This window comes from Suncus etruscus, chromosome 2 (assembly GCF_024139225.1).
Source record: "Suncus etruscus isolate mSunEtr1 chromosome 2, mSunEtr1.pri.cur, whole genome shotgun sequence".
In the NCBI taxonomy this organism is placed as follows: Eukaryota; Metazoa; Chordata; class Mammalia; order Eulipotyphla; family Soricidae; genus Suncus; species Suncus etruscus.
The window spans coordinates 104836714-104908802 of record NC_064849.1 but is presented as its reverse complement, the minus strand read 5'-3'; the positions used below and the strand labels follow the sequence as shown (position 1 = coordinate 104908802).

Below are 72089 nucleotides of genomic sequence, written 5' to 3'. Positions count from 1 at the left end.
CAGATGGTTTTCCTAATGAATTTTTTAAAATATTTCAAGAGGAGCTACTACCAATCCTAGCCAAGCTCTTCCATGAAATTGAAAAAACGGGAACACTCCCAAACAGCTTTTATGAAGCCAACATCACCTTGATACCAATATCACATTGACAGAGACGCTGCCAAAAAAGAAAATTACAGACCAATATTCCTGATGAATGCTGATGCAAAGATCTTCAATAAAATTCTGGCAAATAGGATCCAATGCATCATCAAGAAGATCATACACTACGACCAAGTAGGTTTTATTCCAGGAATGCAAGGATGGTTTAACATCCGTAAATCTATCAACATCATACACAACATCAACAATAACAAATATAAAAATCACATGATCATATCAATAGATGCAGAGAAAGCATTTGATAAGGTCCAAAACCCATTCTTGATCAAAACTCTCAGCAAGATGGAAATGGAAGGAACCTTTCTCAATCTAGTTGAAGCCATCTACCACAAGCCAATGGCATATATTATCCTCAATGGAGAAAAACTAAAAGCCTTTCCTCTAAATTCTGGTACAAGACAAGGCTGTCCACTCTCACCACTCCTCTTCAACATAGTACTGGAAGTTCTTGTTTTAGTGATCAGGCAAGAAAAAGATATCAAGGGAATCCAGATTGGAAAGGAAGGAGTCAAGCTCTCATTGTTTGCAGACAATATGATACTCTACTTAGAAAACCCTAAAGACTCTACCAAAAAGCTTCTAGAAACAATAGATTCATATAGCAAAGTGGCAGGCTACAAAATCAACCTACAGAAATCAATGGCCTTTTTATACACCAATAATGATAGGGAAGAGATGGAAGTCAGGAAGGCAATCCCATTCACAATAGTGCCACACAAACTCAAATATCTTGAAGTCAACTTGACCAAAGACGTGAAGGACCTATACAAATAAAAACTATAAAGCCCTGCTCCAAGAAATAAGAGAGGACACACAAAAATGGAAACACATTCCCTTCTCATGGATTGGCAGGATTAACATCATTAAAATGGCAATACTCCCCAAAGCATTATACAGATTTAATGCGATCCCCTTAAAAATACCCATGACATTCTTCAAAGAAGTGGATCAAACACTTATGAAGTTCATCTGGAACAATAAACACCCTTGAATAGCTAAAGCACTCCTAGGGAAAAGGAAAATGGGAGGCATTACTTTCCCCAAGTTTAAACTGTACTACAAAGCAATAGTTATCAACACAGCATGGTATTGGGATAAAGACAGACCCTCAGATCAGTGGAATAGGCTTGAGTTCTCAGAGAATGTTCCCCAGACATACAATCACCTAATTTTTGACAAAGGAGCAAGAAATCCTAAGTGGAGCAGGGAAAATCTCTTCAACAAGTGGTGCTGGCAGAACTGGTTAGCCACTTGCAAAAAAGCAAACATAGACCCCCAGTTAACATCATATACGTAGGTAAAATACAAATGGATTAAAGACTTTGATATCAGACCGGATATCATAAGGTATATAGAACAACATGTCGGTAATACACTCCATGACATTGAGACTAAAGGCATCTTCAAGGAGGAAACTGCACTTTCCAAACAAGTGGAAGCAGAAATAAACAGATGGGAATACATTAAGCTGAGAAGCTTCTGCACCTCAAAAGAAATAGTGCCCAGGATACAAGAGCCACCCACCAAGTGGGAGAAACTATTCACCCAGCACCCACCAGATAAGGGGCTAGTATCCAGAATATACAGGGCACTGACAGAACTTTACAAGAAAAAAAATCTAATCCCATGAAAAAATGGGAAGAAGAAATGGACAGACACTTTGACAAAGAAGAAATACAAATGGCCAAAAGGCACATGAAAAAATGCTCCTCATCACTAATCATCAGGGAGATGCAAATCAAAACAGCGATTAGATACCATCTCACACCACAGAGATTGGCGCACATCAGAAAAAATGAGAATAATCAGTGCTGGCAGGGATGTGGAGAGAAAGGAACACTTATGCACTGTTGGTGGGAATGCCGTCTAGTACAGCCTCTTTGGAAAGCGATATGGAGATTCCTTCAAAATCTGTGTGTCTTGGGGTGATTTTCTTTGGGTCTCTTTTAGCTGGTACTTTTCGGGCATGCAGGATTTGATTGCATGTAGTCTTTAACTCTGGAAGTATCTCTTTGATGATGTCTTTGACAGTTGATTCTTCCTGGGGATCTCCTGCCTGGGCCTCTAGAACTCCAATGATTCTTATGTTGTTTCTGTTGAGTTTATCAAAGATTTCTATTTTTATCTGTTCACATTTCTTGAGTACTGTTTCCATTGCCTGATCGTTTGTCTTAAGGTTTTTTTCCAATTTCTTCTGTTGTGTTGAGTTTTTTTTTGCATCTCATCTTCCATCACACTGATTCTGTCCTAAGCTGCTGTTACACTGCTGGCGAGGACATCCACTGAGTTTTTCATTTCAGCAATCGTGTTTTTCAGATCTGTTATTTCAGTTTGGAGTTTTCTGATTTCTGTCTTTGTGTTTTGTTCAGATCGATCTATGCTTTTTTTGAGTTCTACGAACATCTTTTATATTTCTCTTCTAAACTCCTTATCTCAGAGGTTATTCAAATGGTTGGAATTTTTGAATCTTCCGAGCTATCATCTTCATTCTCTGTGCATGGTTTTTGTCTCCAAGGTTTCCCCATTGTCATGCTTGTAGTTTGATTTTTTTCTGCTTGTTGTGGTGGGGTTCATTGGTTTGAAAGGTTGTGTGGCCACCAAGCGAAGCGGATCAGCCGTGCTCTTCTGCAGCCTCTAGATGACAGTTTTTTTGGGGGGTGCACTTTCTAGGCCTCTGAGGAGAGCTTCAAGTATTCAGAAAAGATAGACAAGCAAAGCAAAGAGTTCCCTTCAAGTCTTCAGGGTCATCCAAGGCACAGCAAGAGGGCAGAGCCAGCTAAGAACTCTCTGTAGCAGGGAGGATCACAGGCAGAAACCCTGATGAAATCCAGTTTCAGGCAGCTGGAAACACCATCGTCCAAGATGGCTTCTGCGCCCTTCTGACACCCAGCAGAAACCAGCAGGAATCAGTGTGTGTACCTCCCGACCCACCTCTGAAGCAGGCAGGATCACCGGCAGGAAGGCTGATGAAGTCCTGTCTCAGGCAGCTGTAAACCGCATTGCCCAAGATGGCTTCTGCGCCCTTCTGACTCCCCGTAGAAACCAGCAGGAATCATTGTGTGTACGTCCCTAGCTCACTAAGAAAAGTATATAATGCAGTTGTATACCTGCAAGTAAAATACTGGAAAAGAGAAGAACAGTAAAAATAATATCAACAGTTGCAATTTCATTAGTTTTAAGTTCAAAGGGGACAGAATAATTTAGAGGTGCTTATATAGGTTACAGAAGCAAAAGGAAAAAGAAACAATTATCATGAAGCTAGGATAGTGGCTATCTCCAGGGAGGAAAGAGGTTTATAATTAGGTGGAACTTCACAAAAGAAGTGTGCTTAGGTGCTGCCTAGTTCTATTTCTTTTTGTTTTGTTTTGTTTGTTTTGTTTTGTGGCCACACCCAATAGCACTCACGGTTTACTCCTGGCTCTGTGCTCAGAAATTTCTCCTGTCAGGCTCGGGGGACTATATAGGATGCCAGAGATTGAACCCAGGTTGGCTATGTGGAAGGCAAACATACTACCCGCTGTGTTATTGCTCCAGCTCTCCCAAGTTCTATTTCTTGTTTGCTTGCTTGCTTGCTTGCTTGTTTCAGAGGCACACTGGACAGCTCAGGGCTAAGAGCTTAGATGGTCAAAATGAGATGCTGCTTGAGCCCAGTAAAACCAAGGATTATCCAAATTACCTATAGAACTGGGAACCTCCAGTCTAACCCTGCAGTGCTCAAGAGCCTCCAGAGTTGCACTCAACCATGGTCTGGGGATTGTTATATGCCCATGACTGAACCAGGGGACCTTCACACAAAGTATGCATTCCAGGTATTTGAGCTATCTCCCCCGAAGTTCTCATTTTTGAACTGAATTAGACAATCCCCATTTTTTATGATTATATATGGAGTAAAATAAACATTTTTTTAATTTTTACATGTCTCTATATATTTCCCAATAAGAAAAAAGGGAATAGTAGGTTAGGCTGGGCATTAATATAAGAAATAAACACACTGCTGAAGGGCACCAACCCCACACTTTGCTGTGGTTGAACATGTGCCAATACAAATACAAGCAGATACAAATCTACAAAACTATCTACAAATACAACACAAATATAACTGAGCAGAAGATATAATAAAGATAAATACAGAATATAAAAAGGGAAAATAAAATAAACCAGAGACAAAGCATTTGCAAACTTAAAAATGTTGCAAAGCATGCAACTTAAAAAATGTTGGAAAATAATACATTTAATAACAATGAAATCATGAGACCTTAACAACCAAACTTAAAAATGGCCAGTCATGAGGGCAGGCTGAGGCTGGGTGATGGCATGGAATGGACTCTGGGAACAAAAGTGGAGAGAGGTTGATACTGGTGGTGGGATTGGTGTTGAGACACTGTATTTCTAAAACCCAACTATGATTGTAGATCAAGTGCTTTAAATAAATAAATAAATAAAAGTTTTATTTAAAATAATATATTTATTAGATTGCATCCTGATGGATAAAAAACCTTTCATATACCTAAAAAAAAACTTTTTTTTATAAATAAATAAATAAATAATAGCAAAAGGACTGGAGATATCCTACAGGACTTAAGGTACATACCTTGCATGTAGTAGTCCCTGGTTCAATACCGGGTCCCAGCATTATGGGTACATTTTTAAAGATCCCTAAGAAACCAGTTCTGGCTATAGAGATCCCCTGCACCAGCATCAGAGGGCCTGGGCACTATCACAGGCCTTTGTATTGAACCATTGCACTGGCTGTCTGAGAATCACTGATGGAACCTCTGGCCTCTTAAGCACTGCTTGGGAGTCCCTACAAAAAGCCTAGAAGATTAAAACAAAAAGCCTTAATCAGGAATAACAGGCATTGACAAAATCAGAAAATAAAAGAATACTAAAAGATTTCAAAACATGAAGACTGCAATGAAACTATATTTGTTGCAGCACTATTCACAATAGCCAGGCTCTGGAAACAACCAAGATGCCCTTCAACAGACGAATGGCTAAAGAAACTGTGGTACATATACACAATGGAATATTATGCAGTCATCAGGAGAGATGAAGTCATAAAATTTTTCTATACATGGATGTATATGGAATCTATCATGCTGAGTGAAATAAGTCAGAGGAAGAGAGACAGATGCAGAATAGTCTCACTCATCTATGGGTTTTAAGAAAAATAAAAGTCATCTTTGCAACAATCCTCAGAGACAGTGAGAGGAGGGCTGGAACTTCCAGCTCACTTCATGAAGCTCACCACAAAGAGTGGTGAGTTCAGTTATAGAAATAATTACACAGAGAACTACCATAATCATGTGAATGAATGAGAGAACTGGAAAGCCTGTCTAGAGTACAGGTAGGGGTGGGTTGGATGGAGGAAGATTTGGGGCATTGGTGGTGGGAATGTTGCACTGGTGAATGGGGGGGGGTTGTTATTTACATGACTGAAACCTAATCACATTCATATTTGTAATCAAGATGTTTAAATAAAGAAAAAATATTTAAAAAATAAAAAAATAAAAGATCTGTAATGGTAAGAAAAAAAGAAATTCAAAATAAGTTCTTATCAACTGAAAGATATTGTATGGCACAATTTGATAGTAAATTTGTAGTGTGCTATTATTAATATATTCAAGTAAGAAAAAAAATCAAATAGCACAAATTCAGAATCTCCAGCCTCCAAAAAAGGTGTTTTCATCCTTTCACAATTGCTTAAAATTCAGTTAAAACAAGTTTGTTAGGCCCAAGGTACTTGCTTTGCACTTGGCTGACCTCTGGGTTCAGTCCTCTGAACTCCTGCCAGGAGTAATAGCTAAGCACAGAACTAGGAGTAAGTCCTGAACACCACTGTATGTGCCCCAAAACAAACCCAAAACATTAAATCAATAATCCATAAATTTAGGCAAGACGGATTATACAGTGGGTAGGTGTTTGCCGTGAACACGGCCAACTTTTGACTGACCCGATTTCCATCTCTGGCATCCCATCTGGTCTCATGAGACTGCCAGGAGTGTTTTCTGAGTGCAGAGCCAGGAGAAATCCCTGAGTGACATCAGATGTAGAACACACACACACACACACACACACACACACACACACACATACACACACACACACACACCACCACCACCACCACCACCACCACCTCCACCACCACCACCACCACCCTCTCTCTCTCCCTTAAATCCTATTTTTTCCTGCCAATAACAAAAAGTGCATGTGTGTGTTAAAACATTCACACCCTGGTACCAACTTTTTAATTAAAGCTTTGTAAATGTCACTAAAGAATGTCGTTTCTACCTGGACAATAAAAGATTAAAATCCAAAATTACATATGCCTTGGGAAGGAAGTCTGAATTCTTTCAGCCTGGACTTGTCCCATCTATCATCACTTTTTCAAAGTCCTCCACTGAGTGGTGGTCTATAAGGCACTGGGTCATCAAATAATGCTGTTTCTGAGAGAGCACTGGTTCCAGGCAGCGCCCTGTCCATAGTTTGCCACGTTCTCCCCAGGCCCTGCCACATACGTGGCATTTGGGACCTCTGCACAGGCGCACTGCAGGTTTGCTTGTCCTGGAGCTGCTGGAGTTTCTGCTGGAACTTGGCTCTTCATCCTTGATTATAAACTAGATTGAATGAAAGAGTGGGGAAATGAATGGGGTTTGGAGAAAGAGAGAAGACAGCACAAACAATTGTATTTTCAGTAACATCAGAGTAGAAGAGTTTGACGTCTTGATGTTTGGTAGTGTTTGCGTAGCCAGAAATAATGCCATGCAAAGTTAACCCTCTCTTATGTCAATTAGCCTATGGCCAAAGTGGTGTTGCTTAAAGTCATAGTTTTAAAAAATTTATCTTGGAATGGAGAACTGTATTGGGGTAATGATAAGAACATCAAGAGAAACGTGCAAGCCTTGGGGTTTTACACGCTCCTAATTTTGGAAGAAGAAGCCAGGAAAGCCCAAAAACGGCTGCTGCACTGAGTGCGGCACATTGTGGGGCACATTGTGAGGCACTGTGTTCAGGGACTGTTCCAGGCTCTGTGGGCCGGAGAGATAGCATGGAGGTAAGGCATTTGCCTTGCATGCAGAAGGATGGTGGTTCAAATCCCGGCATCCCATATGGTCCCCTGAGCTTGTCAGGAGCAGTTTCTGAGCACAGAGCCAGGAGTAACCCGTGAGTGCTGTCGGGTGTGACCCTCCCCCCCCAAAAAAAAAAGAAGTGATCCATTGTGGTGCTGATGGAGCAAGCACAGTGCTACAGATCTGTGTTGATGGCATAAAAGGAGGTTCCTTAACTCATGTGCTATCTTTCCAGTCCCTATTCCTAAGTCTTGAACACAGAGAATGAAGCCATAATCATTTTTATTTGTTCTGGTCTACTAATCCAGTCTTTTGTGTCACACCTGAATTTGCTTAGATAATGATTTTATTTTCTCTTTATATTTCTTTGCAGGCTGACAGTGTTTAATTGGGCGCTTGAAGTTTCATTAAAGTTTCGCCGTGAACTTTTTATTTTTGGGTGCTATATATTTTTCTGCATTTCCCAAATTTTATTTCAGTTTTCTTCTGAGGTAATAATAAATTACTTAAAAACCATTAAACTCATTCAAGTCTTATTTATAAGCATTGTTGGCGGAAACCAAAGCAGCACTTCATTCACTTAGGTTCTATTTTCCTACTATGGAGCTAAGCTGTATTTCAAAGTTTTACCCAACATTCTGTACATATGAGGTGTCCCACGTTGGGCAATGCCCTCTGCAAGTCCTGCCTATGCTTTATTCTTGTTCAGTCTGATGGCTTCTTTATTTTTCCCAAGGACACTGCATAGAAGAAAAGTAAATCTTGGCCCTCTGAATTTGCCTTCCAGCTTTGGTCTGAAAATAAATTTTAGTAAAGGTTTTTCTTTTATTTGCAATCTAAATTTAGATATGTTCTGATTCAAATGCTAATTTTAACCTTTGGGATTAATTTTTGTTGAAATTCTTCTTGGCTTACTATGAAATGAAATTTAGAATATAATATAAATAATATATGTGGATTTTAGAGTGAGATAACTCTGTAATCAGCAGCATATGCGCGTGCGCGCACACACACACACACACACACACACACACACACACACACACACACGTGCGCGGGCACAGAGAGATCATTGGCCCTGTGGAAGCATCTCCATTTCTCTTCTTTCTTCACCCTTAGAAAATTCTCCTATGATTGCTTTAATCCTGTGGAGATTTGCTTGCTTTTTGAAAGTAACCATTTCTACAGAACTGGTGAAAAATAGCGTCAAAACATGCATTATCAACTTCATTAAGTTAGTGTTTATATTTAAGCTTTCAGCTAGAAAATAATTTATATTTAATCAACTAGACTGACCTCTGATGTCTCTCTTTAAAGAGTCCTGCATCATTTCAGACATATTTGTCACCATAAGTGATTATGAACTGATTAAAATTAAAAAGAACATCCTGTCTTCCTCAGAACACTGAAAAAAGGAAAAGAAGGACACATGAGTAGCTTGTAAATGTTTCTATTATTTGCAGTTTTGAGACCAGCTGGTGTCTAAATAACCAAATCCTTTCTCTGAAAATTCAGAATAGAGGGATTGGCTAGAAGTAGATGATACATTCTGATTAAATGATTCAGTGTTATACTCAGGAGTTGTTGCTTTGAGGAAACTGGTTTACATTTCTAATGACTAAGCATAATAATTTGAAAGTCAGATTATTCTGCATGACAATGAAATGCAAAAAAAAAATGAAGTTACATGATAGCCATAATAAAATTTTTTTCTATTCTTTCAAATCTTAGATTTAATAAAAGTAAATCTCAATAAATTTTTACTGTTCAAATTGTTTTAGTAGAACTATTTTTTTAGTATATACTATTTTAAACATAAAAATGAGAGCACATTTAAAATATACCTTGAGTAAAGAGAGATAACTTTGCACACTGAATTTATTATGCTTTGCATGCAGAAGACCTCAGTTTTACCCCTAGCATCACTTGGTCCTCCTTTAATGGACAAGAGGAACCACTACCACCATCCTACCACAGAACAAGAGTAGCTCCTAAACTGCTGAGTGATAACCCACAAAAGTAAAAAATAAAATACATCTTAAATACATTTAATTCTGAATGTTAGTTTGGAGGAGGCACATACATAAGTGCTTAGAGACCAAACCTGGCCGTACTCAGGTAGCCATATGCAGTATTAGGATTTGAATTGTTGTCATAACTTCAGAAAAGAGATGAAAGAAAATTATGTGGGTACTGGAGCAATAGCACAGTGGTATGGCATTTGCCTTGCATGCAGTTGACCCAGGATGGGCTACGGTTCAATCTCTGGCATCCCATATGGTCCCCTGAGCCTGCCAGAGTAGATTTCTGAGTGCAGAGCCAGGAGTAATCCCTGAGCGCCACCAGGTGTGGCCCAAAAACAAAAAAAGGAAGGAAGGAAGGAAGGAAGGAAGGAAGGAAGGAAGGAAGGAAGGAAGGAAGGAAGGAAGGAAGGAAGGAAGGAAGGAAGGAAGGAAGGAAGGAAGGGAGGGAGGGAGGGAGGGAGGGAGGGAGGGAGGGAAGGAGGGAGGGAGGGAGGGAGCGAGGAAAGGAGGGAGGGAGGGAGGATGGGAGGGAGGGAGGGAGCGAGGAAAGGAGGGAGGGATGGAGGATGGAAGGGAGGGAGGGAGGGAGGGAGGAAGGAAGGGAAGGAGGAAGGGAGGGAGGGAGGAAGGGAAGGAGGGAGGAAGAGAAGGAGGGAGTGAGGAAAGGAGGGAGGGAGGGAGGATGGAAGGGAGGGAGGGAGGGAGGAAGGAAGGAAAGAATGAAGGAAGGAAGGAAGGAAGGAAGGAAGGAGGAAGGAAGGAAGGAAGGAAGGAAGGGAGGGAGGGAGGGAGGGAGGAAGGGAAGGAGGGAGGAAGAGAAGGAGGGAGCGAGGAAAGGAGGGAGGGAGGGAGGATGGGAGGGAGGGAGGGAGCGAGGAAAGGAGGGAGGGAGGGAGGGAGGATGGAAGGGAGGGAGAAAGGGAGGAAGGAAGGGAAGGAGGAAGGAAGGGAGGGAGGGAGGGAAGGAGGGAGGAAGAGAAGGAGGGAGTGAGGAAAGGAGGGAGGGAGGGAGGATGGAAGGGATGGAGGGAGGGAGGAAGGAAGGAAAGAAGGAAGGAAGGAAGGAAGGAAGGAAGGAGGAAGAAGGAAGGAAGGAAGGAAGGAAGGAAGGAAGGAAGGAAGGAAGGAAGGAAGGAAAGAAGGAAGGAAGGAAGGAAGGAAGGAAGGAAGGAAGGAAGGAAGGAAGGAAGGAAGGAAGGAAGGAAGGAAGGAAGGAAGGAAGGAAGGAAGGAAGGAAGGAAGAAGAGAGAAAAAGACAAGTACAGGTAACTCTTTTCTTTGTTGCATCTAACAAAAAATTGTGACAGAACAAAAAAAACTTTGATTTCTATTTCAAAGAACCAGACCAAACACTGTTATTCTTTATTTCATTCTCTTTTTTAGCCAAAAGTCTGATTTTTATTTTGGAGCCTCAGAATTTTAACTTTCTAGTCCAGAGGTTTTACCAATTTTCTTTCATTTTTGTTTGTGAAGGTGAGGTTACCATGCATAACGTAAGAATTTAGTATTTATTTATATTTTTCATCTCTAATTCCACTTTTCTTTTTACTTGAGAAAAATGTAAAATAAAGTGATTTTTATGAGATTAAATTTGAATAATACCAAAAAATTTGAATAATACCAAATTTATTTTAAGTAAATTATTATCATATTAGGAAATAACCTGACTTGTGATAGCCTTCATAACAGGCTGCTAGCAGGCTCTCCCAAAGATAATAGAAGAAGAGAATAACTGTTTTTGCACAGTTATTTGGACCAAATGAAAACAAAACAAGAAATAGGCATAAAATAGTGCAAACCACAAAGCAAAGAGAGAAAAGTAAAATGGTAGGTTGGTGGGAGGGAAAACTGGGAAAAATGGTGGCAGAAAATGTGCAATAGTGAAGGGTGATGTACATTCTGTGACTGAAACTCTATCATGAACAATTTTGTAGCCACACTGCTTAAATAAAGTAATTATATATTTAAGAAAAATGACATGGTAATAAGGGAAATCAATGACATCAATATACCCAGTTCAAGCAGGATAAAGATACTATACTACTTGAATGTGGTATGTAATGGTCACATAGCTTCTCTTTACCACCTCTTCTTCCTTTTTCCCTTCAGACTCTGTCTCTGCCCTCTGTCTCTATCACTTTCTCCACTTTATCAGTCTACTCTTCTTACAATATAATTATTGGGAACATAATTAAAGATAAGAAAGTACACTCAAGAGAGGGAAGATACCTGAATACAATTCCTTACTCACTGACAGATACAGAAGCACTCGTTCCTGGTTAATAGCACACAACTAACCTCTCTGCAATCCCCATAATAGATACATGTATACTAGAATTATGGGTAACTAATTTAAAGATGCCATACATCTTAACTATTTCACTCTGAGTGAATGCTATTTTTAGTAAGTTCTTCCATCCCTCCTTATATTTGTTCAACACATAAACACTATTTACTTTATGCCTGATAACCTTACAAGCTATAGGCGTGCTCTCTTTTCTTAGATTATGCTGAAAATGACTAGTCTTAAATCAGTTAACAAGGCATCACTTGGAAAAATATTAACACCCTCATGGTTTACTCTTTTAAATTAATAAAAATATGAATTGATCACTCATCATGAGTCTTCTGGGCACTGGCAATATAAAAATGAATGAAAGAAACTAAAACCTTACCCTTTTGAAACTTATATTTAAGTGGAAACAAAGCTCTTAATTCTTAAATTCCTATGGGATGAGTATGGGTATGTGCATATATATTCCTGTATGTGATATACTTATCACATATTCACATGATATATGCCTATATCATATAGGCAGTGACACATAGACATGTGCGTTTGATTTGCCTTGTCCTGCTGCTATACCATAGGCCCACTAAGGTCTTAGAAATATTTTGAGTTGGAGCTAGATGGTAGGGCATTTGCCTTGCATGTGGCTGACCCAGGATGGACCTGGGTTTGATCTCCAGAGCCTCTGAGCCAGGAGCAATTTCTGAGTGCATAGCCTGAGCATCACTGGGTGTGGCCCAAAAACCAATATATATAAATATATATATTTAAAGTGTTAAAGCCAACAATGAATTACTGTATACTTTTTAATATTCTATTATATATGGATACAATTTCTATTTTTTACTATATCTGTGTCTATAGATAAGCCACTTAGTCCTAGTAAGCCTCATATAGGAAATACTATTTTTCTAAATATATAATAAAGATAAATATGAGGAATGTATAAAATAGAGTAGTAGATATAAATATAAGGATTTATACTATCACTATAACTGATATCACCATAAGTGATATTTTTACTATCACCATAAGAAAACAATAATGTTTCTATGCTTTTGTTACTACTCTGATCCGATGGCCATAATCTAGCATTCCAGCCTATATTTTTGTTGTTCTTGCTTATATTTTTACCCTCTAGGGTTAAGTATATATTCATAGACTCAGGTATATTTCTTAGTTCTTAAATAAAAACATAAGATCACATGAAGGTGGCAATGGAACAGTCATAAGGAAAAAGCGTAAGGTTAGCTTCAGTCCATCCCATTTATGGTTCTCACCAATAGCTCCTCAAAATTGATGAGAAAAATTTTACCATTCCACCCTATTCCTAACTTCTGAAATTCCACTGCTTTCTTCCTGTCCCTCTAATAATCCTTTTTATTATACTATCAGCTTCCTATTTGAACCCTCTCTACTGTACCCCATATTGGAATTTATTTCAGAAACCTTAGGATTTGCCCACAGAAATTGCATAAAAAAGCATTATCCTATTCCTATCATATAAATGAGAACAAGCAATGCAACATGTGTAAGTCTCATTAGCATTCACTTTGCATCACAAGGCTCCTAATTAAGAACTTCATAAGTAGTCATATTCATTCAAGCTAGGCTACATTTTATTTTCTATCTTTAGAAACATTTATATACACTAATTGTCCTTGTCATAACAAATTATTACTGTGTTTGTGGATAAGTAAAAACAGTTTACATTAAATTAACTTTTGTGAAAAGCAAAATATTTTTTAAAAGGCTTTGCTCCCATTCTTAGCTTTCCTTTTTTGCTTTCCTAAGTTGTATTTGAACAAAAGAAAGTCGTTTTCCTGAAAACAAACTTTTATATTGTTATGGTTAGCTACTTACAACAGAAAAAATATTTTAAATTATGCTGGTAAATACAGTATATAAACCAAGGGAAGTGAGGTATGTCAGTAAAGCCAGAATAGAATTTAGACAGGACAAGGGCTCTCCAGGCTATGTTAATCCTATTATATAAAGAGTGCTCAGCAACTATTTCATAAAGTCGATTAGAGTGACTTGCCATCTAAACAATTGCTACATATATGAAAGTATATGATTATGCAGATATATATGAGAGATTATTCCATAGAGGGAATAACTAAAAGATGTCAATAGATGAGAAATAGCTTTTTAGAACACAATAAAATTTATTTACTTTATATAGTTCTCTTATAGATATAATTATGATTGACAACTAGAAATTATAAGGAATTTAAAACAAAAAGTGAAGATCTGGAAAACAATTACATATTCTCAAGTATCTCAGATAATTAGCTAATTTTGGAATTTATGAATCACTTCAACTAGACTCTTCATATCTATTCTAAATATCTGACAGATCAAAGAAAATTAACAAAACCTTCATACAGCATGAAGAAAACAGAATACTTCAATTTGCACTTGAATAGGAAAATAACTATTCAGAAACCAGCAGAGCCACCCCTGAAGACCCCTCCAAAGCACTAACTGGGCCCTTGAGGGAGGAAAATAAAGAGAAAATCATGGTCCAAAACAGAGTATCAACCCAAGGACAGAAATGTTGAGATTAAATTGTATTATCTGGAAAGGCTAGAGAGATAGTACAGGGTTTAAGATACTTATTTTGCAGGTGGCTGACCCCAATTTGATCCCTGGCACCTCACTGTTCCCCTGAGCGTGGATAGGAGTGACACATGAGAATAGAGCCAGGAGTAAGTCCTCTGGACCAAAGAGTGCAGCCAAAAAAAAAAAAAAAAAGTCTGGTTGTTCAGAGTTCTGTCTATGGGGAATTAAAAAGAGCCTTGAAAACACATGCAATCAGATTTGGAAATTGAATACTCCTCAGGAAAAATTCAAACATGGAATTACTTTGAAAGTGTTTCTTTGTTTTTTTAGGCCTGTTTTTTAGGCTCAGGGATCACACATGGTGGGGCTCAAGGGATCATAGATAGTGCTTATTGAACCCAGCATGGCCATATGCAAGGAAGGAGCCCTATATGGTGTACTATAGCTGAGGTAAAGGGGAGTAACTTTGAAGGGAAAGGATCCCTTTTGGTTTTGCATGTGAACGGTAAGTTGATAAGTGGTAGAAACTAAAGTTTCTACAGAAACAAAGAAAACTGAACCATCCAAAAAATTGCTCAAATTTCTCTTAATTTTTTGTTTTTGTTTTTTTGAGCCATATACGGGGACACTCAAGGGTTACTCCTGACTATGCTATCAGAAATCGCTCCTGGCTTGGGGGACCATATGGGATGCCGGGGATAGAACTGTGGTCAGACCTAGGTCAGCCGCGTGCAAGCAAACACTCTACCACTGTTCAATCGCTCTGTCCCCTAATTTCTCTTCTATCCACCTAAGCATATTGACATTAATTAAAGAACTTAAGCATCGGGGGTGGGGGGAGGACAAATTTAGTGATGGGTATTCCCCTGATTCAATGTTAATATGTACCTAAAATACTACTGTGAAAGATATGTAAGCCAATATGGTCAAAATAAAAATTAAAAAAAAAAGAACCTAAGCATCAAAGCAACAGAAGGTGAGCTTGAACTAAAAAATGTAGTAAGCCACCAAACTCATGTTTTTCTTTTTTTTCCACTTTTTTCCCCCTACCAGTGCAACATTCCTATCACCAATGTTCCCAATCTCCCTCTCCACCCCCTCTGACTCGAGACAGGTATTCTACTTCTCTCACTCATTAACATAGTCACCATAGTTGTCAGTGTAATTATTTCTGTAACTGCATTCAACACTCTTTGTAGAGAGCTTCATTTTGTGAGCCAGTCTTTCCAGCCCTCTTCTCTATTCTCTCTGGGCATTATTAGAATGATGTCTTTTATTTTTCTTAAAACCCATAGATGAGTGAGACTATTCTGTGTCTATCTCTCTCCCCCTCACTTATTTCACTCAGCATAATAGTTTTCATATTCATCCATGTATAGAAAAATCTTATGACTTTATTTTTCATGATGGCTACAAGTATTCAATTGTGTATATGTACCCGTTTCTTTAGACATTCGCCTGTTGAAGGGCTTCTGGATTGTATCCAGAGTCTGGCTAATGTAAATGAGCTACAATGTATATAACTGTGAAGAAGGAATTTTTGAATTGTAGTTTTGTGTTCTTATGATATATCCCTAGGAGTGGTATAGCTGGATCATATGAGATATCAATTTCCAGTTTATTGATGAAGCTCCATATTGTTTTTCATAAAGGCTGAATTAGACGCATTCCCAACAGCAGAGAATGCAAGTTCCTTTCTCTCACCTCCCCGCCAACACTGAGAGTTCTTGTTCTTTATGATATGTGCCAGTCTCTGTGGCATGAGATGATACCTCATAGTTGTTTTGATTTGCATCTCTCTGATGATTAGTAATGTGGAGTATTTTTTCCATGTGCTTTTTGGCCATTTGTATTTCTTCTTTTGCAAAGTGTCTGTTCATTTCTTCTCCCCATTTTTTCATGGGATTAGATGTTTTTTCTTGTTATCTTCTGTCAGTACCTTGCATATTTTAGATATTAGCCCCATACCTAAATAGTTTCTCCCATTCTGTGGGTGGCTTTTGTATCCTAGTCACTATTTCCTTTGAGGTGCAGAAGCTTCTCAGCTCAATATAGTCACATCTGTTTATGTCCACTTCCACTTGTTTGAAAAGTGATGTTTCCTCCTTGAAGATTCCTTTAGTTTCAATATCATGGAGTATTTTACCTATGTGTTGTTCTATATACCTTATTATTATTATTACAGACCTGATATCAAGGTATTTGATCCATTTGAATTTGACCTTTGTGCAGGGTGTTAGATGAAGGTCTGAGTTTGCTTTTTTGCAATTGGCTGACCAGTTGTCCCAACACCACTTCTTGAAGAGGTTTTACTTGCTTCATTTTGCATTTATTGCCCCTTTATCAAAAATTAATTGATTGTATATTGGGGGCACATTCTCTGAATACTCAAGTCTATTTCACTGATCTGAGGGTCTTTATTCCAATACTATGCTGTTTTAATGACTATAGCTTTGTAATACAATTTAAAGTTCCTTTTCCCAAGGATTGCTCTAGCTATTCATTAGCGTTTATTGTTCCAAATGTATTTCAGGAATGTTTGATTCACTCTTTGAAGAAAGTCATGGGTATCTTTAGAGGGATTGCATTAGATCTGTACAATGCTTTGGAAGTATTGACATTTTAATATCAATCCACCCAATCCATGAGCAGGGTATGTGTCTTCATTTCTATGTGTCCTCCTTTATTTCTTGAAGCAGGGCTTTGTAGTTTTATTTGTATAGATACTTCACCTCTTTAGTTAAGTTGACTCCAAGATACTTGAGTTTTTTTGAAACTAGTGTAAATAGGAGTGTATTTTTAATGTCCATTTTTTTTCTCTATCACTATTGCTGTACAAGCAGACCATTGATTTTTGCATGTTAATTTTGTAGCCTACCACTTTGCTTTATAAATCTAGTTTCTAGAAGCTTTTTGGTAGTCTTTAGAGTTTTCTAAATATAGTATCATGCCATCTGTAAACAGTGGGATCTTGATTTCTTTCTCTTCTATCCAGATGCCCTTGATATCTTTATCTTGTCTAATTGCTATAGTAAGAACTTCCAGTACTGGAGCTTAGAGATAACATGAAGGTAAGGCATTTGCCTTGCATGCAGAAGGACGATGGTTCAAATCCCTAGATCCCATATGGCCCCCCAAGCCTGATAGGAGTGATTTCTGAGAGTAGAGCCAGGAGTAACCCCTGAGCACTGCCGGGTGTGACCCAAAAACCAAAAACCAAAAACCAAAAAAAAAGAAAATGTATTTCTTTGCAAGCTCACATCAAAAAAAAAGTAGGGACCTATATAAAAAGCTTAAGAACACATCTTATAAAATTATAAAATGATCAGCAAAAGGAACAAAAAATAAGTAGCAGAAGGAAATAACAAAGCTTAGAGCAGAAATCGATGAGTGGAAATCAATAAAAACAATCCAAAAGATTAACAAAAGCAAAAGTTGGTTCTTTGAAAAAATAAGCAAGATTGGAGCCGGAGAGATAGCATGAAGGTAAAGCATTTGCCTTGCATGCAGAAGGTCAGTGGTTAGAATCCCGGCATTCCATATGGTCCCCTAAGCCTGCCAGGAGCTATTTCTGAGCATAAAGCCAAGAGTAACCCCTGAGCGCAGCTGGATGTAACCCAAAAACCAAAAAATAAAATAAAATAAACAAGATTGACAAACTCATGTTTTTCTATGTTAACTTATTGTTGGTACAGGAAGAAGCCGTTCCAAAATCAACAAAAAAATTATGACAACATCACACAGAGTTTCTATAATAGCACAAAAGCAAACCATTTTTGATGATGAAAGCAAACACCTGCATCTGTGGATAAAATATTAGAAGAATATATTTGGTAGTGCAAAGTAGGAAACAAAAGATGGGAACTGACAATTATCTCAGAAATGAAATTGAAGATAAAGAAATAACTTTTCATAGAAATAAGGAGTTGAGGATATCCAAGGGAAGAAACTTAGATGGATAATATAATAAATGACATAGCAAAAATGAAAATGGAGAGAACAATGAAAACTTGAAAGAATGGTAAAGGATTACCATAGTGATATATAAAATAGAGATTTTTGTGAATAATTTTTAGTTGAATCACTGTGAGATAGTCACAAAAGTATTTATGATTAAAGTCCAGTCATACAATGTCCAACACCTCTGGATAGTACATATTTTCTGCCACGAAGGTCCACAGTTCCCTCCCTCCCCTGCCTATTACAAACATTTTTATATTCTCTCTTTCTGTCTTTCTATTTTTTTTAGACACCGTTGTTTGCAATGTTCTTACTGAAGGAATATCATGCATATCACTTTATCTTCTTTCTTTTTTTTTTTTTTTTTTTGGTTTTTGGGCCACACCCAGCATTGCTCAGGGGTTACTCCTGGCTATCTGCTCAGAAATAGCTCCTGGCAGGCATGGGGGACCATATGGGACACCGGGATTCGAACCAACCACCTTTGGTCCTGGATCAGCTGTTTGCAAGGCAAACACTGCTGTGCTATCTCTCCAGGCCCACTTTATCTTCTTTCAACACCCAGTTCTTGTCCAAACTGATCTTTTCCAATTATCTTTCCAATTATCGTTATCATTGTGATCTCTTATCTATCCTATGTGCACCATCTCCCCACTCTTTGTAACAAGTTTCTTACCATATAGATCACTCGTCCTAGTCCTCATTAGAGACTCATGAAGAAAGACAATGGTCTTAATGGGAGTTGCCTTGAATACCCTTGGCCCAAGAGTAAGGTGAAAAGAAGAAAAGAAACTGAATGGCCCCGACTATTTCAAAAGACATAAAGAGGACATGTATAACTCCTTTGAATATATCTTTATATGTATTTCCTTAATAGGTATAACTCTTGTTAAATATCTTCCGTTTTTATCTTTTTTTTTATTTAAACACCTTCATTACATACATGATTGTGTTTGGGTTTCAGTCATGTAAACAACACCACCACCCACCAGTGCAACATTCCCATCACCAATGTCCCAAGTCTCCCTCCTCCCCACCCGACCCCCGCCTGTACTCTAAACAGGCTCTCCATTTCCCTCATACATTCTCATTATTAGGACAGTTCAAAATGTAGTTATTTCTCTAACTAAACTCATCACTCTTTGTGGTGAGCTTCCTGAGGTGAGCTGGAACTTCCAGCTCTTTTCTATTTTGTGTCTGAATATTATTGCAAGAATGTCTTTCATTTTTTTTAAAACCCATAAATGAGTGAGACCATTCTGCGTTTCTCTCTCTCTCTCTCTCTCTCTCTCTCTCTCTGACTTATTTCACTCAGCATAATAGATTTTGTGTACATCCATGTATAGGAAAATTTCATGACTTCATCTCTCCTGACAGCTGCATAATATTCCATTGTGTATATGTACCACAGTTTTTTTAGCCATTCGTCTGTTGAAAGGCATCTTGGTTGTTTCCAGAGTATTGCTATGGTAAATAGTGCTGCAATGAATATAGGGTAAGGAAGGGATTTTTGTATTGTATTTTTGTGTTCCTAGAGTATATTCCTAGGAGTGGTATAGCTGGATCGTATGGGAGCTCGATTTCCAGTTTTTGGAGGAATCTCCATATCGCTTTCCATAAAGGTTGAACTAGATGGCATTCCCACCAGCAGTGGATAAGAGTTCCTTTCTCTCCACATCCCCTCAAACACTGCTTGTTCTCATTCTTTGTGATGTGTGCCATTCTCTGTGGTGTGAGGTAGTATCTCATCATTGTTTTGATTTGCATCTCCCTGATGCTTAGTGATGTGGAGCACTTTTTCATGTGTCTTTTGGCCATTTGTATTCCTTCTTTGTCAAAGTGTCTGTTCATTTCTTCTCCCCATTTTTTGATGGGATTAAATGTTTTTTTCTTGTACAGTTCTGTCAGTGCCTTGTATATTTTGGAGATTAGCCCCTTATCTGATGGGTATTGGGTGAATAGTTTCTACCACTCATTGGGTGGCTCTTGTATCCTGGGCACTATTTCCTTTCAGGTGCAGAAGCTTCTCAGCTTAATATATTCCCATCTGTTAATTTCTGCTTTCACTTGCTTGGAGAGTGCAGTTTCCTCCTTGAACATGCCTGTAGTCTCAATGTCCTGGAGTGTTTTGCCTATGTATTGTTCTATATATCTTATGGTTTGGGGGCTGATATCAAGGTCTTTAATCCATTTGGATTTTACCTTCGTACATGATGTTAGCTGGGGGTCTAAATTCAATTTTTTGCAAGTGGCTATCCAGTTGTGCCAATACCACTTGTTGAAGAGGCTTTCCCTGCTTCATTTAGGATTTTCTGCTCCTTTATCAAAAATTAGGTGATTGTATGTCTGGGGAACATTTTCTGAGCATTCAAGCCTATTCCTCTGATATGAGGGCCTATCCTTATTTCAATACCATGCTGTTTTGATAACTATTGCTTTGTAGTACAGTTTAAAGTTGGGGAAAGCAATTCCTCCCATATTCTTTTTCCCAATGATTGCTTTAGCTATTCAGGGTGTTTATTGTTCTAAATGAATTTCAAAAGTGCCTGATCCACTTCTTTGAAGAATGTCATGGGTATCTTTAGAGGGATAGCATTAAATCTGTATAATGCCTTGGGGAGTATTGCCATTTTGATGATGTTAATCCTGCCAATCCACGAGCAGGGTATGCGTTTCCATTTCCGAGTGTCCTCTCTTATTTCTTGGAGCAGAGTTTTATAGTTTTCTTTGTATAGGTCCTTCGCATTTTTAGTCAAGTTGATTCCAAGGTATTTGAGTTTGTGTGGCACTATTGTGAATGGGGTTGTTTTCTTAATGTCGATTTCATCCTTATTACTATTGGTGTATAGAAAGGCCATTGATTTTTGTGTGTTAATTTTGTAGCCTGCCACCTTGCTATATGAGTCTATTGTTTCTAGAAGCTTTTTGGTAGAGTCTTTAGGGTTTTCCAAGTAGAGTATCATGTCATCTGCAAACAGTGAGAGCTTGACTTCTTCCTTTCCTATCTGGATTCCCTTGATATCTTTTTCTTGCCTAATCGCTATAGCCAGTACTTCCATTGCTATGTTGAATAGGAGCGGTGAGAGAGGACAGCCTTGTCTTGTGCCAGAATTTAGAGGGAAGGCTTTTAGTTTTTCTCCATTGACTTATGGTAGATAGCCTTTACTATATTGAGAAAGGTTCCTTTCATTCCCATCTTGCTGAGAGTTTTGATCAAGAATAGGTGTTGGACCTTATCAAATGCTTTCTCTGCATCTATTGATATGATCATGTGGTTTTTATTTTTCTTGTTATTGATGTTGTGTATTATGTTGATAGATTTACGGATGTTAAACCAGCCTTGCATTCCTGGGATGAAACCTACTTGATCGTAGTGGATGATCTTCTTAATGAGGCATTGAATCCTATTTGCCAGGATTTTGTTGAGGATCTTTGCATCTGCATTCATCAGCGATACTGGTCTGTAATTTTCTTTTTCTGTAGTGTCTCTTTCTGGTTTAGGTATCAAGGTGATGTTGGCTTCATAAAAGCTATTTGGAAGTGTTTCTGTTTGTTCAATTTCATGAAAGAGTCTTGCCAGGATTGGTAGTAGTTCCTCTTGGAAAGTTTGAAAGAATTCATTGGTGAATCCATCTGGGCCTGGGCTTTTGTTTTTCGGCAGACATTTGATTAACGTTTTAATTTCATCCATGGTGATGGGGGTGTTTAGATATGCTACATCCTCTTCCTTCAATCGTGGAAGATTATAAGAGTCCAAGAATGTATCCATTTCTTCCAGGTTCTCATTTTTAGTGGCGTAGAGTTTCTCAAAGTAGTTTCTGATTACCCTTTGAATCTCTGTCATATCAGTAGTGATCTCCCCTTTTTCATTCCTAATACGAGTTATCAAGTTTCTCTCTCTCTCTCTTTCTTTGTTAGGTTTGCCAGTGGTCTATCAATCTTGTTTATTTTTTCAAAGAACCAACTTCTGCTTTCGTTGATCTTTCGGATTTTTTTGGGGGGGGGGGTTTCCACTTCATTGATTTCTGCTCTCAGCTTTGTTATTTCCTTCTGTCTTCCTATTTTTGGGTCCTTTTGTTGAGCATTTTCTAGTTCTATTAGCTGTGTCATTAAGCTACTCAGGTAAGCTCCTTCTTCCTTCCTGATGTGTGCTTGCAAAGCTATAAATTTTCCTCTCAGTACTGCTTTTGCTGTGTCCCACAAGTTCTGATAGTTTGTGTCTTTATTGTCATTTGTTTTCAGGAAGCTTTTGATTTCCTCCTTGATTTCAACTTGGACCCACTGGTTATTGAGTATGAGGCTGTTTAACTTCCAGGTGTTAAAGTTTTTCTTCTGAGTCCCTTAGGAATTCACAAATAATTTCAGAGCCTTGTGGTCAGTGAGGGTAGTCTGCAAAATTTCTATCCTCTTGATATTATGGAGGTATGTTTTATGTGCCAGCATGTAGTCTATCCTGGAGTATGTCCCATGTACATTGGAGAAGAATGTGTATCCAGGTTTCTGGGGATGGAGTGTCCTATATATATCCACTAGGCCTCTTTCTTCCATTTCTCTCCTCAGGTCTAGTATATTCTTGTTCGGTTTCAGTCTGGTTGACCTATCCAGTGTTGACAAAGCCGTGTTAAGGTCCCCTACAATTATTGTGTTGCTATTGATATTATTTTTCAGATTTGCCAACTGTTGTATTAAATATTTTGCTGGCCCCTCATTCGGTGCATATATGTTTAGGAGAGTTATTTCTTCCTGCTCTACATACCCCTTGATTAATATAAAATGTCAATCTTTGTCCCTTACAACCTTCCTGAGTATAAAGTTTGCATTATCTGATATTAGTATGGCCACTCCAGCTTTTTTATGGGTGTTGTTTGCTTGGATAATTTTTCTCCAGCCTTTTATTTTGAGTCTATGTTTGTTCTGACTATTCAGGTGCATTTCTTGTAGGCAGCAGAAGGTTGGATTGAGTTTTTTGATCCATTTAGCCACTCTGTGTCTCTTGACTGGTGCATTTAGTTCATTGACGTTGAGAGAAAGAATTGTCCTGGGATTTAATGCCATCTTTATATCAAAATTTGGTGTGTCTTTTGGTTAGTCTTGTCTTAAATTAGGTCTTTCAGTTTTTCTCTTAAGACTTGTTTGGAGTCTGTAAAGTTTCTGAGCTGCTTTTGTCTGTGAAACCATGTATTCTTCTGTCAAACCGGAAAGTGAGTTTTGCTGGTTATACTGGGTGAAGCATTCATTTCATTCAGTTTTGTCACAATATCCCACCACTGCTTTCTGGCATTGAGTGTTTCTGGTGACAGGTCTGCTGTAAATCTCAAGGATGCTTGCTTGAACGTAATTCCCCCCCCCTTTTTTTTTTTTTTTGGTTTTTTTGGGCCACACCTGGTGACGCTCAGGGGTTACTCCTGGCTATGCACTCAGAGGTCACTCCTGGCTTGGGGGACCATATGGGACGCCGGGGATCGAACCGTGGTCCATCCTAGGCTAGCGCAGGCAAGGCAGGCACCTTACCTCTAGCGCCACCGCCCGGCCCAAAAATTTCCCGTTTAGATCTTGCTGTTTTCAGAATTCTGTCTCTATCTGTGGGATTTGTCTTTGTGACTAGGATGTGTCTTGGGGTGGTTTTTCTGGGGTCTCTTTTGGTTGGTACTCTTCGAGCATGCAGGATTTGATCACCTATATTCTTTAGCTCTGGAAGTTTCTCTTTAATGATGTTCTTGACTGTTGATTCTTCCTGGAAATTTTCTTCCTGGGTCTCTGGGACTCCAATGATTCTTAAGTTGTTTCTGTTGATCTTATCATAGACTTCTATTTTCATCTGTTCCCATTCTTTGACTAATTTTTCCATTGTCTGCTCATTTGCTTTAAGTTTTTTGTCCAATCTCTCCAGCTGTATGGAATTGTTATGTATCTCATCTTCCACAGCACCAAGTCTATTCTCAGCTTCTGATACCCTGTCCCAGAGCTTATCCATTTTGTCATTCACTTCGTTTACTGACTTTTTCAGGCCTGTTATTTGACATGTTGTTTCAGTTTGGAGTTTTGTGATTTCTGTCTTCATATTTTCTTGGTTCTTATTAGTGTTCTGTTCAACTCTATCCATGGTTTCTTTGAGTTCATTGAGCATCTTCCATATTGCTAGTCTAAATTCCTTATCTGAGAGGTTGATTAGTTGGTTGGTAATTATCTGGTCCTCAGAATTGTCATCTTCATTCTGTATGTCTGATGCTGACCTGCGATGTTTCCCCATTGTCACACTTGTATTGTGGGTTTTTCTACGTGTTGTGGTGGTATTCATTGGCTATATGATGCAGGCAGCACACTCCTCTGGCTCTGCCCTTTCTGGATGGGCTGACTTGCCTCTAAGGAAGGGGAGTCCTCCGTGGATGAAGCCTCACACTGGATCAAATCTTAGGCCCGAGTATGCAACAGAGAAGACAGTCTGGAGAGAAATGCTTGCTTCTGTGATATAGCACAGTTCTTAGTGTGATTTTTTCTTCTTGTTGCGAAGGTGTTCTTTTCTTAGAAAGAGCACACAGCTGTGTAGCCAAGCGGAGCAAAAGTGCTCTGCTTGAGCCTCTTTTCGGCCCACTCCCAAGAGTTTCACGCAAGAGGACAGTAGACAGACATACACAGGTAGAACTCACAGTTTTTCACAGTTGGGCCCCACTGGGCAGGCATAGTTTCGTGGATTTTCCCAGCCTGATGTCACAAACAGGGGACCCGGCTTCTGCAAAAGCTAGCCGGTTTTTATGTTCTGGAGTCCCACCCTGAAAATGGCCTCTGGGAGAGCAAGTTTTTGGAGCCTCTTTTCGGCCCACTCCCAAGAGTTTCAGCAAGAGACAGTAGATAGACATACACAGGTAGCACTCACAGTTTTTCACAGTTGGGCCCCACTGGGCAGGCGTAGTTTCATGAATTTTCCCAGCCTGATGTCACAAACCGTTAAATATCTTCTTATGTAGCAGAAATTTCCTCCATTTGGGGGATCTCTTTAGTAGATAATTTTAGTAGATAAGTTTCTCTAGTGTTTAGAGTTCACATTAGAACAAGGTTATAGAGACTGTTGGGCCTGTTACCTCTGCCTTCATATGCACCAGTAATACCTTGTGGTATTGCTCCTTTTTGCATAGGCACATTAAAATGGGGAAATCTTACATGCACAAACTAGTTCTTACATAATAGAAAAAGGAACACATAAATTTCATACTGCAGTGGGGCCTTATACTGAACACTTGTCATAGTGAATTTGGCTTAGGCTTCAGATAGGACATTGACCATTCACCCCTGAACCTTGGATATCATCTATGGAAATAACCACAATTTTCTACACCATCACCAGAAATAGAACTTCTATCAGGGAAAGTCCTACTGCTACTCTGGCAGCAACTTACTCCAGAGTGGTTTGTTATAACAGCAACAACCTACTTTCAGGGCAGGGTACTCTGCATTGCCACCTAATAGTGAGAAGAAACCAGAAGATGCTCCATGTCACCCTGACTTCAACACAGGATCTGTACAGAAACCAGGATCTTTAACTACAGAAACCTGAAAGTAAGAACCATGATTGTGAAGAGCTTTTACTGGAACCACAGAGAAAGACTTTGGGTTTGGACAGCTTAGTATGCCTGGAGCTTGGAATTGGTCTTGTGCCAGAATACTTCATGAGTAAGGTCTCCCTGTTTTTAGGCCAAAGGTGTTTCCTTTCATTTCTCCCATATTTTGCTGTGCCTATGCAAACAACAACAACTGCCATACACACCTTTTTAAATTATATTTTTATTTCCTATCTTTAAAATAAAAGAGCTTACTAAACCTTGTTATTGTATTAATGACATCATTGGAGATATAATTGTCACAAATATACTTGCTACTGAACTTCTTTTTTTTCTCTTTTATTTTAATTTTTTAGTATTTCTTTCTATTTTCTTATTTTTAAATAACTTTTCTTCCTATCATCTTGAAACAAATGCATTAATATCAGTTATGTCAAATATGTGATGCATTTTCTTTAAATAAAAAATTTTAAAAAAGAAAGAAAAAACTGATGGAAGAGAAGAACAAATATGAAAGGATGGGGGGCCAGGGGCCAAGCAGTCTGAGGTGCATTGGTGGAGATAAAAAAAAAAAACAAAAACAGTACAGAACTAAATATCCAAGCCCAAAGCAACAACAATGGAATCAGAAGAAACTTTAACAATCTAGACTTATAATGTGCCTGGCAGACAGGTGGCAAGGGGAATGGTATGGCATGCACTTGGGGAACATTAGTGGAGGGAGGTAGACATTGGTAATGGAACTGATTCATCATATACATAAAATCAACTATGAAGGACTTTGTAAATCATAATGGCTTCAATAAAATATTAAAAAAAAATTGGAGCCGGAGTGGTGGTGCAAGCGGTAGAGTATTTGCCTTGCACACACTAACCTAAGAGAGACCGCGGTTTGATACCCTGGCATCCCATATAGTCCCCCAAGTCAGGAGCAATTTCTGAGTGTATAGCCAGGAGTAACCCCTGAGCATCAACCGGGTGTGGCCCAACCTTCCCAAAAAATCTATAAAAGTCAATTTGTGATTACTTGCCAAATGATTCTAACCTACATAGTATATATAAATTCAATCCATTTAATACAATATATAATGCCTTTTCTCATTTACATAAATAAGGCTTTTTTAAAGTAGATAATAAAAAAATGGTTTAAGAACTCCTGGAGAGAGAGTTCAGGGGGTAAGGAGGCATTTACCTTGCTTGAGGTTCTAATTGTGGTTCAGTCCCCAACACTGTATATGGTTAAGCATAGCCATGGAACCAGGAGCCCCTAAGCTCCAGTGCATATGGTCCCATACTATAGCCCACTGCCCTGGCCCAATTTGACTATCACTGTCAACTGAATTAATTTTAGAGTTGTGTCTATACAGTTGCTTCCAGTTGTGTTTAATTATTAAAGTTCATATTCAATTTAAGTTCAAATGAGCACAATATAATAAACTAAGCACTAATAATAATCTTAGTACTTTTCTCAAAAGTACTCTAGTGTTTAGAGTTTAGCATTTAGAGTTTAGTTTAGTGTTTAGTGTTTAGAGTTCACATTTCTCAAAAGAGAAAACTAGGATCAGAGACCTCAACAGAGTTGAGAATGCATTTTGCAAATAGGGAACCTGGATTTGATTTTCAGCTTTACCTGGTCCCTTAGCACTGCTGGGAGTAACCCCTATGTACTAAGCCTAGAGTAGCACCCAAGTACCACCAGGTGTGGCACCTCCATCCAAAGAGAAAGTTCAGCATAATATTGCAAACTAAGATATTAAAAAGTATAACTTATTGTTACAATATAATTTATTTTAAAAATCATTAGTCAGTGTACAAATATTCATGTATATAAACTAGAAGACCTAGATTAAATCATTTCTGGAAAAGTTTATTTTTTCATAGTGAAAAAGTTAACATCTGTGGAAAAAAACTTTAAAATGAACCAATTACAGAGAAACTGTATTATTTGTCTCTTGTGAATTAGGTCAAAAACCATTGTACTAGACTAATTAAGCAATTGTGTAGGTACACATCAAGCAAACTATTGTTTGTCTGGATCACAAGAGCTAATGATTGTGGACTTGCCAGAGAACAGAACTGACAACCAGTTTATACACAGTCAAGAGTAGCTTAGGGAGGCTAGAGTGGTGGCACAAGGGGTAAGGCATTTGCCTTGCCTACACAAGCTAGGAAAGACCACGGTTCGATCCCCTGACATCCCATATGGTCCCCAAGCTAGGAGTAATTTCTGAGGGCATAGCCAGGCATAATCCCTGAGAATCACTGGGAGTGCCCCCCCCCCCAAAAAAAAAAGAACAGCTTAGGGGCTGAAGAGACAGAACTAGGTTTAGGGCACTTGCCTCACACAAGATTGGGCCTGGTTCCATCCCCAGCACCACATATAGTTCCCTGAACAGAGAGCCAGAAGTAAGCTCTAAGCACCAGAAAGTATGGCCCCACTCTTCCCCCCAAATAGCTTAAGCTTGTTGGCATTAATCATCACACACCTTCCAGACATTGGGGTATGTAAAACCACACCTGTAAAAGTGCTGGGATGCAGGGAGATCATGTGGCACCAAGGAAGAGCCCAAGGCTCCTGAATGCAAAACATCTATTCTAGCTCTCCTCAGGCCAATTCTTTTTTATCCACGTGGAATTTATTTTACCTCAAATAAGTGTGCTTTGCCTTTTATTGCATTACTGAATGTTTAAGAGATAAGCATTGGGCTGGAGTGATAGCACAGGGTTAGGGCTATGCATGCAGACGACCCGGGACAGACTTGGGTTTGATCCCTGGCATCCCATATGGTCCTCTGAGCCTGCCAGGAGCAATTTCTAAGCAAAGAGTCATGAATAACCCCTGAGCATCGCTCAGGCCCAAAACAAAACAAAGAGATAAACAAGCATCACTGGGTGAAACCCTGGAATGTCCAGCACTACAGGACCAGAGCAGCATGGCATACTCAGGCCTTTGCATCAAATGTCTACCCAGTTATCTAGTTGGCCAAGAATCGCCAGAGTGGCATATAGGCCCCTTGAGAACTACTTGGGAGGTCCAAAAGTAAGTTAAAGCTCTGAAGACTAGGACCTACTTTCAGGGTATTTTGATGTAATTGTCACAGTTGTGGCTGGCCCTCAACCATGTGACTTAAACTATTTGTAACATACTATTAATGTAAAAACTCTCTAGGTGACTCAAATAGAAAAGAAAGTGTAATGTTCCAAAGAGATATCCAGGGGCTGAACATTGCCTGGGTTTGCACTGGGCAAGGTACAGATCCCTGAAAACTGCTTGGTATAACAGTCTCTGTTTTGCTCTCTCTGTCTCTGTCTCTGTTTCTCTTTCTCTCTCTCTTTCCCTCACTCCCCCCACCTCAACCTCACCCATGAAAAGTTTAAGAACTTCTACTTTAGAAAATGTTACTGAAGGGCCAGAGAGATAGCATGGATGTAAAGTGTTTGCCTTTCATGCAGAAGGTCAATGATTCAAATCCCGGCATCCCATATGGTCCCTTGAGCCTGCCAGGAGCGATTTCTGAGCACAGCGCCAGGAGTAACCCCTGAGCGCTGCCAGGTGTGACCCAAAAACCAAAATAAAATAAAATGTTACTGAAATGAGCTGGAAACAGTACAGCAGGTAGGGTACTTGCCTACTTGGCTGACTCAGTTCAATCCCTAGCTTCCCATATGGGCCCCAAGCACTACCTCTATTGATTCTTAAGTACAGAGCCATGATTAATGCCTAGCATCCCTGGTGTGGTCCCAACTTCTCCCCACCAAACAAAAACAAAAACTGAAAATCCAGTGTAATCAAAATGATAAAAGTTAAATAACTATTATTTTAAAACTACAAACTTGCTTTCTGCGTGTAATTATAGCACCACCTTCTGGAAATCTAGAAATAATACTGTCACTGTAAAAGCCTTAGTTGGACAAAAACAAAAACAAAAAATAAAAAAAAACGCTAAGATTATATTTTTAAATTATATAAAAAAACACACAAAAACCTTGTCCTTATGTCATTACATATAGATATATATGTAGATACATCTCTATATCCTAGAACAAAACAGGAAATAATTATCAACAAATGCATGTGGGCCAGGGAGATTAGTAGAGTGGTCCAGGGTACATGCTCTGCATGTGCTGGTCCCAAATTGGAATCCTGTGATCACATGACTCTCACCCCCATAGTTAAAACATGTGGCCCTGAGTTCCCCTGTACACCACTACAGTGTCCTTGGTAGTCCCTGGAATCGTTGGCTCCAAGCATCTCTAATTCCTAGGGTCCTAGCATTGAACTTCCTTGCACAGTTGGCTAAGAATCACTGGGCCTGGACCCTGAACATAACAGAAAAGAACATCTCCCTAGAAAAATTGAGGAAACATAACCATTTAACATCTCTGCAAATGGCCCCATGAGTATACAGCAAACAAAGAAACATTACTTTTTAAAAAGATCTACTAACGGGGCCGGAGAGATAGCACAGTGGTGTTTGCCTTGCAAGCAGCCAACCCAGGACCTAAGGTGGTTGGTTCGAATCCCAGCATCCCATATGGTCCCCCAAGCCTGCCAGGAGCTATTTCTGAGAAGATAGCCAGGAGTAACCCCTGGGTGCCGCCAGGTGTGGCCCAAAAAAACCCAAAAAATCAACAAACAAAACAAAACAAACAAAAAAAAAGATCTACTAACACTCGATAAGAACAGCAAAGATTAGAACCAAGGTCCTGCAAGTCCTCCTCTGTCTCAGAAAGATGAAAATTCAAACTCGGTTGGGGCAGACAAGGTAATAGGAGAGAGGTCTCAACAGAAAGATGGTATCAGTCTCATGAAGAAGTTAGCATTTCATTCTGTTCTCAGTATGCTGAAGCTAAATTCAGGAGCATTGGTCCTGAGAGATGGATGCTTCCTTCCCAGAAATAGCACTCACTTACGCAATGAAGGTGAATATTACAATAATTTTTAAATCTTATGATCATTAAGATTATATATATTTTAAAGATTATGTAATATCTCATTTCGAATGAGATAGGAAAATTGTTAACATTTCCTTGCAGGATGCAAGTAATTTGGTAGGAGGTGCCATACAGTCATGGGACATTTAGAATGTTTTCTCTATGATCATCAAATCTTATTTGGCTTTAGCTTGTATCAGCTTTTAAAGTTATTTGAAGATAGCACGAACTTCCAGGAAAAGTCCTTTTCATTGCGTTAGTAATATATACAATATTATGCTGTTTTATTTTGTTTGAGTAAAAAAAGCAAGTTACAGGATTATAATATGAAATGCAATTTTTTTCTTTTTTTTTAAATTTTTATACAGTCCCCCACTACCACAAATTATGCAGTCGAGTTTCCCACATTTGGGGAAATCGCAGGGGTCAGAACACCCGGAGTGTGATGGGTGAGCCCCGCCCCTGCCAGGTAAGTAAGAAATGCAATTTTAAGTAAGCAATGTAATTATTAGAAAAAATTAAAAGTTTTTTTCTTATAACTAATTAAGAAGCCTTGAGACGATCTCATAAATGTCTTAGAAAATTTATCATTCCTATTTGAAAAGAATATAAATGACAAGAAATGAAAGAAATCCACACTTTGAAGAATTTAATATTTTAAAAAATTCATAAAATATAAAAATTATTTAAAAAATTTATAAGGTTCATTTCAGGAATAAATACAAGGCTATCTCTGAAACATTTTTTCTTGTAATTGATTAAAAGTAAAATAATCATGTATATAGACATATTGTTTGAAACAAAAAACACAAATACACATAGCAGCTATCACTGTCCAATTGAAAGCCCACCTACAAAAGAGTCGAGAGAAAATAAATTTATAGAGCAAACATCTACATCAGTAAATAGTTTCATCTGGTTTCAGTTCCCAAGGTCTCAAAAGAGGAAGGAGGGTCATCTTGCAGGCTTAGATTCTACTTCTCCAAGAATCCACTGAATTCCATTCAAAAAACCTGTTAGTGTTTCAGCCTCTGTATCCTGCACCTAGGAACAGATAAGAAAGATTATTTTCAGGGCCGGAGAGATAGCATGGAGGTAAGGCGCTTGCCTTTCATGCAGAGGGACGGTGGTTCAAATCCGGACATCCCATATGGTCCCCTGTGCTGCCAGGGGCGATTTCTGAGGATAGACCCAGGAGTAACCCCTGAGCGCTGCCAGGTGTGACCCCAAAAAATATGTATATAAAAGAAAGATTATTTTAAGTAAAACTAGATCCAAAACCTTATGATCATAAGGTATCTTTTTGGACACTTAAAAAAAAAACTAAACTAAAAAGTCCCTGCTCAATAGATAGTTCAATAGACTGAGAGTGTCCCAGACCTCAGTCCAATTCACCAGAGAGCATGGTTCCCCTCAAGCACAGCTGGGAGTAAGTTTTAAGCACTAAACTAGACCCGAGATAGTTCTGTGTGGTCCAAACACAGAAACAAATCAATTAATCAGTCAATAAAACCCAGTCAAACTTGAGTGAAACTACTAAAGCTTTTGTCTTGCAGAGAACTTAGATCTAAAAAATAATAATCTCTTATGTCTTTTAATAAGTGCCAATTGGAAGTTTCTTATTTATCTTGAAACTCAGCTCTGGGAATAAGATGATCACAAATTGACTATTGATTTTTTTGTAGCAAGCAAGATTAAGTAAATCTGTGTTCTGCTAAAAAGGCAAGCTGGGTTGGGAAATTGGAGAAACTGGTGGAGGAAAGGTCACACCGGTGGTGGGATTAGCGTTGTTTGTATAATGGATGCCTAAAAAATTACTATTTTATTTGAGTAGTACTATGCACTATGGAAAAAAAGTTCCTCCACATTCACTTTGATACTCAAAATATTTCTGAATGAGCCTAACTAGTCTGCTAATAAATGTTAAACATGTTGCAAAAAATTGTCTTTAAGACTGTCATGCCTCCTAATGGCAAGGTACCACTCTCAAAACTCAGAAAGACACATTGTCATAAGACCCTTTCAGTCTGGGTTCCAAAGAATCTCCAAGAAGAATATGGAAGGAGATAAGCAAATTCTTGAAATTTTTCTGCAAAAAAGATTCTCCAGTTTCATGGGAAATACACACTGGTGAAGGGCTTTGTGCATTATATGACTGTAACTAAGTCATGAACAATTTTATCTGTGGAAAAACTATATTATGAACAACCTTGTAACCTCAGTGTTTAAATAAAAAATTTTTACTCTTGGGGTCGGTGCGGTGGCGCTAGAGGTAAGGTGTGTAGTGTACCTATCTGAGACCCTGGATCTAGGTGTAGCTACCTGAGATCCACCCATTTCTGGGAGGGGTCTTGGGAACTGAATATTAGGTGTTACCTTACCTGCAAGACCCCGCCCATTCCTGGGAGGGGGTTTGGAAAAGTTAGATAAGCCTTGGACCGAGGGGATTCCGAGCCCTTTCTGCGCTGCTGGGCGCTCTGGCTTTTGGGTCTCTGCGTTCTGGTCTTTGACCAGCATGGAGCCCAAAGGGAAGATGGCTGAAAGGAGTTTAAGATGCAGGGCCAAGAATAACTATTGCTTGAAGGGTTATGAGTAGGCCACACACATGTGGTGAATAGGGCATGAATAAAGCTGATGGTTCCTGATGCCTGCCTGTGAGTGATTTCGCCTTTCACCTGGGCCTGGGACCCGCCGGCTGGATGGGATTGCGAAGCCACATGGCCTGGAATGGCAGAGAGAAATCCATCGCCATCCACCGCCATCCAGCCCCATCGTTAATTATTTAATTCAACAAAGGTGTCTGCCTTGACAGCGCTAACCTAGGACAGACCGGACCATGGTTCGATCCCTCAGCGTCCCATATGGTCCCGCAAGCCAGGAGTGACTTCTGAGCACATAGCCAGAAGTAACCCTTGAGTGTCACCAGGTGTGGCCTAAAAACAAACAAACAACAACAACAACAAAAAAAAAAAAAAAAAAAAATTTTTTTTACTCTCTATTTTCAGATTTTTTTTACCACTGGGATTTCTCTATAATTTTCTTTTATGAAAGGATTGCTTAATTAAAATAAAATTTGAAAATCAAAAGATGAATCTACATATTTTGATAGCCCCTCATTCAGAGTACCTTAATGTTGAAAAAAGTCATGATAGTGTTACCTCAAAACAGAAGATAATTCCCCAAGTACTATCTCACTGTATTCATGACAGGAGAGGCAAACTGATCGGCAGAGACTATTTACACCAATCAATTATCTCCAATAGATAATGTTGATGGTATTAAAACTAACTTTATAATGTTACCATATTAGAAACAACAAGTAGAAAAGAATAAAACCAAAAGCAATATAAAAAATAATATATTTCCCAACAGAAAAATAGTACTTTACCATCCATGGGTAGTTCAGATGATTCAGATGCAGCTCATGGGCCAAATAAAAACAGGGCATTCGTTTTACATTGGATTGAGAAATACAAGATAAAACCAGCATTGGTCTTCCTGAAGATCCAAAAGCTGGATCTGTCATTGCCATGATGCGAGAAAATTCATCTTGCCATTCATGTCCTAGAGAATGTAGTCAAAAATTTTAATATGCATTACTTGTAATTATTTCAAAAATATTAAAGTTTAAAACTTATGAAAAATAGCTCTCCCAGAGACTCATCTAAGGGCCAGAACCGGCAATCCGCAATATTCTGCAGAAAGGCAGGTCTCCTGTTTGTGACATCAGGCTGGGAATATCTACACCTGCCCAGTGGTTCCTGACTGTAAGAAATTGTGTGTGGTGCCTGTGCGTGTTTTTCCACTGTCCTGTCTCCTGAACCTCTTGGGAGTGGGCCGAAAAGGGCTCAGAAAAATAGCTCTCCCAGGGGCTAATACAAGGCCGGAATGCCAAGAAACTATGTCTGTCCATGAAAACCGGCTACCTGCAGTATTCTACAGAAAGGTAGGTCTCCTCTTTGTGACGTCAGGCTAAGAAAATCTACACCTGCCCAGTGGTTCCCGACTGTGAGAAACTGTGAGTGTTGCCTGTGAGTGTTTTTCCACTGTCCTCTCTCCTGAACCTCTTGGGAGTGGACTGAAAAGGGCCCAGAAAAATAGCTCTCCCAGAGGCTCCAGAAGAGCACGGCCATTCCTCTCCACTTCGTGGCTGTGAGCTCTTTCTAAACAATGAGCCCCACCACAACATGCAGAAAAAATCACACTACAAGCGTGAAAATAGGGAAACATCGCAGGCAAACACCATGCACAGAGGATGAAGACAATAGCTTGGATGACCTAAAAAATTACAACCATCTAATTAACCTCTTGTATAAGGAATTTAGAATAGAAATATGGAAGATGTTTGTAGAACTCAAAGAAAGCATAGATCGATCTGAAGAAAACACAAAGACAGAAATCAGAAAACTCCAAACTGAAATAACAGATCTGAAAAACATGGGAGCTCAACTGAAAAACTCAGTGGATGGCCTCGCCAGCAAAGTAAAAGCAGCTGAGGACAGAATCAGCATGCTGGAAGATGAGATGCAGAAAAACTCAACACAAATGAAGAAATTGGAAAAGAACCTTAAGACAAATGATCAGGCAATGGAAAAAGTACTCAAGGAATGTGAACAGATGAAAATAGAAGTCTTTGATAAACTCAACAGAAACAACATAAGAATCAAGTCCCAGAATCAAGATGCCCCCAGAGTTAAAGACTACATGCAATCAAATCATACATGCCTGAAGACTATCAGCTAAAAGAAACCCAGGGGCCGGGTAGGTGGCGCTGGAGGTAAGGTGTCTGCCTTGCAAGCGCTAGCCAAGGAAGGACCACGGTTCGATCCCCCGGTGTCCCATATGGTCCCCCCAGGCCAGGGGTGATTTCTGAGCACATAGCCAGGAGTAACCCCTGAGCGTCAAACGGGTGTGGCCCAAAAACCAAAAAAAAAAAAAATAAATAAATAAAAATAAAAGAAACCCAAAGAAAAACACCTGAAGACACATCCTTGTTACAATGACAAATCCCACAGATAGAGATAGAATACTGAAAGCAGCAAGATCAAAAAGGGAACTTACATTCAAAGGAGCATCCCTGAGACTTACAGCAGACATGTCACAAGAAACTCTCAAGGCCAGAAGACAGTGGTGGGATATTGTGACAAGACTGAATGAAATGGATGCCTCACAGAGAACACTGCACCCAGCCCGACTCACATTCACGTTTGAAGGAAAGAAACATAGCTTCATGGAAAACACAGCTCAGAAACTTCACAGATGAAAAACCAGCCTTAAAGGAAAAACAGAAAGGTCTACTCTAAGACAAGAGAGACCAACAAACGCAGCAAACTTATCTACAAAGATGACATTAAATCCTATGACAATCATCTCCCTTAATGTCAATGGACTAAATTCAACAATTAAAAGACACAGAGTGGCAAAATGGGTCAAAAAGATGAATCCAACCTTCTGCTGCCTACAAAAACCACACCTGAATAGTCAGAACAAACATAGACTCAAAATCAATGGCTGGAGGAAAATCATCCAAGCAAACAACACTCTTAAAAAAGCTGGGGTGGCCATATTAATATCTGATGACACCAACTTTATACTCAGAAAAGTGGTAAGGGACAAAGATATACACTATGTACTAATCAAGGGATATGTGCAACAGGAAGATATCAGACTATTAAACATATGCACTCAATGAGAGACCAGAAAATTATTTAATACAATTACTGACAAATCTGAAAGAAGACATCAATAATAACACAATAATTGTGGGAGACCTCAACACGACCCTGTCAGCACTTGATAGGCCAAACACACGGAAACCCAACAAAAACATACTAGCCCTGAAAAGAGTAATGGAAGAAAGAGGCCTAGTGGATATATATAGGACACTCCATCCCCAGAAACCTGGATACACATTCTTCTCCAATGTACATGGGTCATTCTCCAGGATAGACTACATGCTGACACATAAAACATACCTTCATAAAATCAAGAGGATAGAAATCTTGCAGGCTACATTTGCTGACCACAGGCTCTAAAATTAGATGTGAACTACAAAGGGACACAGAAGAAAAACTTTAACAATTGGAAATTAAACAGCCTGCTACTGAACAATCAGTGGGTCTGAGATGAAATCAAGGAGGAAATCGAAACGTTCCTGGAAATAAATGATAATGAAGACACAAATTGCCAGAATCTATGGGACACTGCAAAAGCGGTCCTGAGAGAAAAATTTATAGCTTTACAAGCACACATCAGGAAGGAAGAAGGGGCATACCTGAATAACTTAATGACACAGCTCATAAAATTAGAAAATGACCAACAAAAGGAACAAAATATTGGGAGACAGAATAAAATAACAAAACTGAAAGCAGAAATCAATGAAGTGGAAAACCAAAAAAACAATCCAAAATATCAATGAAAGCAGAAGTTGGTTCTTTGAAAAAATAAGCAAGATTGATAGACTATTGGCAAAACTCTCAAAAAAAGAGAAAAACCTGATAACCTGTATTAGAAATGAAAAGGGGAAGATCACGACAGATATTGCAGAGATCCAAAGGGTAATCAGAGACTACTTTGAGAAACTTTATGCTACTAAACATGAGAACCTAGAAGAAATGAATAAATTCTTGGAAACTTATAACCTTCCACAGTTAAGTAAGGAAGATGTAGCATATCTAAACACCCACATCACTATTGATGAAATTAAAACTGTAATCAAACAGCTGCCCAAAAAGAAAAACCCAGGCCCAGATGGATTTATTAATGAATTCTTTCAAACCTTTCAAGAGGAACTACTACCAATCCTAGCCAGGCTCTTCCATGAAATTGAAAAAAACGGGAACACTCCCAAACAGCTTTTATGAAGGCAACCAAAACCAGACAGAGATGCTGCCAAAAAAGAAAATTATAGATCAATATCTCTGATGAATGCAGATGCAAAGATCTTCAACAAAATCCTGGCAAATAGGATCCAATGCATCATCAAGAAGATCATATACTACGACCAAGTAGGTTTCATCCCAGGAATGTAAGGATGGTTTAACATCTGTAAATCTATCAACAGCATACACAACTTCAAAAACAAGAAAAATAAAAATCACATGATCATATCAATAGACGCAGAGAAAGCATTTGATAAGGTCTAATACCCATTCTTGATCAAAACTCTCAGCAAGATGGGAATGGAAGGAACCTTTCTCAATCTAGTTAAAGTCATCTGCCACAAGCCAATGGCAAATATTATCCTCAATGGAGAAAAAATAAAAGCCTTTCCTCTAAATTCTGGTACAAAACAAGGCTGTCCACTCTCAACACTCCTCTTCAACATAGTACTGGAAGTGCTTTCTATAGAGATCAGGGAAGAAAAAAATATCAAGGGAATCCAGATAGGAAAGGAAGAAGTCAAGCTCTCACTGTTTGCAGTTGACATGATATTCTACTTAGAAAACCCTAAAGACTCTACCAAAAAGCTTCTAGAAACAATAGACTCATATAGCAAAGTGGCAGGCTATAAAATTAACACACAGAAATCAATGACCTTTTTATTCACTAATAATGATAGGGAAGAAATGGACGTCAAAAAGGCAATCCTATTCATATTAGTGCCACACAAACTCGAATATCTAGGAGTCAACTTGACCAAAGATGTGAAGGACCTATACAAAGAAAACTATAAAGCCCTGCTCTAAGAAATAAGAGAGGACACACGAAAATGGAAACACATACCCTGCTCATTGATTGGCAGGATTAACATCATTAAAATGGCAATACTCCTCAAAGCATTATACAGATTTAATGTGATCCCCTTAAAAATACCCATGACATTCTTCAAAGAAGTGGATCAAATACTTATGAAGTTCATCTGGAACAATAAACACCCTTGAATAGCTAACGCACCCCTAGGGAAAAGGAAAATGGGAGGCATTACTTTCCTCAACTTTAAACTGTACTACAAAGCAATAGTTATCAAATCAGCGTGGTATTGGAATAAAGACAGACCCTCAGATCAGTGGAATAGGCTTGAGATGTCACAGAACATTCCCCAGACACACAAACACCTAATTTTGGAAAAAGGAGCAAGAAATACTAAGTGGAGCAGGGAAAATCTCTTCAACAAATGGTGCTGGCAGAACTGGTTAGCCACCTGCAAAAAAGTGAACATAGACCCCCAGTTAACACCATGTACAAAGGTAAAATCCAAATGGATTAAAGACCTTGATATCAGACCTGATACCATAAGGAATATAGAACAACACGTAGGTAAAACACTCCATGACATTGAGACTAAAGGCATCTTCAAGAAGGAAACTGCACTTTCCAAGTAAGTGGAAGCAGAGATCAATAGATGGGAATACATTAAGCTGAGAAGCTTCTGCACCTCAAAAGAAATAGTGCCCAGGATATAAGAGCCACCCACTGAGTGGGAGAAACTATTCACCCAATACCCATCAGATAAGGGACTAATATCCAAAATATACAGGGCACTGACAGAACTTTACAAGAAAAAAAATCTAAACCCATAAAAAAAAAATGGGGAGAAGAAATGAACAGACACATTGATATAAAAGAAATAACAAATGGCCAAACGGCACATAAAAAAATGCTCCTCATCACTAATCATCAGGGAGATGCAAATCAAAACAACAATGAGATACCATCTCACACCACAGAGATTGGCACACATCACAAAGAATGAGAACAATCAGTGCTGGCAGGGATATGGAGAGAAGGGAACACTTATCCACCACTGGTGGGAATGCCGTCCAGTCCAACCTCTATGAAAGGCGATATGGAGATTCCTCCAAGAACTGGAAATTGAGCTTCCATTTGACCCAGCTATTCTACTCCTAGGGATATACCCTAGAAATACAAGAATACAATACAAAAACCCCTTTCTCACCCCTATATTTATTGCAGCACTATTCACAATAGTCAGGCCTTGGGAACAACCAAGATGCCTTTCAACAGGTGAATGGCTAAAGAAAATGTGGTACATATACACAATGGAATATTATGTAGCTGTTAGGAGAGATGAAGTCATGAAATTTTCCCATACATGGATGTACATGGAATCTATCATGCTGAGTGAAATAAGTTAGAAGGAGAGAGACGCAGAATAGTCTCACTCATCTATGGGTTTTAAGAAAAATAAAAGTCATTTTTGCAACAATCTTAGAGACAATGAGAAGAGGGTTGGAACTTCCAGCTTACTCCATGAAGGTCTCCACAAAGAGTGGTGAGTTCAGTTATAGAAATAACTACACTGAGAACTACCATAATCATGTGAATGAATGAGGGAACTGGAAGGCCTGTCTAAAGTATAGGTGGGGGTGGGGTGGGATGGAGGGAGATTTGGGACATTGGTGGTGGGAATGTTGCACTGGTGAAGGGGAGTGTTCTTTACCTCACTGAAACCTAATCACAATCATATTTTTAATCAAGATGTTTAAATAAAGAAAAAAAGTTTAAAAAAATAATATAAAATAATTATAATTGAAAAAAATGTAAGGGCCCGGAGAGATAGCACAGCGGAAATTGCCTTGCAAGCAGCCAATCCAGGACCAAAGCTGGTTGGTTCGAATCTCGGTGTCCCATATGGTCCCCTGTGTCTGCCAGGAGCTATTTCTGAGCAGACAGCCAGGAGTAACCCCTGAGCACTGCCCAAAAACCAAAAAAAAAAAAAAAAAAAAAAAAAAAATGTAAAACTTACAAAACAAGGTACCAAAATGAACAGAATCCAAAGGGAAGTTCTTATAATGCTGCTTATTTAAGAATATGTCATAAAATTAAATTCAAGAGTGTTCTAAGTATAGTGACTTGGATGAAATCAGAGGGGGAAAAATACTGTATTACCATTCAGATATTTCTATAATTAAAAACAAAATACTTTAGTATAATTTTCTACCACAAGGTCTGTAACTACCACTACTTAAACACTATTATACCCCAGAAATAAATTTTCTGGGCAACTTGAAAAAGGTAAAAATCACTCAGTTATTTGAATGAATTATTTGAATAGTATAGAAACAGTAACAGAAAGTATATAAAATATAAATATAAATATGTTATTATTTTATCAAATATTGATATGCATCAGAATTCCTAAGAATTTAATGTCTAGCATATAGTTCAAATCTATTAAGCATAATACACCAGAATATGAATCTGGCATCTATGCTTTTAACAAACTCCTCAGGTGATCTTAATATACATTTGAGCATACAGCATTAACAGTAATGGTCATAGAATCATATTGATAAAATTCACCAACATATTCTCCATAGCTATAATAAATATTTACAAACAGAATCTTATCAGTTTTTATCACTTAGAGGGCTTTTTATTTTGTTGTTGTTGTTTTGTTTTTGTGTCACACACAGCGGTGCTCAGAGCTTACTCTGGCTCTGCACTCAGAAATCGCTCCTGGCAGGCAGAGGGCACCATATGGTATGCTGGAAATTGAACCACCGTTCGTCCTGGATCCAGCTGTATGCAAGGCAAATGCCCTATCACGGTGCCCTTAGAAGGCTTTTTAAAAATAAAATACGAAGGCAAAGAGATAGTACAGGGGTTAAGGCACTTGCAATGCACATAACCACCTCTGTTTAATCTCCAGCATCACATTTAATCCTCCTGAGCATGATCAGAAGTTATCCCTAAGCACAGAACCAGGAGTAAGCGCTGAGCACTGCTGGGTATAGCTCCCCAAACCAAAAATTAAAAAGAAAAGAAAAAGGAAAAGAAAAGACTTACTTTTATGGGCCTCAGCATTTGCAACATAGATGAAGCCATCCACAACTTCACACACTTTCTGAATTTGAGGAATAACACTGTATCGGCTTCCTTGCTGATTATCTCCTTCATTCTGTAAATTGAACATCTTGTTAACTGCACTTGTTTGTTCTTCTCTTGCTCTATCTCTTTCCTTCCTAGGAAAAAACAAATATATAATATAAACAGACACTAAACAGGCTTCATCCCCTAACACATACTAGTTTTGATGTTTCACTAAATAGGCATCCTTACCTAGTTGTTGAATATAATATTAAAATGTTGAATTTATGTTGGTTACTCAATTGAAAGTTGACTCCTGATCCAATCCCTAAAGGAGAAAATAAAAACTATCAAACAAGTAATTGGGGGTCAGTGCAATAGTACAGCAGGTAGAGCATTTGACTTACATGCAACCTGACCCAGGTTTGCTCCCTGGCATCCCATAAGGTTCGCCCAACCTTCCAGGAGTGCCTCCAGGTGAGGCCTCCCCCAAAATAAAAAAAAATAAACAAAAATAAACAATACCTAAGTCATCAATTAAAGCAACAAAATATCACACTGAAAAAAATTACCCAGAGTAAGTAAAAATGTGAACAGAAAACCCTATATCGCAAGTTATAAGTATAAGCTTAGGAGAAAATGAAATGTTTCTGTTGAAAAAAGATATATGCAATTTTCATTCACATGATAAGCATAGATAAAATGCAAAAAACTTCGAGGCTTATTAGCATTCCTTTTACCACCACCACCACCACCACCACCATCATCATCATCATCATCATCAAGTTTATTATCTTATTAATAGCAACTGCACCATAATAATTACTACTATTTATCAAGAATAAAACTCACATCTTACATTTTATTTTACATGTTTATAAACCAGTTAGTTAACAAGATATTCACTTTTTACATGTAAATGCAATATAAAAATATATTTTATATTCTTTTATATATATGCATATGTATATATATATATATATATATATTTTTTTTTTTTTTTGGTGTTTGGTTTTTGGGTCACACCCAGCAGCGCTCAGTGGTTACTCCTGTCTCTATGCTCAGAAATCACTCCTGACAGGCTCAGGGGACCATATGGGATGCTGGAATTCGAACCACGGACCTTCTGCATGTAAGGCAAATGCCTTACCTCCATGCTATCTCCCCGGCCCCGCATACATATATTTTTATATTTCATGTATACATTCAAAGAATGTCTTTTCATCCCTCCAATAGTTGTTTTCAAATTGACAGGTAATCACCAATATGACTTTTGAAATACCGAGAAAATATGGCAAGTAATAAAATTTGGAACTGAACTTGGTATAATCCTAAATGACATCAAAAGTCATGTTTTTGCTTTTGTTTTTTGATTTTTCGGACCACACCCGTTTGATGCTCATGGGTTACTCCTGGCTAAGTGCTCAGAAATTGCTCCTGGCTTGGGGGGACCATATGGGATGCCGGGGGATGAACCACAGTCTTTCCTTGGCTAGCACTTGCAAGGCAGACACCTTACCTCTAGCCACCTCGCCGGCCCCAAAAGTCATGTGTTTATGAACCTCAGTTTTGACACATAATACATACTTCTTAGGGTTATTTTAAGGATTAAACAAGATCACATATGTAAATTTTCTCATAGAGTTATAAATAACAGAAACTAGCTTCTTACGGCATTACATATTTATTATGAATTAATCATACAACACTTATTTATTCTTTCTTAACCTCTTTCTTCCTTGGTTTTTTAATACTCAGGACTTTTCTTCTTTTTACTCCTAAGAAAGTTTCCTTTTATCCATGGCTCTATTTCACTATATTATAAGATTCCTCAGTATCCATTTCTCACCCTCACATACTTTTCAATCTCCATTACCATCATTCTTATCTCGACAGTCACATCTACCTGATATTCCTACTTGGACTTTCTGCCATGGCAAAGAAAAATTTCTTTAAAATGTGTCTATCTACTTTTTCTCTTCCCATCAAAGCTGGCTGGAGAGAGTAATAAGCAGCTAATATGTGTTTGATACCTAGCACCTCATATTTCCCTAGAGCACATCAAGAGTGGTCCCTGAGTGCAGAGCCAGAAGTAAAATCTGAGCACAGTGAGTTGTGGCCCCAAATAAAACAAAACAACAACAATAACAGAAAAATAGAACAAAACAAAACAAAACAAAAAAATACTTTACTGTTCAGGTAACATGCTCATGGCTTACTCTTGCTCCAAGCAGGTCTTACGGGACCATAAAGAGTGCCAGGGATTGAATCCAGGTCAGGATTCAAATGCCTTACTTGCTAAACTCTCTGTGATAAAAAAGCTTTAAATATACTTATTTCCTTAAAACAACCTACACATCTATATTTATTTCTTAGAATTATTAAAGTCAAAGATGTTTATCTCTGCATGATACCTCTTCAGTAATAGTACTGCAAACCACTAAGCCTAAAAGGAAAAAGAAAGAGAAGAAAAGTAAAAAAAGTGTCTGTCATATGACAAGACTAGGGTGTATGAAATTGGTGGCTGGTGAATGATTGGGTGTTGGAATATTGTATGATAGAAACTCAACTACCAACAAATTTTTAACTGTATTTCATGATAATTTGAAATGAATAAATATTTTTTTAATTTTTAAATGTTTATAATTGTATATACTAAAGTTCAAAGAACAACCATTTTGCAAAACCCTAAATAAAGCTTATTTTCCTCCTCTGATGTTTCCTTATCCTAGTAAATGATGCCATCATTAAGTATGAAAACCACATCCAAACCCTCGTTATCCTTACTAATAATAATATACACTCATAATTCCATATCCTTTATATTCTCTTCACAATATGATAGTGTTTTCTAACTGGATCACTATAGTCAGTTTCCTAATCAAAGGTCAGTCACAAATCTAAAAGATTGCCCTGTTTAAAAATCCTCCAATAGCTCCTACATGCAGAAGCCTGGCATATCTGCTTCTGCCTAGACCCAAACTGGATACGCTTAAAGTTACTTCAAATGTACCACACAAGGAAAGTTCTCTACATTTAAAAATATGTTTCTCACTGCCTAGAATACTTTTACTGTCTTTTTTAAGACAGTCTCTTCTAATTCATTTTAATGAGTTATGAAATCAATTATTTGAATTCAATGGGAGCCTTCTTCAATAATTACCTTTGTACCTAGAAACTAATTATACTATGTCCTAATCACCTGAACTCTTTAGTTCTGCCTTCACCTAGCCCAGAACCAAGTATCTTCAGGGCAGATAGATTTGTTTAAATCTCTAGTGTTTGAAGAGCTAGGAGAGGGCTTAAGGTACTTGCCCAGCATTCAGCCAACCCTAGCTCAATCCCTGTCATCATGGGCAGTGATACTATATACAGACTAAGAACAGTCCCCAGCAGCACCAGATTTGGCTTTCCCCAAACTGATCATTTAATTCATTTTTTAAAATTCCAGGATAAGAAGAGAGCTAATACAGTGTGTAGGGATTTGTTTTGCACAAAGATAATTTTGATTTGAGCTGTGATACCACCATATATGGTTCCCTGAGAATCACTAAGAGTTATCCCTGAGCACAGAATCAGAAATTAACCTTGAGTACTGCCAGGTATGGTCCCAAAACAAAAATATTCCAATACAGGATATGAGAGGTAGTTAAACAGGCTGAGTGTATGCAGGAGGTACAGGGTTCAATCTCGGCACTACCAAGAGCAACTTCAGAGTGCAAAGCTGTGAATTAACTCCTGAGCATTACTTAGTATGGCCCCCAAACTTACATAATTCCAATGTATATTAGACTAACTTTCCATATACTATATGCAAGTTTTTCACTTGCATAACAAATACACATTCTGGCAACACTTATTTTCATATAATCATTTTGTTGTTTTTTAAATATATATATATTCCATTTTCAATCAATGTCAATTCAATGTAATTAAATTATAATATACCATAAAGACAATTGAAATAGAAAGTACCATCTATCTGCCTCTGAGGTAAACCAGCGGTTGGGCAAAGTTCCCGAGAAGACATCAGACTCAACACCAAAGATGTATTCAGTTCTTCCAAGCCTGGTCCAAACATAGCAAATCTTGGTTCATTCTGAATGATCAGGGAGTGTAAAAACGAAGTGACAGCTCCATACATGTGACGACTAGATTTCGAAGATTTTCTTGTACATGGACAGCACATTTTATAACTGTATAAAATTATCACAATTAGAAAACTACAGAAAAATAGTAATTAAGTACTACCTGCTAGACATAAAAAGCACAGTGACATATTCCCCATCCAGCTAGAGAGGCAATCTTTATTATGCAATCTTCATTACATCACCGGATATTATACAAGTTGAGTCAGGACAGGAAAAAACACACAATGCTTTGGGACTGAGAATGAGCTAGATGCTGAGAGAGTTTTCCCCAGGAAGTGGCTACTTATTTCTAACCTTTTACTTAAATTATCTCAAGGAGCATTTGATCTAAAACTTGTTTCACAGAGTATAAGTCTCAAGCTGGGAAGATTCTGCCAGATATCTGGCTATACCTGAAGAGAATCTCACAACTTGCCTGATGGTTTATGTGGGTGGGGCAGTACTGGTACAATGGAGATAGAAATCAGAGATGTGATTTCTATCTTTAGAATGTACAAGAGAAACCCTCAAAATACCAGGTCAATAGTGACAAGACTGAGAATCTGTACCAAAGATAACTATGCATTTAGTATAAGTTTAAGCAAAAACACTCTGACCACCCATATAACCAAATTTCCTAGGTCCTCCTATTAACAGTCTCAAAAAAAAAAAAAAAACACTCTGACCAACAATATAGTTAAATCTCCTCTTAGGTTCTGAAATTTACATATTCAAATGTATCACTTTGGTATAAATATACAGGCAGATTCAGATTTTCTTTTTCTGTTTCTATTTAGGGGCCACATCCAGCGGTGCTCAGGGCGTAATTCTGTCTCTATATTCAGGAGTCCTTCCTAGAAATGCTCTGGGACCATATAGAATGCTAGGGATGGAACCCAGGCTTCCCAAGTGAAAAGAGAAATTCCTTACCTCCTGCACTATCTCTCTCGCCCTGGGTTTAGATTTTTTACCACTAATACAGTGAACTAAGAATTATTAAAATACACACACACCCACACACAAAACCAAACCAACAAAACAACTGTTTCTTCAACAGTTTCAAATTTCAAACTAGCAATTCTACATGTTATCAGAAATTAAAGTTACCCAAATAAAAATAAAACCTAATCCCCTTAACTAAATCAGCTGGTTAAGATAGTCACTATCAGGGTTAAAGAAACAGTGTAGAGATTAAAGCCCTTTCCCCAAAAAAGACAGTCACTACATAATAAGGTAGTCATCTTTAGTTGGGAACCTTATAATTCTTATATTATTATAAAATATTATATATTACATAATATTATTAAGTATTATAATTCTTATAATACTTAGACCTAAGTAGATCTGGCCAACTTATACCACTCAAGTAATGTATGTCAACCAAATCCTGAATTCAATTTTTTCATCTTCAGTATTGAAACTATAACAAGTGATACACAAAATTGTAGGATCATATAATAATTTTTAGGAAATACAAATTGAAATTAAAGGCCAGAGTGATAGCACAGTGGTAGGACATTTGCCTTGCATGTGGCCAATCCTGGACAGAACCCAGTTTGATTCCCAGCATCTCAAATGGTCCTATGAGCCTGCCAGGAGTGATTTCTGAGAGCAGAGCCAGTAGTATTCCCTGAGCACCACTGGGTGTGACCCAAAAACAAAAACAACAACAGGAAATTAATATGATCACTCATATCCCTAGTGAAACTTTGGTTCCATAGAATCAGGTATACTTGATACCATGGTTGGTTGTAGAATAATACAGAGGTAATGTCCAGCAAGTTAAGAGTATTTGTTGACTCATATATATCACATATAATTTGAATAAAATAGTCTTTACCCACAAAAAGCAATAAACACCTTGAACTTCAATTCTGTATGCATAATACAATAATAAACCTATCAGTGTGTAAAGATTAAATCAGTAAACATACATAAAACATCCTACATAGACTAATATTCTCTAGCTGCTCAATAATATTTCTTTTGCCTTTGATATTCAAAAGTATTACTGGTTTTGGATAATAATAAAGTCTTAATCTCCAGAACCTTGGGAATGGATTTATGTCCTCCCAAAGAACTGTTCTCTGATCTCTAAATACAGAAAATCATTAGGTATTAACACATGAAGTGTTCTAGAGACAATAAAAATTTTAATGTCATATTCATTATCAATAATTATTCAAACAATAGGGGTTGAAAAGATAGCACAGAAGGTAGGTACTTACCATGCACACAGCCTCCCTGAGTTTGATCCCTGGCACAATGTATGATCCCCAACCTAGTCAGAAGTAAGCCCTAAGCACTGCCAGGATTGGTCTAAAAACTAACCTCCTCTCAAATTGGAAGAGCTAAAGCCATGGTACAAAGAGTAATGTGCTTGCATTGCACATAACTGACTTGAGTTTAATCTCCAGAGCAGAGCTGGATATAGCTCAACCAATTTTTTTTAATTTTCAAAAGACAATAATTATCGAATATTCTAATTGTACCCCATAGGGAAATAGCATATGAAAGGTGAGAGAGTGCTATGAAATAAAGTCACTTAGCCCAGTCAAATGAAATTTAACATTTTTCAAAATTCATTAAAACTTACACTGCCATGTAGTCAAAACATGTTCCATCAGTGACTTCAGATATAGGCTTTTTTAGGATTCCGAGGTCAGGAAGAGACTTCCAGTCAACAGAAGACCATAAAGGTAGATCCCGCAACAGAAAATACCTCCACAGAATTGGATCTCGGACAGTGTCCTTCCAATAACTACTTGTACTTCCCAACTGACACAGATCATGAGGGGACAGAAATGACAAAATGTATAGCTGGACATCAATCTGAAACAAAGCAAGGCAGGTGAAAAATAGGATGTAGAATTTCTCATACAAAAAAGCGGCTGGAGAGAGAGCATGGAGGTGGGGCATTTGCCCTGCATGCAGAAGGACGGTGGTTCGAATCTGAGCATTCCATATGGTCCTCCAAGCCTGCCAAGAGCGATTTCTGAGCATAGAGCTAAGAGAAACCCTTGAGCGCTGCCGGGTGTGACCCAAAAAACAAACAAACAAAAAAATTGGCTTCTGATAATAAAGTTACAAAATGATAATTATTATACCGGAAAGCAAAGGTTAATCAAGTCCTTTAATGACCAAATCTATTATAAATTAAAAATCAACAAAGAATAATTATGTGCAGTAAAAAAAATCCAACTGGCTTATTACTAATCAAATCTCCAAAGTGATTCAATGTGCATGCTCTCTTACCATAACACAGAATCATAACTGAAAATTTAACTTGACAGCCTGAAAAATTCCTGGGGGGGGGATATCCAGCCACTATACTTATTTATTTATTTATTTATTTATTTATTTATTTATTTATTTATTTATTTATTTATTTTTGGAATGCCATACCCGGTGATTCTCAGTACTTTCCCCCGTCCTTATGCTCATGGAACACTGCTGATGTGCTCTGGGGACCAACTGGGACACTGGGGATAAAACTTGGGTCAGCCACATGCAAAGCAAGCTCCCTACCCACTGTACTCTTAGATCTATTTTTCTGCACTATTTTTTGTTTTGTTTTGTTTGGGGGCCACACCCAGTGATGCTCAGGGGTTACTCCTGGCAATGCACTCGGAAATCGCTCCAGGCAATGCACTCAGAAATCGCTCCTGGCTTGTGGGACCAATATGGGACGCAGGGGGATTGAACTGCCGTCCAGCCTAGGTTAGCACATGATGGGCAAACGCCCTACCGCTTGTGCCACCGCTCCGGCCCCCGTTTTCTGCACTATTTTTCAGGCAACTAATTAATTCTCTTCTTCAGGATGCTTGGACTCACTTTATGAGAATAAATTATCTTAAGTATTTGTCCTCCCCAAATTAAAAGCCTTCATCAACGTGGATATGCTGATGAGTTCAGCATTAAACCCAGAAGAGTGACCTGTCAACTGATTTCTCCGAGCTGTGTCACCTGTCAGAACACAGTAGGTCTGCAATTTGCAGTTTGCTACCTATAGGTCCAGGAGCGTGCCCAGAAACCTGAGACTGTCCTGGGATTTCTCCCACTACAGATTCCTGGCACCCTCCAGGAAATTCCAATTGCGATTAGGGCTGGTCTCATGTTGGAGTGCAGTGTAAATTGCAGCAGCAGCGGGAATTGATCTCATTTTCCAGAGTTTTAGTGTCATTTCAAGTAACAATAGAAGCCAAGAGCCAGCTCATCTCTGGGGAGCAGTATCAGGAGAATCAAAAGATGAAGGAAGGAAGGAAGGAAGGAAGGAAGGAAGGAAGGAAGGAAGGAAGGAAGGAAGGAAGGAAGGAAGGAAGGAAGGAAGGAAGGAAGGAAGGAAGGAAGGAAGGAAGGAAGGAAGGAAGGAAGGAAGGAAGGAAGGAAGGAAGGAAGGGAAGGAAGGGAAGGAGGGAGGGAGGGAGGGAGGAGGGACGGAGGGAGGGAGGGACGGAGGGAGGAAGGAAAAGGAAGGAAGGAAAAGGAAGGAAAAGGAAGAACCAAGAAGCAGATCTGGCCGGTCCCTTGTGTTCCTGGAGCGCGTTTCCGGCGACCTTCGCCCAGGCTCCCGCAGCAGCGGTCACGGCCAGGGTGTTAAAGGCCCCCAGACCCTATGACACGCCGTGGGGAGCCCGTGCGGGACCCGGCCTGACCCCAGCCTTGACCCCCGGCGGGCGGAGCGACCCTCCGGCTCACCGGCAGCCGCGTCAGGGAGCAATCCTCCTCGCCCGCGTCCTCCCGGGCGGCCCGGGCCAGCGGCCTGTCCTTGCCCACCGACTGCCAGAAGCTCCTCCAGCCGCTGAGGATGGCGGCCTCCAGGCGGCCCCAGTCGCTCTGCGGCGGCCGCGGGGAGCTGCCGGCTCGGCCCCGCTCGCTCCCGGCCATGGCAGCGGGCGCCCGAGTGACGTGTCAGCGGGCGCGGCCGCCCTGGAGTCGCGGTGCCGGAGCCACCCCCGGGCGGGTCCGCCGTCCGCAGCGCCGCCTCGAACCGAGCCCGCTAGGCCCGGGCCACGCCGGCGCTTCCGGGGACTGCGGGGTCCCGTCGGGCTCCCCACGGCCGCCTCCCCGCGCCCAGTCGGGTCCCCTAAGTTACTTGCTCAGGTCGGTGGGCCCGAGCTCGCCCAGAACCGAACCGGGCCTTAAGGACTGGCCCAAGTTCTGATTAAGGCTGAAGATCTGGCTCCTTCCAGGCACCGACACCCACGCTGGGTGTGTCTCTAGGTCAATACTATCTCTTTCCCTTGGGCTTAAGCACAGAGTGGACTCTAGAGCGGGGTGGGATAGGAGGCCGGTCCTATCAGGGGTCTGGGTCACCTCTACAGAAGAAAACAGTTTAGGTTTTCTGAATTCTCCACTGATGGGCACTGAGACAGGGCAAGTATAAAACCATCTGGCATCCTAGAAATCCCTTCTCTCCAGAGTGTTCTTTCTTCCTGCATGTCTTGAAATGGGTTTGGGGATGCATAGTATAATTAACTATTGAAAAGCAGGGTAACGGGGCCGGAGATATAGCATAGAGGTAAGGTGTTTGCCTCTCATGCAGAAGGTCAGTGGTTCAAATCCCGGCGTCCCATATGGTCCCCTGAGCCTGCCAGGAGCGATTTCTGAGCGTAGAGCCAGGAGTAACCACTGAGCACTGCTGGGTGTGACCCAAAAACAAAAACAAAAACAGCTAAAGAATTAACCCTTGAGTGCTGCTGGGTGTGACCCTCCCCCCAAATAAAGAATAAAACAAAGGAATTTTAAGAAACCAACACACACACACACACACACACACACAAACACAGGTGATCTAAGGGTATGGTCTCCAGTTAGGATCTAAATATTAATTTAGTACTAATAGATGGCTTCACCCCACCTATTCTAGTGAATTCTATGGCAATACTGCACCTTAAGGAAATGACTGGACCCAGTATCATATTAAATAATTTTCAATCTCCAAGATGATTCCTTAAAGAGTGATGGAACATTGTCTATCATACAATAAAAATCCTCGAAACAACATAGAAGCGTTGATATTCTACTCGAGAACGGAGTTAGATTTCTACGTACCATGGTCAAATATCATTTCAGCTGGCATACTGTTGACAATATGCCAAGCAACTCTTTAAATATTGTAAACACATTGAAAATCTTCAACCATCATGTACAAATGTTATACCCTCTCAATTATCATTTCTTATCCACTTCACAGAAGACAAGGGTCAAATGGAAGCTCAATTTCTATGAATGTGACAGTTTTCCAGAAAGAGCAGAAATTATTGAACCAGTTAATATGCTTACTAGCAGTGACTGAGTCCCTTTCTCCCTGCATCCGTACCAGCACTGTTAGTTGTTCTCGTCCTTTTGAATGTGTGCCAGTCTCTGTAGTATGAGATTGTATCTCACTGTTGTTTGATTTATATCTCCCTGATGATTAACGATGTGGGGCAATTTTCATGTGCCTTTTAGCCATTTGTATTTCATCTTTAAGGAAGTTTGCTCATCTGTTCTCCATTTTTGATGGGGTTGGATTTTTTTTTTCTTGTAAAGGTCTATCAGTGCCTTTTATATCTTTAATATTAAACCCTTATTAGATGAGTGTTGGGTAAAAAATTTCTCCAAATGTGTGTTTTTGTACCCTGGTCATTTACTTTAAGGTGCAACTTTTTCAATTTAATGTCCCATTTGTTTATTTTTGCTTCCACTTGCTTAGTCAGTGGTATTTCATTCTTGAAGATGCCTTTAGCTTCTATGTCAGAGTTCCAATATATATGTGTGTATATATATTATATATGTACATATATACTTGTTTTATGTAGCAATATATAATATGTACATATACATATGTATACTTGCTGTATGTAGCAAACCTATTTCCTCACCACAACTTGAAGATTTCCTTGCTCTACTTCATATTTTTGGCTCCTTTATCAAACATTAACTGAAGTAGTATACCCCAAGGGCCCAAAAAACCAAAATGGAATAAGACATCTGTACCACTATGTTCCTTGCAGTACTATTCATAATAGTTGTCTGAAAACAACCCACGTGTCCAAGAAGAGAAGGCTGGATTAAGAATCTATGATACATATACACAATGGAATATTACTTTATTAGAAAGGTAGTCATAAAATTTGTTACTCCAGGGAGTGATCTGGAAAGTAACCTACTGAGTGATGTTAGCCAGGGAGACTGACACAGAATGATCTCATATGTATGATATAAGGGAACATAATAATGGAATAACAAATACCAAAGCAATGGAAACAAAGAATATAATAGATAGGAAACACGCCACTTGAGGTTAGGATAGGGGAAGAGACATCCATCTATGGAGGAGGGAGAAAGATTTCACCTGAAGGAGATGGTGCTGAAAAGTGGTCAAATGTTATGTATGAAACCCTGTCAGCAATAGTACTGTAAATCACAATCCAGAAACTTATTTTTAAAAAAGTATCTCTCATAGAAGCAGACTGATAGGTAAGTGGGCAGCAAATGGAGCATTAGCGGAAGGAATTATGCACTGTTGAAGGGATGGGCATTGAAGGGATCGGCATGGAAACATTGTATGTTTGAAACCCAATTATGAGTAACTTCCCAATTTCAACCTAATAAAAGACATAATAATGTCTTATTTATTAAAATTTATTAAAATAAGTAAAACAATGAAATATTAAAAAACAAAAACAAAATACAAAAATAGCAATCTACTCCTTAAACCTGTAAGAAAACACTTATAATCTTCTAGGTATTAAACTCATTATTTGGAAAAAGCAATTCATTTGTTCTTCAAGAAATTATAAGGTAGATACTATTGTTATTCCCATGTTAGATACAGGATATTAAGGCATTAGATCTAAGTAATTTACATAGTCTCACAGCCAGAAAATAAAACCCTTGGTATCCACGTTAGGCTTCTGAGTGTCAATCCCAAATTTCTGATCACTGTGCTGCTCTGTCTGAAGTTAACTAGAACCAAAAATAACATTGAGACTTCAATAGTAAAGTAAAATGATAATGGTTTACATTTTGACCCATACGCAAATATGAAAGAAAACAAGAAACATCATACAGGAATATTGGTTTTATTAAAAAAAAAAACTTTCTATGTTCCAAAGCATTTTACTTGGAAATTTTCACTATAAGTGTGTGTGTGGGAAGAACATCATCATTAATACATAATACACACTTTAATTGTAGATACAGTTTATGTATTTAACCGTAATACTTCTATAACATGGCATCTCATACTGTGATTAAAAAATAACAGGAAGTGATACTAAAGAATGACAGAATACTGTATTTTATGGCAGAGCAACAGCTTTAAGGGAACCAATAAAGGGAGGCAAAGAAAGAAAATGACAACCTAAAATTAACATGTCAACCACCTGTGGACTTTGATTTTAACTTTTTGGTGTTTATTTTGGGGGGTAACTATAGGTTGTTAGGAATGGACCACTAGAGGGATTGTATGGAACATCATTAAGCTGATGGTTTTTAAAAATGTCATTTTAGGGGGCCAGAGATGGAACTCAGCGGTGGAGAACTTGCCTTGCATATGAGAAGACCTACGTTTAATCCTAACACTGCAAACAAAATAAAGTTATTACAGTGAATCTAAATTTAAACATAACTAGACTTCAATAAACACCAGAATACTTACAGTGAAAGTAAAACTAGGAACATAATCTTATTGTAGGATTTTAGTCAGGACTCTCACCTCCCTATTATGTACAAAAGAAGAAGCTATGGGTTCCAAATTGGACCTTAATCAGAATCAAACAATTTACTATACAGAAATCCTATAAATACAGCAAAATGGAAAGATGGTAAGTTTATTTTGTTTGGGAGGAGGGTATTTGGGCCATATTCAGCTATGCTCAGGGTTTACTCCAGCACTTGCTATGGGTTTCCATATGTGGTGCTAAGGACCAGGTGATCAATCTAAGGTGGGCTGTAAGCAAGACTGTCTCTCTAGACCTAGGCCTTCACTCTGAAGGCCTCATTAACCTCAGAAAACTAAAAGCAGGAAAGAGCCATACAAAGGTAAGCATGATGAATCCTTTAACAGTTTAAGTTTTAGCAACCAATAGAGAATTCAAAAGAAAGAGAACCCCAAAATTGAATAAATGTAGCAAGGCTCCTCAGTTAAAAGTCATCCATCAGTAAAGCACTCCCTGGAGAGAAACCTTTAAATTGTAATAAAATAAGAATGTTTCAGGTAGTAACTCATTCCTTAATTCATTAATAGAACTTCCATAACAAGGCAGAACGATAGTACGGCATGTTGGGCACTTACTTGCCTTGCACACAGCTGACCTAGATTCAATCCCTGGTACCACATAATGCTCTCCTGGGCACTGCCAGGAGTGATGTCTAAGCATAGAGCCAGGAGTGAGCCCTGAATATCAACAGATGTGGCAAAAAAAAATAAAGTTCCTCCCTAACAAAGATTTCATGAAAGTGCTAAAGGTATATTTGAAGACATACTCAAGTAGGCAGAAGCTTAGAGTGACTTTGCAATGAACACTGAAAATAGTTCTTTCAGTCATATGCCCTGCTCTATTCTTTATAGCTTTTATCACTGAACATACTTAACATCCCTTTCTTAAAATATACCATGTAACTTCCTACACTAGAATGCAAGTTCCAAAAGAATGTTTTAATAAGTGCTATCCTCAAACCCTAGGATAAAACATGGCATGCAGTAGGCACATGATACTTGTGAATTTAGTGAATTATAGTATTTTCCACGTGTAGGGTATTTGGTATCCTGAGGTTACTTTCTTGTAAATGAAACAGTTTATTTAACAGGATTTAATACATACAAAAATGTCTTGGTCACTATTTTGTAATACAATAATCACTGTTACAATAATCATTTTGTAATACAAAAACCGTTATTATAGTCTAGAATTGACCTGTGTGTGGCAGGAAGGGGGATATGGGGGTGAAAAAGTTGTACAAAAAGCACCCAATTTTACCTCCCACCTGTAACAATCAATGGAAGACCCTAATAATTTTCCAAAGTCTTAAAGGCAAAATGCAAGTTGTAGATAGAGTTTACTTGTTTTCGCAAGTTCTAAATCAAAATAACACTTTATTCCTTTAAGGGGTAATTCTATTCATCTGGTCAGCTACTGGTAGAGGGCATGGCAGTTTGAATACAATAGTGAAAACCCTTTTGTACAGAGTTTGGCACTTGTAATTATGTTTCTTATTTAAAATAATTGCTAAGGGCCTATCATTAAGCACTATATATCAAGATACATTTTTAAATATGAAGTTTACCAACTCATAAAAGAAATAAGCATAATGTAATTTAATTAGTATGATAACGTAAAAGCAGAGTATTAAAGGAACTTAAGCAAAGAGGCATCTCATTTAGACTGGAAAGACTAACAAAAACCCTCACATTGGGTTTTTTTTTTTAAATCAATGGGCTGAGTTCTAAAAGCTAATTAGGTTATTCATCTGACCATATAGGAAGACAAAGCATTTCAGGTATTAATAATTAAATGTGCAAACAGCATTGAAGGGGAAAGAAAAACATCAGCACTCTGGGGAAGGAATGAGAAATACTTGTCATTGATCAAGATGCTCCAAAAGGGAGATGGAATGAGCAGTCTGTGCTTCTAAAAATCATACTAAACATTACTTACAGCTTTACAAAGCACAAAGCTACAGTCCAGACATACATTTTTATCGTGCTCTATTCAATTGCACATTTGCACTGCTGCAGATGTTACAATTTTTAACAAATCCAAGGTCTGCACAACCCTGCATTATGTGAGATTATGGGTGATTTTTCTGTACATTACAGGCTCACTTTGTGTCTCTGTATCATGTCTAATTAGGGACTATACACTACTTTGTAAGACACAAATCTACTTTACCTTTTAACAGACTAAAGTTATTACTTATTATTATTTAACAGACTAAACTTTAAACAGTACTAAACCTAATTTAATATGCAACAAGAAATAAAACAAAAAAATCCTTGCAATTCATTTTACTGTGGTGGCCCAGAACCAGTTATTCTCGATGATCTCAGGAATGCCTAAGTAGCCTCTTATAAAAGATAAATAAAATAACCTTCATAGAGTGCTATAAGGAAACACAAGTAAGCCAGGCAGAGTACAGAGAGATTCTCCTTGTGCTGAGAGGCTCTATCAAAATGTTCAATAATCTAGCAAAAAGGAGTCTGGCTTTTAAATATTGAGAACACTGAACTGGAGCAGAATTCACACAGATGGCCTGAGAAAGTAGGCAGATGCTCTGTGATAGCATTCTGTGTTGCCTACTCATGGAAGACTGAAAAACAAGAACCATAAGCCAGAAAAGGTTGTAGATGAAAGATGAGTACTGAATCTCATTTTACTGAGATGGGTCTGTGTGAAGATACCTAACATGCAATTAGGAAAAAAAAAATGACCATGAGAGAAGCTGAGAATCTTATAGCAACTTTGGAAGTCAGCCTAATAGACATGGCAGAGGAAGGGATATTTAAATATGACACTGTTTAGAAGAATACTAGAAGGGCAAAAAATGGAGAAAGGGAAGAGAAATAGGACATAACTCCAAGGAATAATAGTATTTATAAAGAAGCACCAGAAAAATGAGGGAGCTAGCAGGGAGGAAAATAAAGACAGGTCTTCAAAAGAAAGCAGGTACCTCTTTTCCTAACCAAAGGGGAAATATAAGACTAAGTTATTAAAATATAAACTGGCCTCATACTCCCAATTATTTGTACACTCATCCCAAGAACCATATGGTAAAGGAGTAGACCAAAGGCTTGAGGGAAGTTAAGAGACAATTTAGCCACCCTAAGAAAACTGAAAGGGTAACACACCAGTAACATGTGAAAGACTTAAAATGAAGGCCAGAGACAGCAATTCCATTCTTGAAAGGCTGCATGGACTTCACATGGAACTCAGCACCTCAGAGCAGGATTAATTCAATGATGAGGGCTTGCAGAATAATTAGGCAAGGGAACAAGGAAAGACAGATTTGAAGGAACTGCGGAAAGACTTCATATAGTGCCCCATAAAGCTAAGGCTGGGGAAGGAATCTGAAAGGGGTGAATAGTTTAAAAAAAAAAGCCATGAGAAGACAGTGAAGAGAACACAGATACAGCAGAACACAAATGAAAAAAAATACTACCAAAATATCAAGAGATGGAAAGATTGGTAGATAAAAACTATTGCCAACTTAATTTCAGAGAGAAAAGCTGATTGATGATATTCAAGACATAGCCCTGGGAGTAAATTTCTGGAATGTGATAAGTTCACTGGCACAAAGGTTAAGGATTTCAGCAAGATATTAAGACAGATCACCCAAGATGGCAATAGGAGTTGAGGTAGACAGAAAGACTGTATGCAAGATAGCAAGTGAGGCACTCTCACCATTATCACTTAGCCCTACTATCAGAAATAAAGGGAAAACATTTTAATACATATAAAAGCATGTGCCATAGAGACAAATGAGTTCAACTGAACTAACTTAATTTGGTTTTATCTTCATTACTTATTCGATAAACCATGAATATTCTTTTAAACAAAACAGGAAACTCATTTTATGATTTTTATAAAATGTCTAAAGAATAAAAACTTTAAATGCCATTATAATACATAGAAAAATGATTAGGTAAAAATTATTTTGTAAAATCTTTCACTATCATCTGAAAATAGAACCTGAGTATTAGTCACATTTTTTGCCAATTATATCTGTAATATAGATTCATAGCAATGAGGTGCCTTGTTTTTAACCTTAAAGCACAGCAAAATTCAAGACAGGGATTTTTTTCATCTAAAATAGTTATGATGTTCAACCTTATTTTGAATACTTTAGCATAATAAAAATAATCTAAAGGATTAGATTATTTCATAAACCTAAATTGGGTTACTTATTATTAGTTTAATTTTCAGATGACAGGATATCTATAGTTCAGATTAGTTTAGAGTAAAGCATATCCCATTTTGAAATTAAAAAAGAAAACTGTTCCTTCATGAATTTTAAGAATATATAATGGGGACTAGTAAGATAGTACAGGGACTAAGGGGCTTGCCTTGCATTGCTTGACCCTCATTAACACATATGGTCTCCATTAATACATATGGTCTCCAGAGCACTGCCAGAGTGACTCCTGAGAACAGTCAGGAGTAAGACCTGGGCATTGTGGCCCAAACCCCTCCCCTCCCCTCAAAAAAAGGAAAAGAAAAAAAGAATATATAACAAAGATGACAACAGCATTTTAAAAAGGATAGCCATGCTAGGACTCTTTTATGTAGTGTAAAGTTCTTAAATTCAGAATGTCAATATGTCTTCTTTAATGGAACTTTTCCATTTCATGGGTCTTTGTTTTTCTGACTGAAAGTATTGGATAAACTTACTACTTAGTGTGATGCTGAAAAGAAGTTTAAGATTTGTTTTGCATTTGTTGTATTCCATTCTTGTTCTTTTAGGGGTCCTTCACATACAAATACATACTTTTTCAAAATTTTTTCTCCTACTTCTCGGAAATCCAAAGGTTCTTTGTGTGTAATGTAGCTTGCTCCAGAATCACCAGGATCAGTTTCCTTATTTTCTGGCTGTTGTTCGGCACAATGTTTCAATCCCCAGTAACACATTTCTCCACTGTACATCATAGCCAGCAAATGGATATCACTAAATATTCCTGGGAAAGTCATTGAAAGTGAGGGATCAAAATTTAAAAGCTTAAAAATAAACCCTGGTTATTAAAACTCTAATAAATTTCCCATATTGTTTAGCATTTTCCCTTCTCATTTAATGGTCAAACTGAAAAGACAAATTATCACAAATGTAATTCTTATTTAAGTGGCACTTTGGCCCTGCCTTTGAAAAGTTTTTTTTTGTTTGTTTGTTTTTGTCTTGTTTTGCTTTTGGGTCACACCCGGCGTTGCTCAGGGGTTACTTGTGGCAGGCTCGGGGGATGATCCTATGGGATGCCAGGATTCAAACCACCGTCCTTCTGCATGCGAGGCAAATGCCCTATCTCCATGCTATCTCTCCAGCCCCTGAAAAGTATTATTAGAAAAAAAGGTTTAAATAATATTTGAGTAAAATCTAATAAACTTCAATTTTTTAAAAACTAAAATATGTTGGGGCAGGAGCGATAGCACAGCTGTAAGGCATTTGCCTTGAACACAGCCGCCCAGGATGGACCTGGGTTCAATCCCTGACATCCCATATGTTCCCCCAAGCCACAAGCGATTTCTGAACGCATAACCAGGAAAAAGAGTCACCGGGTGTGGCCCAAAAACCAAAAAATAAATAAATAAATAACTTTAGAATATGCTGATGATTTCAAAGGGAGATCATATTACCTTCACTCAGTAATTTAGCTGTATCTAGATCTTGGAAAGAAACTTCTTCATTTAGCTGGACAGGAGACCGAAAATTTAGCATCTGTAGCAAGTAACGAATTCCATCAACAAGGTACTAAATGAAAGTCAAATCAAAAAATTGAAAATATTATAGGCTGAGTCATAGAAACTTCAAATGTCATATTTTGTTTTTATCTTTATTCAAGAGAAAATTGGCTAATATGTAGATAAGCCATATAGATATACATTTCAATATTAACAGAACCCCTTACTCAAATACTTTCATAAAACCTACCCATAAAGGTCTCAATTAGTAAAAATGAGAGAAAAAAGGGAGAAGTAATTGACAAAATGCACATAATACAACAGTATGTCTGTTATAAAGGTTACCAGAAATGTAAATAAGTCACATGAACGTTTTTAATAATATGTATGCAATAACTAATAATAACAAATACTATGATTAAAATTTTTTAGCAGAAAGCAAGACCTCTATTTTCAAAAAGCACATAATCAAACTCAGTTAGAATCCTCAGTGACAAAGCACTCAGAAAGGTCTTTAGTCTTACTACCTTAGTTAGAATCCAAAACTAATAGATTTAGGGGTGGAGGAGGAGGGAGATAGGGGGCACTGGTGGTAGGAATGTTGCACTGGTGAACAGGGGTGTTCTTTTTATGATTAAAATCCAACTACAAACATGTTTGTAATAATAGTGCTTAAATAAAGATATTATTAAAAAATAAATATAAAACCATCATAACAAAAAGGATTTGTAGATTTAGGAGTAAGGTAATATAGATTTATATCAGGGTTCATCTGCCAATAGAAAGGCTCACAACTGCTGCTTTCCTGCACAAGATAGCCAAGAAGACGCTATTGAACACAATCTCCAGGGCCCAAACCCAGTAAGGCCCCACCCAATAAAGTGGGTGCTGATCCCTGCCATGTGACTGGGCACAGGAGAGCATTATAAAGGACTGCTGCCTTGTTCCCTGTCTGTTTTCCTGCGCAAGACAGCCAGGAAGACGCCATTGAACACAATCCCCAGGGTCCAAACCCCATAAGGGACCCAAACAATAAAGTAGAGCCAGAGAAGCATGGCCGCTCCGCTTGGCTCTGTGAAAGAGCATCTTCTAACCCATGAACCCCCACACAGCACATAGTAAAAACCACTATACAAGTATTGCAATGGGGAAACAATGCAGGGCAACACCACACATAAGAATGAATATGACATGGAAAGTACCAATTACGAGTCTGCTCCCTTGCCCCTGCCCTCTCCACCTCCTCTCCTTAGCATCTCTTATCTCTCCTCTTTTTTCCTTTCCTTTATTTCCCATCACCCTCCTCCTCCTCCCACCTCACTTATTTGCTTTTTCTTCCTTAAAAAAAAGAAAAGAAAAGTACCAATTACCTTGTTAGCCTCTCAGATAAGGAGTTTAGAGTATTAATATATGGAGGACGCTCAAAGAACTCAAAGCAAGCATAGATTGATTTGAACAGACCATAATGACAGAACTTACAACTGAAATAAGAGGTCTGAAAAACTCAGTAGATGAAATGAACACCTCAATGAAAAGCCTCTCTAAAGGAGTAACAGCAGCTGAGGACAGGGTCAGTGAGCTAGAGGATGAGATGCAGAACAACTCCATACAGCAGAAGAGATTGAAAAAGAACCTTAAAGCAAATTATCAGACAATGAATAAACTACTCAAAAAATGTGAACAGATGAAAATAGAAGTCTTTGATAAACTCAACAGAAACAACATAGGAATCATTGGAGTCCCAGACACCCAGGAAGAGAATTTTAAGAAGTGTTGGAAAAGAGTGAGAAGAGGAAAAGGAGTAAGAAGAAGGAGAAGAAGAATAAAAAGAAAAAAAAGGAAGGAGAAAAAGAAGAGGAGGAAGAATAAAAGGAAGAAGAGTAGAAGGAAGAAAAAGAAGTGGAAGAAGAGGAAAAAGGGGAAGAAGAAAGAAGTCAAGAAAAGAGGAAGAAGAGGAAGAAAATGAAGAGGAGAAAGAAAAAAGAGGAAGAGGAGAAAGAAGAGGAATAATAAGAGAATGAAGAAGGGAAAGGAAGAAGCGTCTACAGCCATACCACCTCATTTGATCTCAGAAAGAGAAAGAAGAAAAGAGAAAAAATAGAAGAAAATGGACTGAAGATTTATTTTTAATTTCTTTTCTTATAATACTGTCTTTGTTTAAGTACTGTTATTATAACATGTGTGGAGTTGGGTTTCAGTTAAAAAATAAAAAAATTAAAAAAATTTTTAAAAAAGGCTCACAACCAAGTTTGTTTTTTCAGGCCAATAAAATATGCTTAAAAATAAATTATATCCTATATTAAAAAATTAATAATGGGGCCAGAGCCCCTACAGCCAGGGCTCCAAGAGCAAGTAGACACTTGCATTATACCCAGTTAACCCAGGTTCAATCCCCAGTTTCACATACAGGTCCCCAAGTCCCACCAAGAGTGATCCCTGAGCACAGAAACAGGAGTAAGGCCTGAACACAACACTGCTAGGCATGACCCAAAAAAAAAAACAAAAAAAGCAGAATTTTAAAAAACATATAGAACAGCTCAGTTTTCAAGTTGCCATCACATGCAATTTAATCTTCATAGTAATTACAATTTGTTTATGATTATAAAGATTTAAGTAAAACATATAGAACAATTAAAGCAATTAATATACTTTGAGTCTATTAATCATCTGTGTCAAAGACAGCATTTTGAAACCTATAAATATCAGCCATCAAAACTGTACCTTTTTTTTTTTACCTTTTTAAGCAAACCAGATTTTCTTGTGAGCCACTCTCTTCTTTTGGTGAGAGAGTGACAATACATATAGAGTAAGGCTCCTCGTCTCCAAGAAAGACATTCCAGAAGTTCATCCCCAAGTAAATTACAGTGCTGAAATCAAAACAAAAAAGACTAAGAAGAGAAACTTAGTGTTTGAAAAAACGAAGTTTGAAAATATGTAAGCCAGAGAGATAGTTCAGCAAGATGACCAAATATTTGGCAAGCCGAAGACCCAATCTAACCTCCACACACCAAGTGGTCTCCCAATAACCAGTGAAATAGCCATGGGCACAGAACAAAAAGTGGCTCTGAAGCACTTACTCAGTATATAATCCAAAATATTTTTCTCAAAATATACTGCAACTGAAAAAATACAGTTAATAATATTTTCCCTTTAAATATGCAGAAAAGATTTACTTTGAGTTAATAAGATACATAGAAATGAGTCAGAGAGAGTACTGCAGGTTAACTGCAGCTGACCAAGTTTCAATAAAGTACCACGTATGGACCAGAACCCTGCCAGGGGTGATTCCTGAGCACAGAATTGGGAATAAGCCATGAGTGCAACCAGGTATGGCCCATATTAGCCTTAGAGAAATGCTAATATGTATTACTATATTGAAATTTTAATTATGGGCCAGAGAGATAGCATGGAGGTAGGGCATTTGCCTTGCATGCAGATGGACGGTGGTTTAAATCTCAGCATCCCATATGGTCCCCCCGAGCAAAGAGCAATTTCTGAGTGTAAAGCCAGGAGTAACCCCTGACCGCTGCCAGGTGTGACCCAAAAAAAAAAAAAAAATTTATTTATAACAACTTACAGGTTTGTTTTTAGAAAACAAAAACTTTAGTGATAATATCTAATATATCTAAAATCTAAGTGCTTTAATCTGGAAAAATAAAACACCTAAGGTTTCATAAAACAAACATTTTCAGGAGTTAAAGCTTTGCCTTTCATGCTGCCAACCCAGATTCAATTTCTGGTATTCCTTATGGTCCACCAACCACAACCAGGAGAAATTCTTGAGCATAGAATCAGGGATAACTACTGAATATTGGTGGGTGTGGCCCAAAAACAAAAACAATGAAAACTAAGTTTTCAGAGACCAAGGAGACATCTCTAAGGAGTTTAATACATGCTTTGAACACACCAATTTGATCCCTAGCACAAGGGTTTGGTCACCCCTAAGATCCGAGTAATCTGGAACACCAACAGTTGTGGTCCAAAAACAAAAGTATTTTCAGAAATGTTACTTCAAACAAGATCATATTGAGGACAGAAAGACAGTGCTGAGGATATGGAACTTGCCTTGTACATATCCAACCCAGGTTCAATCCCTAACATCTCATATGGTCACCCAATCACTGCCAGGGTTAATTCCTGAATGAAAGCCAAGAATAAACCCTGAGCACTGCCAGGGTTAGCCCTAAAACAAAACAAAGTGAGTTTACTTGTTTTCATAATTTTCCATAAAAATAATAGAACAGAGACTTATCATAGAATTAAGAAGATATCCTAGGGGAAAGCCTATATCTCCCGAGTAGGAAAATAAGGGGCTAGGAGTGTGGGTTCTAGGAAAAGAAGTAGCATGGTTTCCAGAAATAAAGAGAAAAGAATGCAAGACCTCAACACTGAGATGACAGTAAATGCCTTAGAAGAAGACTATAAGGGCAAAATACAGTAATTAGATTAGTAGGAACTATCAAGAAAGTATAGCTTCTTCAAAAGTCAAGAGAGCAGAAATAACATCTGTGCTCAAAAAGTAGTTCAGTTCTATAATCACAATACTATAGTGCAAATATTAAAACATACTTAAAACTTTATTATAATGACTTGAAAACTACTAATCTCCCAACTTCAGTTAATTTAAAGAGATAAAGATATAATGAAAAAGAAAAAATATAGACTCAACAAAGCAATATGGAAAACTTGGTAGCATTCCACCAAAACATGTGGATTTTAACTTACTTTTGGATGCATATTATTTTCTTTAACTATTATTTCTGGTTCTGAAAGAAAATTGATCAGCTCTTTTACTTTTGGAGAAGAATCTTCAGGAAAATCTTCATCTACTAGCTTGTTCTCTTCAAAATATGTCATGTCCAAAATAGCCTGTAATAAAAGCCACGAAGATTGAGTTTAACTTTCATAAATAAGTTTTAATAAGTACTTTATTACATTTAAATGTTTTATTAGATAATTATATCTCAGCACAGCTTAAATTTGAAAAGGAAAATAACTAAATACAACCAAATTTTATAAATAGAATCAGATTAATTTTTATAAATAGAAAATTTTGTTACTAGTTAACTAAAAATACTGATTGATAATTGGCTTCTCTCAAAAATTAAAGATTTGTTTTCATTAAGAATGCTAATTATCAACAATATAATCATGCAAAGCATAACTGTTATAGTCTTTTCTATGTATGCATACATCCTTCCTTAACATTTCCTGACAGCCTACTCTATCAAGTTAAAGTCAATACCTCTAGTTTTGTGTAATGTATATTCAAAGAATTTGTTTCCTCAAATATAAAGTTAGCATATGGGGGCAATGTAGCCTATCAATAAAAGCAGCATACTACCAACATTAAGTCATTCAAGCATGGGGCCGGAGAGATAGTACAGTGGATCAGGCACTTCCTTGCTGTGGCTGACTTGGGTTCAATCCCTCTACCCCATACAGTCCCTCAAACTCACCAGGAGTGATGTCTGAGAGCAGAACCAGGAAAACCAATGAGTACAACTAGGTGTGGCCCAAAAACCAATAAACCCAAAAACTAAATAAATAATTCAAGCACCCAAATCCCCAACAATCCTAAATACAAGATACTCCACCTTAAAACTACCCAATCCTTTATGTACTCAGGTGTTTCTTGCAGTGTCTGGGATAGAAACAGAAACTACAACCCAATAGGTAAACTATGTGCTCTAATTCACTGAGCTATCTCTACAACTCCCTCCCCAATCCCATCATTTAGACCAGTGCTTCTCAATTATTTTCTGTCATGCCCCCCTAGAAAGAAAACATTTTTCGCGACCCCCCACGTGACTGTAAATAGTATCTTTATTTAAAAAAAAACGTTAACTGCAAAATAAAAATATATAAAATAACTTGAGCTGATTTTTCAATCAGAGGTGATGTCTGGATTAATGGCTACAATGAGCACATTTTGCAATGCATAGTTTCTCGAAGCGGGGTTTGAAGCAGGACACAGCAACTCTCAGCTCGAGACATACAGAGACATAAACAAGGGGCTTAGCTTGTTATGACAGTGTTTGCCAAGGTCAACGCGCCTCACTATTTGAGAAGCACTGGTTTAGACTAAAGAACTGGATACTAGTATCACTTCTATCACTAATCACCAAACTAAACAAAGATCTATAAACTATCTATTTTGAGCCTCAGCTATTTCATTAGAACAATCACAATTGAAAAAAAAATCACAAAATTGGATTAAATGTCTTCCAAAGTTCCTGCTTTGAGGGTACAATCATTAACATGTTAATTATAGCATAATCTCTAACACAGAGGTATTTAAGTGCTAAGTGCTCATGTATGGAAGGTAAAAGGTAGTAAGGACAAGATTAATGGATTCAGAACTGCAACCCACATCCAATGCCTCCAATTTTCTTTCTTTCCTTCCTTTTTTTTTTTTTTTTCTTTTTGGCTTTTGGGCCACACCCCGCGGTGCTCAGGGGTTACTCCTGACTGTCTGCTTAGAAATAGCTCCTGGCAGGCACGGGGGACCATATGGGACACCGGAATTCAAACCAACCACCTTTGATCCTGGATCGTCTGCTTGCAAGGCAAAAGCCGCTGTGCTATCTCTCCGGGCCCTCCTTCCTTTTTTCCATCCTTTCTTTACTTTCTCCCTTTCTCCTCTTTTCTTTTTCTTCATTCCTTCCTTCCTTTCTTTTTTCTATCTACTTTCTTTCTTTCCTCTTTCCTTTCTTTTCTCTCCTCTCTCTTTTTCTCACTTTCTCTTTTCTTGAGATCCTAAATAAAAACCCGATTTTTAAAAACAAAGAAACACCTGATTTTTATTTTAACAGAATAACACAAATAAAAGACTTTAGAGAGTATACTGATTTGATTAACCCTAAACCTAGAGACCTAGAGTAACCATTTCTTTTCTTTTTTTTTTTTTTTTTTTGGTTTTTTGGGCCACACCCGTTTGATGCTCAGGGGTTACTTCTGGCTAACCGCTCAGATATTGCCCCTGGCTTGGGGGGACCATATGGGATGCCTGGGGATCGAACTGCATCCTTCCTTGGCTAGTGCTTGCAAGGTAGACACCTTACCTCTAGCGCCACCACGCCGGCCCCTAGAGTAACCATTTCAATAAGCAATCTGTCTATGTAACATCAGAAACCACATGCCTCAATACCTGTGTATAAAGTTCTAGAAGATCTGATGGATTTGAACATGCTTTGTCTTCTCCACACATAAATTTCAATTTTTCTAGAGCTGCAGAGGCCCGAATTAAAAAGTGATCTGCAAAAGATAGAAACACGGCAACTATTTCATATAGTTCTAAAGTGTTACTGAAACAAAAATGTTATCTGTCAAATCGATGATGTGAATTGGAGAATCAGCATGGTAGTAAAAATACCTTTTGTAAAATAGAATGCATACCATAATGCCTAACCTTCCTTAAGCAAATATATCATAGAAAATATACTCCAAAAGCCAAGTCAGATATGTTGTAGGTTCACTTTTTATTTCTTAAATGCAATCCATATTTTTATAATGCTACTGCTTCTTTTCTTTTGTTTTTGTTTGTTTGTTTGTGGGCCACACCTTGATCGGGGGTTACTCCTGGCTCCATACTAAGCAATTACTACCAGCAGACTCAGGGGACCATATGTCAAGGATCAAACCTGGTTTGACTGTGTGCAAGGCAAGTGCCCTACCCACTGTACTATCACCCTGGCCTTACTATTCTTCTTTTCTTGGCAAAAGGGAATTAGGATTGAATCCATGCAAATCATGAACTCAACCACTAAGTTGCATCTTCAAGATCCAATAATAATTTATTCATGCTGATGATGCAAGCAAATGTTTAGTAAATTTAAAATTTTTAATGAACAGTTCACTGACATACCTAAATCGAGAGTTTCAACTGAAAACTCTAAAACTTACAACTTCATAAAGTAATTTCCCTAACAATTCAAGTGGTTAAATCTAATGCTTCATAAAATATAAGCATGCTGAGAATTATGAAGATGGTAAATTGTTATTTTATAAATATATGTGCAATTAAAAGTGGGCCAGAGAGCGTTTGCCTTAAACTTAACCAATCCAGAATAGATGGTGGTTCGAATCCTGGTATCCTATATGGTCCCCTGTGCCTTCCAGGAGTGAATTCTGAGTGCAGAGCTAGGAGTAATCTCTGAGCACCACAGGGTGTGACCCCCCCCTTCCCCAAAAAAGTTTTACAATGAAAATTATGGAAACCTATTAACATATTTCATTCCTTTAGAAACCTGGGAGGACAATTTACCACATACCTCTTAAGTCTGAACAAAATACTCATCATATTACTTATAAAAATAACTCATCTTCCTTATCCACACTACACAGTCCAGTAACATCTTCCCTCTCTCTAATGTTATATTCTCTTCGCTTCTATGGTTTCGCTTTATTGTTTTTGGTTTTTGGTTTTAGGGCCATACCAGGTGGTACTCAGGAGTTACTCCTGGCTCTGTGCTCAGTAATCACTCATGGAGGGAGTTTTGGGGAACCATATGGGATTGCCAGGGCTCTAACCCAGGTGAGCAAGTGGCCTATCCAGTGTACTATTGCTCCAGTCCCTGGTTTCACTTTTTCTGGTGTATATTTCCTTTCTACCCTACAAAGTACCCATACAGAGATACTATTCAATCTACTTTATCAGCCCATGTAGTATCAAATTTAAAAGTGCTCAACATCAAGATATTGAAGTCCTTAACTTTCTCTGTGCTTACCTCATATATAAATAATATATGCAAATGCCCTCTCTCTGGCACATGAGAAGAAAATGGAGTACTTGTTACAGACTCATCTGATCTAATAGATAAGCTATCTGGAGCAAAAGCACCAATTTGTCCTTAATCATAATGGAAGCTTAAGTTTCCCTAGGAGAAGCCTCATCTGTATCTAGGTCAGAGTCTAACTTCTGTGAGATCTACTACTCACTTGAATGAAAAGCCTCTTCTTTAGTACTTGCCTTCCAACCTCTCCTCAGACCAAGGAAAAAAGATTTCTACCATGAACTGAAATTGTACTTGGAATAAAATATTGAGGGGTTTATATTTCTTGTAAATTTGCAGAATTATTTTAAATACAAACACTTGCACAGAATTCACTAGACCATTTGAACCACTGCTAAAGGACTCACATGAACTCATAACATAACTATTGATGGCAAAGTGAGATCATAGCTATACCCACAAACACACACACACACACATAATGCTGTATAGTTTACTAGAACCATTCAGTAAAAGAAATATATGGCAATACAAAGATAAAAGTAATTCTTTTTTTTTTTTTTTTTTTTGGTTTTTGGGTCACACCCGTTTGACACTCAGGGGTTACTCCTGGCTATGTGCTCAGAAATTGCCCCTGGCTTGGGGGGACCATATGGGACGCCGGGGGATCGAACCGCGGTCCGTTCCTTGGCTAGCGCTTGTAAGGCAGACACCTTACCTCTAGCGCCACCTTCCCGGCCCCAAAAGTAATTCTTAAGTCTTACGTAATCCTTGAAAATGGCCATTCATCTCATGAATTATTACCACGTAGTAAACATATTGTGCTTAGACAGTAAGAAATTAATAAAAATTGACAAGATCTGAAAAGGAGAGGAGCCGAAGAGACAGCATGGAGGTAGGACGTTTGCTTTGCATGCAGAAGGACAGTGGTACGAATCCCGGCATCCCATATGGTCCCCCAAGCCTGCCAGGAGCAATTTCTGAGTGTAGAGCCTGGAGTAACTCCTGAGCGCTGCAGGGTGTGACCCAAATATCAGGACAAAAAAAAAAGAAAAGAAAAAAAAAAAAGGAGAGCATGTTTAGAAGGAACACCTTCTGTGCCAGACCTTAAAGAATTCAATCCCTATAACCTAATTTATTGTTGTTACAACAAAGGATGTATTTTGAACTTGTATTATATTTACTGTTAAACAAAAGCCAGATGCAATAAATTTTAATTCAACATTATAAACTCCCTAGTACAGAACTAGGAATAACACGTGAACCGGGTGTGGCCCCAAAACACAAAACAATTAAATGAAAAGAGGCAGTGGCACTATAAAACATGGATTATTCTTACGAAATAAAAAGTGAATCATGAACATTTCTGGTTAGTTTTACTGATTATGAACCACAATGTGAACTTACTTTAATTTTAATAAAATTCTAGTTCTTTAATACTCCCCAAAGAAGAATGTACTCCTCTTCCCTTTTATTTCTACCCTTGTTCTAGAAGCACTTAAAGAACTCACCCATAGTGTGTGTGTGGGGTGGGGGGGTGGGGGGGTGTCTAGATAGTGATATAACAAAACAAAACACTCTTTTATCTCCCTTGGATTGGTTCAAACAAAGACGGGGTTGGAACCACTGAATACCATATTTGAGGAAACTGGGATATATTTCCATGTAATGGTATAGTAACTATACAAGAATCCGGGGATTCATTCACCACAAACTAAATAAATTCAGTTTGGGGTTGGTCTGGGATCTTTTTCCGAACACACTCCTAAGAAAAGAAAAATCAGACAAACACAACAGCTATGTCACAGTAGATCCAACTCAAAAAAACTTACCAACTATTTAGTAGCTTGGAAGTACTACTGCGAACCAGTACACAACAACTAAAAGGTTTATCTGCAGCCAAAAAAAACTAAACACTCAAAAAGAAATAAAGTGCAACCTATAGGGCAGATGTGAAGTTGGAGAGGACTGGGATTTAAAACCACAAGTCGAGGTGATGGTCCATTTTCCCTATAAAAACAGTTTTGCAAAAGAAACCTTTCCACTGTGAACATGGAAACCGAAGTAAAGCTCTTCCATATAGTAGTTGACAGTCGAGTTTAAAAATCCAAAACCGCAGGCTTTCAAATTAATATCTTATACACAATATTTTCACTCAGAACGGTATTTGAAAACAGCAGGAAATTAATAGGTTAGACATAAATGTAAATATATAGATTAGATATTATATATAATATAAATATATAAATGCATATAATATATAATTATATAATATAAATATATATATAGGTTAGATATAAATGTCAATGTTCCCATTGCCAACAATTGTGGTTCTCACCCTTGATGAGATTTGAATTTGAACTAGATGAATACAACCTCTAACTGAATGATGAATACATCCTCTAACTGTCCTGAGTCTGGAAACTATTGCTACTGCTTTATTACCTACCGTCTCTAATAAACTTCGGGTAAAAACTCAAAAAAAAAAAAAAAAAAAAAGCAAAACCGCATTTAATACCTGCAAAATCCAAGACTGCCTCTTTGCGTAAACGGTGCATTCCACTGCAACCGCATCCACTGATTGAAAACCTGCGAGTGCATTTTGGCCCAGATCAGGCCCTGCTTCCACAATGGTGCCTCTAGCCAGGGAAAGCCTAGATGGGAATGAGATGCAAGCGGTTTTCCCGGCTCATAAAAAAATCCTGCGGCTTCGCGATCGACGCGTAGCTTAAGGGCAATGTGAGTTCCTGCAAGCTGCAGCTCCGGCCTGGGACCCATCCTCAAGAGCCAGCGGGCCGGGCCTGGAGCACCAGCTCGCTCCAAACCGCCGCCCGCACCCAACGCCTCCCTCTCCGTCTCTCCCTCACCGTCTTCGCCGGCGGCTTCGCTAAGTTCCTGGATATGGGCCTGAGCCAAGTCCCCGAGCTCTTCCACTCGCTTCACCACACTCGAGCCTGCGGCCGCCATGGCCACCACTGGCGGGCGCGCCCGTCACGTGACCGCGCCTCCCGTCGGTCACCTGACCCTCGGGTGGGCGGGGCCTGGGTGAAGCTCCGGAGAGCGAGGAGACCCCACCTCCAGCTCTGGAAGAGGGCCCGCCCAGACCCGCAAGAAGGTCCTTAGGATTTGTTTTCTTCCTTTTTTCACTTCCGCGATCCAGAGCTGGAAGGTGACTTGGAGGCGGTGTGACGTCAGGGCACGCCTCTCTCCCACCCCCCTTCTGTAGCCAATTGGAGGCAGGTTTTGCCCTCCTATCAGCCAATGGAAAGAGAGCTTTCTACTGGAAGAGGAACTATGAAGAAAGAGCGACTGCGATTGGCTGGCACCTGCTGACCACCTTCTCCTTCACCCCTACTTCCTTGCTCCACCAGCTCTGGCATCTCTAGTATTGCTTCCGTACTGTTTGTTATTAGTTAGGCTGTAAAGCAGATGTAACCTCTAGCCAGATAATAAAAGCTCCGCCAATAACAAAATAAAGTCTTCTGATTTGGAGTGAACCCTGACCGACGTCCCC

General features: G+C 38.4%; 2 protein-coding genes and 1 pseudogene across 2 annotated transcripts; all 3 read right to left on the bottom strand.

The window, feature by feature from the left end:
• Window positions 1-30927: 30927 nt before the first annotated feature.
• LOC126002885 (uncharacterized) lies at window positions 30928-31039 on the bottom strand (annotated as a pseudogene).
• A 311-nt stretch (window positions 31040-31350) lies between these two features.
• Window positions 31351-50355, bottom strand: FBXO4 (F-box protein 4). The gene is made up of 8 exons (XM_049767703.1): window positions 50164-50355; window positions 48062-48297; window positions 45311-45531; window positions 41588-41663; window positions 41315-41490; window positions 33951-34126; window positions 31506-31606; window positions 31351-31470 (listed from the first exon to the last, which is right to left on the bottom strand). Exons 1-7 carry the CDS (start codon window positions 50350-50352, stop codon window positions 31517-31519), a joined length of 1164 nt encoding a protein of 387 aa, XP_049623660.1. The 5' UTR covers window positions 50353-50355; the 3' UTR covers window positions 31351-31470; window positions 31506-31516.
• A 5538-nt stretch (window positions 50356-55893) lies between these two features.
• RIMOC1 (RAB7A interacting MON1-CCZ1 complex subunit 1) lies at window positions 55894-71633 on the bottom strand. Its single transcript, XM_049767699.1, has 6 exons — window positions 71443-71633; window positions 66991-67097; window positions 64566-64709; window positions 62576-62707; window positions 59796-59910; window positions 55894-59125 (listed from the first exon to the last, which is right to left on the bottom strand). The coding sequence occupies exons 1-6, from the start codon at window positions 71540-71542 to the stop codon at window positions 58845-58847; spliced, it is 879 nt and encodes a 292-aa protein (XP_049623656.1). The 5' UTR covers window positions 71543-71633; the 3' UTR covers window positions 55894-58844.
• Window positions 71634-72089: the final 456 nt, after the last annotated feature.

Excerpts from the sequence above, each read along its gene's own strand:
- FBXO4 (XM_049767703.1), bottom strand. The coding sequence starts at position 50,352 with ATGGCCGGGAGCGAGCGGGGCCGAGCCGGCAGCTCCCCGCGGCCGCCG. Across the intron at positions 45,532-48,061 it reads TGTTTTGACTACATGGCAGT|TTATAAAATGTGCTGTCCAT; the intron begins GTAAGTTTTAAT and ends AATTTTATACAG. Across the intron at positions 34,127-41,314 it reads AAATGCTGAGGCCCATAAAA|GACATGAATGGCAAGATGAA; the intron begins GTAAGTCTTTTC and ends TACATTCTCTAG.
- RIMOC1 (XM_049767699.1), bottom strand. The coding sequence starts at position 71,542 with ATGGCGGCCGCAGGCTCGAGTGTGGTGAAGCGAGTGGAAGAGCTCGGG. Across the intron at positions 62,708-64,565 it reads AAAATAATATGCATCCAAAA|CACTGTAATTTACTTGGGGA; the intron begins GTAAGTTAAAAT and ends TTTTGATTTCAG. Across the intron at positions 59,911-62,575 it reads AATCTGGTTTGCTTAAAAAG|TACCTTGTTGATGGAATTCG; the intron begins GTAAAAAAAAAA and ends ACTTTCATTTAG.